The sequence below is a fragment of the Leptonotus elevatus genome, chromosome 11 (assembly GCF_054856555.1).
Source record: "Leptonotus elevatus isolate MCC_2025b chromosome 11, RoL_Lele_1.0, whole genome shotgun sequence".
Lineage (NCBI taxonomy): Eukaryota > Metazoa > Chordata > Actinopteri > Syngnathiformes > Syngnathidae > Leptonotus > Leptonotus elevatus.
Window position 1 is genome coordinate 10,426,875 of NC_141249.1, and position 72,089 is coordinate 10,498,963.

Here is a 72,089-nt window from a genome sequence, read left to right on the forward strand (position 1 = left end):
ATTCTTGTTTGGCTATGAGAGAAGGGTGGGAAAAAAAAAGGGACACTACAATCTTGATGAAAATCAAATATACAATGAATTCTCATGACGAACTATTCAGAAGAAATGTAATCGCTAGTCAATCTGGTGACTAGTGGTTGTGTTATTACTTTAGCTAATGCTATCTTTGTTGAGTTATACAGCATTAAACAAGTCAAAGCACTCACTCACCGTTATCCAACCTATTCTGCTCGGTCCGGTGTTGCGGCACTGTGATTACCCCACATTGGAAACACACCGCCAGTAACGCTCAGCTCGCGTTCGATTCGGTCTGATCACATTTCCCATGATTCTTAAACAAGGAAGCAGAAAGTAGATCTAGTTTGACAAAACAGCATACCAGTCAGCGTAGCATACCTTGCACTTCTGTGCACGGGTTGCGTGTTAGGTTGAGTTTAGGGTGAGGCTACAGATATACTTTACTATACGGGTATGCTGATCTGACAGAACACCGGTATGACGCAAACATAAATATTAAAGTACAGCGTTCCCTCGTTTTCCGCTGGGGTTAGGTTAAAAAAAAAAACCGCAATAAATGAAATCCAGGAAGTAGTTATCTTTATGTTTTACATTTATTATAAATGTTTTAAGGCTGTAAAAAAACCTTCTTTTTTTTTTTAAGGCATTTACATTTTCTCACATTCCTCTCTTGTTTAAGCATTCTCAATGTTCAAACCTTCATATATTTTATAAAATAGGTACATTACTGTAAAAAAAAAATGCATGCAAAATTGCACACAAAAATTTGCGTAACAGCGAGGGCGGGAAAAGTGAACCGAGTTATAGCGAGGGAACACTGTACAGTAAATGGGAAGGAATTTAAGTTTAATTCCTTTTTAATTGGTTTACCATATGAATTGCTATGTGATTCATACATGGCCAAATAATTGGCTAGCTGACCATACTAAAAAACCAAACAAAAGAAAAAAAACGGGATGGGACATCGTAGACAAAACAATGGGGCTGGCGAAATCCGCCATGTCCCAGCTAACCCGGGACATCTGGTCTACCTACAGTTTATGATTGGCTCCATGAGACTGACATTAACCATTCTTGGGCTCACATAATGTGAGCCAAAAAGGAACGACGGGCATGAAAATAAAGTAAAAGATTTCTCAACAATTTCACTTAACTAGCTGCAAAGGGACTCCCTACGGAGTCCTGAAGAATAAAGTGTCATTGATGATCCAGCCATTCCACACAACACAAAAAGTGACCCAAAAAATAGGTTATTTAGAAGGCCAGCAAGCCATAAAGGAAAAATTGCTACTGCCGCAACGAAAACAATCAAGATATAACCGGGAACAAACACAATTTCCTGTCATTGTCCCTTAGAAGGTCAAGTTTATAGATCATTCTAAATATTATGGGTGAAGATCCAAGATCCTGGCTGTTATTTGTCTCGGCGAGTGACAGAAATAGGTCAGCTCTGGTTTGTGACAGAAAGAAAGCAGGTTTTTATAATGAGAAACAAAGGGTCCACACTAACATACATTATTTCGTACCATCCCTATGAATAAGTGTCTCTTTTACCTATCCTCTGCACAAACATATATCACACTGTGTAGTGTGTACTGAGAGAAACACAATGGATATTTTCAGAAAGGCTGAACACAAACATACATCAAAATTTGAAATCATACTGAATGAAATACCCTGAGGCTGAAAGCTCATTCAACCAACAAACCTTATTACAGTTCATCTGTCCAGGAGGGATTAAATATTCAAGAAGAGTACGCTGCTAAGTGAAAAACACTTACGTCCATTATTTTTTTTTTACTTTACTGGGATGTCTGCATTCACTTTTATCCCCAAAACATACATATGTAAACAATGACAAAATTGGACGTGTTTTACACATAGCAACGGCAATTTGCAGCTTATATCATCCTAAAAATTAAAGATGTAGTTCATTTTAAAGAGTCAACTGGACTACACAATAGAGCTGTGCGATACTTGAGATTTTGGTATCGCCGATATCGATACCAAGTACTTTTAGGGTCATAAAATATTAGGGTATTTTAAATCATTTGTCTTTTTAAATAACTAAAAATAATAATAAATCAAATTAGACATATCGTTAAGTTCTTGAACATGCCACAAAAATATCCTCAACGGAAAAATACCAGGGCTGTTATTTAAATTTGCAATGTAATAATAATCTTCATATTCTTCACCAGCAACCAAAGTTTCTCTAGTCTAGTCACATTAGATAAACGATACTTACATGTTGTGTACACGAATACCTAGCTCAACTAGTAGTTGGAAAAGCTCAAACGAAGCATAATATGACTCATTGTCATATTATGTCATTCACTGTAAACATAATTATTTGTTACCACCAGTGATGCCCACCGCTGTCATTGGCCGGCCGGCCCGTGGTGTACTACAAAGGGATTGTGCGGGGGACCCATGAGAAACCAAAGTAAATAAATACATGTAAAATATCGATACTAGTGCTCTGGTATCGATCCAATACTGATATTCACGTTAGTATCAATTCAATCGATATTTGGTTCGATCTGCACAGCCCTACTACACAAAACCTTAAAAAGTAAAAATCCCCAAATGCATGTGTAAAATTGTTTTACGGTCCAATGAAACCAATACAATACTACTCATTAGCATGTTGGTTAGCTACATCATTCAGCTAGAACCTGTGGGACCTGTGAAACGTACTGATTTGGAATGTTTGAAATGCAGAACCTTTACTACTAGTCACCACCTCAAAGACATGATGAATATCGAGTGATGACATTTATTTGTAACTGAGAGTGAGCTCAAAAGTGGGTCAGTGTTTTTTTTGTGTGGTCATAGTTAGAAAAACATAGTTAACATTTTTTAACTCATTCACTCCCAGCCATTTTCACTGAAGCAATTCCCTTCGCTCCCGGCTGTTTTACTTGATTTTGGCAGATTTTACATGGCCCACAGAATATTGTGTTCTATTGCTATAAAAACATGGAACCTACCAAAAGAAAGATTAGAATCTCTTCTTTCATCAGGAACAAAGTACATTTGTATCTGTTTCTGTTTTGCAGCAATTAGCATTAGAATATAGCCAAGTTTAATCATTATTCACAAACTTGTTTAAAACACTGGGGAAAAGAGGTTGCTGCAACATGGCCCTGGTTGAGCTCTTATACTCTGCTGCCACCCGCTGGCCGTTTTTTTTTGTAATAACTACCATTGCTTTAAGCAACCTCTTCAGGTCAGAGTTTGCATCTAAAAAAAATATAGGTAATATTTGTCAGTAAAATACAGGCAAAACCCTAAGAGAAAAAGTACTGAACATGAGTAAAACATACAAACACATACGGTTTGAAGTGGTGTTTTTGTCTTTAGTCTATAGAGACAGTGGTGCAAGTTGGCAGGGAAAGGTCTTAGCGGTGCGTCAACCAGTAAGGGGCAGTCTGTTACAACAAATATACTGGTGTATCGTGAGCTGCGTAAGGGAAAATCTTAAATTATACTGCATTTTCAGTATCTATCATTAATCATCTGGTATGGAGCTGTTACAGTTCCCATGATAGATATAGATGGGTCCATCACACCGATAATACAAGTGAAAGACTTCTCTGTAGCCGTTGTCCCTCCACCAAGTACACAGTTGTCGGTTCCAACCACAGTCCAGGAAGTAAAACAGTTCTGGGTGCTCCATGCTGATCAGAGCGTAGAAGTCCTGGTCCCCGAGGTGGCTCTTGAACCTGTACCTTTCAGCTAGCTTGGTCACATTTCTTGGATCCAGTAGTTGGTTGTAGAGGGTGGAGGCCTTCATTGTAGCGAGGTCCAGTAAAAGCACGCCAGAGTTGACGCCGGTTAGACCGTGGGGCGGAGGGTCACCCACTCTGGTTTTAGGGTTTTCCTTGCGGTACTGAGAGAATGTGTGTCTGTGTGTAAAGAGATCAGCGAAATGTTAGTATGCTGGTAATGCAACAGTTCGGCTGTCTCTGGCTTCAATCTTTGCGTTTCCATTGACAAAAGTTGTAAAGACTACCCCGACAGAAGTCAAAGTGCAAATGGTATGGAAACCGATAACTGCACAGTAGTTTTTCATGTACCAATATAGGTAGCACAAGTCCATATCTCACTCAGAGACGCATGTCACAAGTGTTGGTATCCCATTCGTTCAAGACTGCAAAACGTTCGCCATTTTTATGCTCGCAAACAGCTTTTCTTGTCGCTATCAAATTTGGAACATTTCTTTGCCAGCGGGAAAATGTTTTGAGAGGGTCTGTCGAAGGTCTTTGCGACGTGAGGAAATACCAACACGCTACATGCGCGCACCCTCGCAAGCCTGCACTGCATGCAGGATTTAGCGTGTATTATCAGTGTTAAAAGTGTACGTTAGGGTGACCAGATTTCTATAATTAAAAAGTGGGACGCTCTATAATATACAACAAATTTTCACCAAATTTCATTGCTAGTCAATCTTCTTCAAGGGGGAGTTTTGGTGGGTGAAAGACGGTCGACATGAGCATCAATTGCTAATGCTAGATGCTATCTTGGTTCACTGCTTAACAGCACTCGTCATTATCCAACCAATTTTGCTCGGTCGCGACAACTATTGGAAGCTGGCTGTGTTGTTTACCTCGTGCCGGTCACGCATTGTAACATTGGAAATATATCGCGAGAAAACTCATCTTGCATTGTCTGATCGACATCTGGCAACCGCAGTGATATAAGACTACATTTCCCATGATTCTTAGATGCGAAGCAAAAAGTAGTTCTAGTTCTGGTCACCGCCTGCTATGTAAGTCTGTCCTGTTACAGATGAGATGCGGATGCAGATGAGAATTTGGAAGTAAATATGAAGGAATTCGACAATTTAACTCCTGTTTAATGGGTTTATCATATGAATCACTATGACAACTGTGTGATTGACGTACACATGGTAAAAGAACGGGACTTCGGGACAGTACCTGCATAATGTATGCTGCGGGATAAAACGATGAGGTTGGTGAAATTCACCAACCAGGACTGTCCTGACTAAAACTACAGTAATTTCTGGACTATAAGCTGCAACTTTTTTCACTTGCACTCGACTCGGGGCTAATACAAAGGTGCGGCTTATCCCTCAGATCACAAGGGGGCGCACTATAAAGGAAGCACAAGAGCGGCAGACAGAGCAAAACAAACCAAGTGAGCCCGAATACAGGAAAAGAAAATACCGGAAACCCGGTGCGGTAACATTAAAACACCTGCGGCTTACAGTCGGGTGCGGCTTATATGTGTAATAAACTCGAGTATTCCCCGAATTTAGCTAGCACGGTTTATAGTCGGGTGCGCCTTATCGTCCAGAAATTACTGTAGTGTATGTGGCAACATCAATAAAAAAAAAAGAAAGAGTTTACTGGCTACATTGACACAGTCGATAAAAACACAATTTTCTGATGAGCTGTTCACTATATGAATGTGTTGTGTTTGTTTGACCACATTCACAAAATTGAGCAGCATCTCTGCTCTTATCCGTATTTGGTGCACAAAATAGGAAGCTAGCAGGTCGAGGAGAATCAAAACATATCTACAAATGTTGAATATTACTTAATCTGATTTGTTAATATCTGAATTGGATGAGCATAATCTGAATAACACGCGCATTCGCTACGCTACATGAACTTTTTTTTGGGGGGGGTGGGGGGGATGCGGTTCTTTTCAGCAACTCTTTTATAAAAGCAAATACAACCCTTGTCGACGCAATGATCCTGTTAACAAACCACTCTTGCTACAAAATGAAGCATGTGAAACTGTGCCGAAGGATGAAGCCTGATGCTTGTTATCCAAGATTCGCTCAGAATGTGCGCACTATGAAATCAAGTGGGAAAAGCACTTTGTCTGAGTCATGCATTGATGCTATTAATGACCTACATCCAGCAGCTGTAGCCTGTCCACTGTGTGGGTCCCTGCAGAGTAGTCTTACGATGCGTGTACGTGCCCTGCTACACATTCACAGCAGGCCCAGTCAGTAAACAATAACAGCAATTTCTTACATCCATCCATTTGAAAACCATGTTGTAATTTATCCCTCTAAGACACATTACATGTCTTTTAAACAAATAATTGCAAATGGAATTAGTCATAGGTCTGTTAAGTTGAAAATGGAAATAATCCAATGGTTGTTCAAAACAATATTTGTTTTTGTTATGTAAGATAACAAATAGGTAAATAGTTACAATGGGGTTGGCGAACATGGTTCCGGGATGCGGCTAGTCCGCCGGGTGGGCTTGGTGAGCTAAATCTAAGCATCATCGGAAGCTGGCAACAGTGGTGGCTGTAAACATTGCTGTGTACGCAATGGGCAGAATGCAAGCCGATCTACTCTTCTGAAAGCCACAACATGTGTGAAAGCTGATCCAAGGTCAGCGAAGACGCTACTGGTGAACGAGCATGCGCTCGCCTTGGCTGCTCGCCTGGTTGGGTGGGCCCTGTTGGTGGCGTCCGAGAACCGATTTACCAATTCCAAATGATTGGTACTAGCTGCAACTTACACACAGACATTACTCAAGATGAACTGAGCGAGGAGTGCGCAAAATTAAGTCTGGGCTTGATAACGATATGAATCAATGATTATCATAATCAATGTATATGACTGATGCGTATAGTGAGAATCGATGGGGACGGGTTACGCATAAGCCATGGCTTCTACCCGTCAGCCCTTCTTTCGGATGTCAATGTTGCAAATGATATTATGTGCTCGATGTAACCTGTAATAATGTATACGAAAGGAGACAATTAATAAAACAAACAAACAAACATTTGTGTTTCAGAGTAATGCCGAAAATTTAAAATTAAAGTTTAATATTGTGCATAAATACCAAGTTGTGCATGGATCAAAATGACTTGAGGGGTAAGGGGGCATCTTACCCAGGCCGTGGTAAGAACTTAAGTCTTTTTACAAGATTTTACATTTTGTTTTATTAAAATTAAAGTTATTTTGTGTGATTTAATTACCCTCCAAATGTGTTAACTTAGGCAGACTATTTGTGTACACCCTATGTTGCTATTCAAATTATTTAAATTTGGAAAGAAAATAGATATTGTTTTCAAGGTGGGAACATTACCCTGCTCTTCTCTACTGTGGATTTTTTCTTTTTAAATTGATATTAAACCACACAACAATTTATAGCCTTTGAGTGACTGGGATAGAATGCAGCTCTGTTGGTCCACAAACAGAACAGATGATTTGATACCAAAATACTATAAAATCCGGTGAACAAGATATATATATATATATATTTTTTTTTTAATTTTTTTTTTTTTATTGATCCATAATCATCCCAGTGTTTCCCACACCATATTAATACTTGGGTGGGCCACCCAAGTAAATTGGCCACCACCCAAGAAGTTTTCAAAAAAATGTATTAAAAATATATTTTAAAAAATGTATTAAAAATATATTTAAAAAAACAACAACACAAAAACGTGTCGCGACCAGATATACCACATGCAATGTTAGTTCACCGTCACTTTGTGGATCGTGAGGCTAGAGGATATGTGGTAACAGGACAGAGACCCCATACCCCCATCCCACCCACACCCACCTGACGGTGTCCACCCACCCAAGTATTTAAAAACTGTGGGAAACATTGATCCCACCGTACTATACACAGAATCATAAAAATGTATACAGGTATATTTTTTTACATTTCATAAACGGTACCTAGATGTTGTGAAAATGCGTAATTACATAAAGTATGTAATTAAGTACCTCGTTTCCAGAAATTGTTCTGTGTAGAGACCTTCAGCAAAACTAGCTAAAAGCTAAAAGCAGCAACAATTGCTCATGCTAGCCATGACACAGCCATTGGTGAAGCCAACTTCAAAATAAAAATCTTTCCAAATGCAGTAATAGATTGACATTCATGCTTTGGTCGCTTTTATTTTGGAGTTGTTCCCGGCAGCGTGTCACAGCGTGAGCGCGACTTGACTCGTTTTTTGTTTTTTTCACTCCGGTTGTGGTGTCTTGCAAACTTTTGCCAGACGTACGAACATAATTTCTACAGAATCACAAAAAATTATGAATTCAACATAATTTCTTGCTGCATATACAAATTTAGTAATTGTGATTTAATGCAGTTTTTAAACATCCAAGTGGACAGCTAATCTAAAGTAGACAGAAAATTAGGCACTATTAGCAGTTAAACAAGCTTGCTTCACTTTTATTAGAGAATAGACGACAAGCCTTTTTGATATCCCCAAATAAATGATCAATTAATTATAAAAAAATATCAATCTCTTTAAAACTAGAGCCACATAATTACTCAAATCATTCAAATGTCCTTGGCACTCGAAAAATAAAATAAAATAGGTCAGTATAACAAAAGATGCCAGCAAATCAGGGGACCGTATAATACACGCTTTTTATGGATGATTTATTTTATTTTATTTTTTAGTATATACACGGATGCATATTATAGATTTTACAGTAAGTGTTTTGTTGAGATTTGCATTCTGTTTTCTTCCAACAAAGAGCCACTTTTTGGTTTATAGTAATCGTTTTATTTCAATCTGTCTAATTTACACAGGAAATCCTCTAGTTACGAACGCCCGGTTTACGAACATTCGCAGATGTGAACAAATGCCGTATCGCAAGTTCATATATTTGAGTGTGCGCCAGATCATACATTATGGTATCGTAGTTCCCCTTTCTGCCACAACCCCCTCGAGCAGCACTGGTGCATAAGTCTCTCTTACTGTCCCTCTTTCCCCACCTCAATCTCCATTACCGGCACGAAACCTGCTAAAATTCTTCATGCATCCAGGACAGTTACAAAAATAGGTATCATCTTGTTGGATTTTAGAACATACCAAATTCAGCTGTAAATGGATAAAGCTCCCCCTCAGCCCCCACCCTCAACACCACACACACACACACACACGCGCACACACACACGCACACACGCAGTGGCAGGATGTGATCTGAATAGCTAGAGGAAGCATTGTCCTGAATAATACTCTGTCCATTAGCACCCAATAGGGGTGCAAGCTCACTGTTCAAAACAGGAAAGTTCTCCCGAGGAGAGGATGCACACTATGGCTTGCCAGTACATACTCAATGCTCTTGTTGGCCGGATTTCAAATCCTTTTCAACCTACATTCGATTCAATGCAATTTATTAATTTATGTTCAAACTGATGACAATTTTTTTGGGGGGGGGGGGGGGCAAACATGTTCTCATTTTGAATGTGATGCCTGAAACAAGTTTCATGACATAACATTGAATGCCAGTGACCTTAGATTTGTTCATGTTTACTTCCGTACACACATAATATATACAAACCCAATTCCCAAAAAGTTGGGACACTATACAAATTGTGAATAAAAACTGAATGCAATTATGTGGAAGTGCCAAATTTATTTGGTCCAGGATAGAACATAGATGACTGGTCAAAAGTTTAAACTGAGAAAATGTATAATTTTAAGGGAAAAATATGTTAATTGTAAATTTCATGGTGCCAACAAATCACCAAAAGGTTGAGACAGGTAGCAATAAGTGGCTAAGTCAATTGCACTTAAAACAGCTGGAAGACCAGTTACCACTAATAAAGTTCATTGGCAACTTGATTGGAGTATAAAAAGAGCTTCTCGGAGTGGCAGTGTCTCTCAGAAGCGAAGATGGGTAGAGAATCACCAATTCCTCCAATGTTGCGCAGAAAGATAATGGAGAAATATCAGAAAGGTGTTTGCCAGCGAAAAATTGCAAAAAGGTTGAAGTAATCGTCATCCACAGTGCAGAACATCATCCAAAGATTCAGAGAATCTGGAACAATCTCTGCGTGTCAGGGTCAAGGCCGAAAAATCCTATTGGATGCCCATGATCTTCGGGCCCTTAAACGGCAGGAATGCTTACTGTAAGGGAAATCACAGAAAGGGCTCAGCAATACTTCCAGAAAACATTGTGGGTGAACACAATCCACCGTGCCAGCCGCCGTTGTCAGATGAAACTCGACAGTACAAAGAAGAAGCCATTTCTAAAGCAGACCAAGAAGCGCGGGCGTTTCTCTGGGCCACGGGTTATTTAAAATGGAGTGTGGCAAATTGGAAACCTGTTTTGTGGTCAGACCAATCATGATTGGAACTTTTCTAAACTTGAGAAACGTGTCTCCTCAATCACCAGACGTTTGCAGACTGTTGTAAGAAGATGAGGGGATGCCTCACAGTGGTGAAAATGGCCTTGTCACAACTTTTTGGAGATTTGTTGACACCATGGAATTTAAAATCAACATAGTTTTCCTTTAAAATTATACATTTTCTCAGTTTAATTTTGGGAGTTTTTATTCACAATTTGTACAGTGTCCCAACTTCTTTGAAATTGGGTTTGTATGTAATATTTATTCAAGTACAGTTTGAATTGACATCTGCATACACCGTATTTATTATTCATGTACAGTTGCCACATACATTGCTGTGCTCATTCTGCTCATTTTAATTGCCTGATGTAATGAATTGGTCCATAGAGATTTTGGGACTTTTATTTCTTTGATTTATTCTTGCTGATGATACTTGAACCCCAACCAACCTCAGATCTATGAGGCTTATGTGCTAACCACTCCTTCTGGGTGCAGCCTTTAATTAAGAAATGATTAATTAATCACCCACATATTTTTTGTCTACAAAGTCCTTTGTAAAGTGTGGTTATGTAATGCATTGTGTAGGACATTGCTTACGCGGGTAAAAGGCAGACAGAAGTAATATCCTCAGTGACGTTAGACCACGTACTGTTGTGGACACTTTAATTTCCTTCAGAAACTAGACTCGGTTATCAAACGAGGACCACAAAGATCCTGACCCAGTATTTGCTCTTCATGAGAGAGCTGTTTTTCGCTGTTAAATGTACGGGGTCTAGTCACAACAGGATGGCAGATGACTCAGTGTTCTCCTACGTCACCATTTATAGCTGCGACACGTCTGCACACATTTTATTGTTATCCTTTAAAAACATTGAGAACAAAGTTAAATAGTCCATTGTTTCTTTAACAACGATGATCAATACCTGGAGGAAACAACTAGGCTAAAGTGTTCCAGTAAGGAGCTACAATACTAACTTTACAACTGACCTCACTTCACATCGTCATTCCATGCTTCCCAGCAGAGATGGGAGACTTGAGTTATGTATATGACTTGGACTCCAGTTGCTGATTTTTATGAAAAAACAACAACTTTGGAAACTTTGACTTTGCATGCAATTAACTTGATGATGACCAAAAAAGTCATTTTACATTTAAAATGTTTTAATATACCGTGCATTGTGTAGCCGAGGTCTGAGGCTGCCTCATTTAGCAAATGTGATGGAGGATGCTCCAAAGAAAAATCTATTCAAGTATTTGGATTATCTTCTGGGCGAAACCGGGAAAAATAAAATAACATTCAAGGTAACTCGTCAATAAGAGACAACATTGTACAATATGTACCTTCATCTGCCAGACGTAAGTAAGCTAGTTGTGTGAACTGTGAAGCTAAGATAGCTAGGTTAGGTTGACAATTTAACTTAACAGTAGCTGATCAAATATAAATTGAACGTCATGGCAGTTGTGCATTTACGTGGAAGGACAATTAAGTGATTGGCTGCAAAGTAGGATGAAGTGATGAAAGTTGTCATTTTGGCGAATCCGCGTGCATAGACTGCAGAGGCGTGATAACGTCTTCATTCTGAAAATCAGCGGGCAGGATTTAGTCACGTGACTCGCCGGCGCCGGCCGCAAAGAAGACGGGACGGAAGTGTTTACAAGTGAGAACATGGAATAAAAAACAAAACAAAACATGGAATCGAAGTCTCGTTTTAGTGACTAATTTAATAGAAACTTAGCAAGACTTAAGTAAATTATTTGGGGTTGACAAAACCAAAATAACAACGTAACTTGTGCCGGAAAACGCTTGCCGTGAAAAGCACGTCTGCTCCACCAGGGACCATATGGAGGATTACGTGACTTTGAGCTAACACACACTGTCATTGACAAAGCAAGTAAACGTTGGTGATGCCTCACGAACGCCAGCGGATAAAAGTTGACCAAATGTTCCATATTGGCTTAATTAATATTCAGTTTTTACACGCTTTTACTCCGCATCATAGCTACATTTGCGACTACATGTATAGCGTAGTGTTGCATGGGATATCGGTACCAGTATTGTACCTTGATGTTTTAGCGTCAAATTTTCAAATTTTTAAATCAAAATCGAATTTTCTTAGTACCGGTACTTAAAAAAATAAATACGAGACAGGCCGCCAACTTTGTTTTAAAGGCAGGTACACATACACGCATGGCCGCCTGTCTACCGATATGCGGAAAACGCCTTAAGAAAGAGACGCGCCTCTTTCAGCGTGAGTGCGAGAGGGCGCAGGAAGATGGCTTCACGTACTGAAGCGCTCGCTGGACATCCACTCCTCGTTGAGAAGTATGACGCGCTAATTAAGGTTTCACGGGAGCTCGCAAGCAGAGTGGAAGCCACGTGACAGCATTGGCATTGCCTACGCATGTTTTCAATAAACACAAGAACACACGTGCGGTTTTCAATTTTAGAAACGTTTTGTAGCAAGAGCAAATGTTTTTCGCGGAGAAGCGGAAGAAAAAGCAGCAATCATTGCTGCAGTGGACTCAAGGTGCGTTCAAGAACAGGCACACAGTACACAGGTTGTGACGCATTTTTGACACTTCCCTTAAAAATAAGTGGAGCGTGAATTATTTTGTTCCCAGTTTGTAGTATTTGATTACGCAATCGACTAATTGGGAGCGTGATGAAGAAGCACACTCAAGCAACGTTACATTGAATCATTGGAGTGCCACTGTATTGCCAATATTTAAAACGGATGACATCAAATGCAGTCAAATACAGCACTTCAAGAATATGGCATGCAATGTGAAAGCACATAAAGTATAAACATAAATATATACAGTATGTACATACATTAACATGTCTACATAACCAATATTTTCAATTAATAATAAATAAAAAATAATTTGAAGTTCTTTTGTCATTTTTAATTTTGCTGCTTTTGCTGATGTCGTTTCAGTACCGTATCGAGGTATTTTATGCAGGTATAGTATCGAAGTCAAAATTTTGGTATTGTGACAACACTAGTATACCGTGTTAATTATGTGCAGGACAACTTCAGAAATTGCCTGTCAAAGGATTGTGGCTGCATTTGTTGTCATTACAATGTAGGCAGGATGCTGGCTCTCTCTTACAGTATATTTGTACCATCACCAACAAATGACCATATATCAAAAAAAATATCCCCCCCACCCTTCTGACTGCTGTAGTAAATAGTTTTTGTTGTTGTGATTTCTGTAGCATTTGACAGTGGTGCACCAGTGTTATATAAAAAGGAGTCCATTTACCGGATTTGTTATTATGGAATTGCAGAAGATGTATTAGGCAAATTAAAATATAAACAAGCGCTGATGTTCAAAAACGCTGTCTATAATAATTCTGTGACGCGAGTGCAGATTTACAAGATTTTTGTTGTTGTAGAATATCGTAAAATATTATCCTTTTTTTTTTTTAAAACATAGAGATTTTTTTTGTGTATGTGAGTGTGAATAGATTTTTGTCTGTACCACTCTATTGTGTACCCCCGCCCGATTCTCACCTGGAATCAGCAATAGCCACATCATCATACCAAAATTACTAACTACGGAAACTCTCGTAAAATATTTTCAACACGCAAACAACATAACACAGTCAGATTTTAGTACTCTGTCCAATCTGTAACTAAACTATGCGCCCAATCAATTTCATAAAAAAATTAAGCAATTGCTACATAATATGAAGTATTCATATTCTAGAAGGTGGTTAGCTGTGCGGCATGATACCTGTACACTGGCTGCATTTCCCTGACGATGCCGATTACTGCTCCTGGTGGGAAGTGGTCAAATTCCTGGAAGAGATGCTTGATGTTGGTCCTGTACTTCAGATCGATGTCAAGCTGCACAATGCGTGTCAAATCTGAAAGAAGGAAAAAATCATCACAACGTGTATGACCTTGAAGCAGCTGTGTAAACACAAGCAAATCATTCAGGAAATAAGAGCCGACATGGGGGAGTTAAAGCTGTTACATAAAACAGTCATTAAAAAATGTTTTTAAACCAATGACCCAAAAGAGGAAATGCCATGAGAATTTGCAAATAAATAAAAAGTCAGGTATAGGCAAAATAAACTCTCAAAGTGCACACTGACCAGCTTTTAGCATAAAGATGCTAAATGATGAAACTTGTTTGTGAATACAAGTGTATCCAGGATATTCAAATTTCATCTGGTCATTGTTTCAACTTCCTATGTTTTTGGAGTTGGCATGTTAATGAAATGGGAAATAATAATGGTGTCATGGTCCGACCATAATTATTGTACTGATAAAAATGACAATTAGGGCATGTTTAGATAAGTAAAATTCCATTGTCCAATTTGTGTAAAAACGACCAAAAGTATTTAAAACTGGTCTGACATTGTGCTTGTGGCATCACAGCTTACAAAAAGACAGTTTAAAATTACGTTTTTGAAATTACTTCAGAATCACCATTCTTAAATACGCGTTTGAGGTTTATATATGTCTTTTTTTGTTTCAGTTTTGGTTAAGATTGTCCTCCTCCAGATAACATCACTGTTGGATGCCCATCAAAAGCAGAGAGTTGTGATTGAAAAATCTTGCTTTGGTAGAGGAATGCCACTAAACATTTTAAAAGGTTGGAAAATGTGCTGCTATAGGATAGGCTATATAGCACAATGAAGTGCTGTCTAGGATTAAAGGTAAAAAAAATAAGAGCCTGCTTTGAGTGACCTCCGTGACAAACCAAGGAGCTGCAGACCAGATATCTTCACCGTAGCCTTGGGAATATTCAGGTCGAGGCACTGAGCTACGAAAGCACTGCAAAAATTGTACAAGCGCTAAACTTTGCAATGGTTTGTGCCAGTACAAGTACAACATAGAGTGACACTTTCCACATTAATAACAAATTACATCATTTTGTTAAATTTTTGGGCAGAGCCTGAAACGCATGATGGCATTTCCATTCATTTCAATGGTAAAAGAAGATTTGAGATGCGTTTTAATTTACAAACGTGGTCACAGAACAAGTTAAACTCGTATCTGGGATCACTTCAAAGGGGAAAATTTGTACTTTGGAGTTTAAATGTCTCTTTTGAACTTTTCTGACACCTCGAATATGGAAGGCAAAGGACTGGGGGGAAAAAAAAGGGCAAAGCATGCTACACTGCTTTTTGTGCTCTCCAAACAAGGAAGCTAGCTGCACATCACAATCCCATTGTGTACTATTTCAACAGAGAGGGACGCCGAGTTGTGATTAGCTTTGTTGGCTTGCACTAACACAACATGACTACTACGGCAAAAGTCATACGGTATGCGTCTAAAGTAAAAATGGAACAATCCACGTTTACATGGACGTGAAAATAAACACTAGTTAGCCTGGCATTCCACTTAGTTGCATCATCCGCTTGTTTTATACTCCCACTGCTGAATGTAGAATGAATGGCATTTGTTTGTTTTGTTTTTGCGTTGACTGAATATTTGTAATTAATAAGCAAACAAATACTTAAAAAAAAAAAATTGTGCTACATCTGCATTTTCTTTTGAGTCATTTTTCTGCAACTAAACAGATATCAATCATTTCCCTATGTCTCTCTGATAACGCTATAAATTGTATGTTTTGTTTGAAAGAAAAATGCAATATTTGAGACTCCTACAAAACAAAACAAAATAAAGAATAAGGACTAAAGTCTTTGTGTGAACGTTGATGTTTACTGGACGAATACTGTCATTAAAGAAGCGCATAGTGCGCTAAAGGCTCTGGTCAGAGGAGATAGCACTATGTAGCAACACCTAAATTGGCTACAAAACAAAAGGCACACTGTTATCTAAGCACACTTTTTTTTTCCAGGAAGAATGTGGGTCAATCTCATTAGGCCCTAATGCCCCCCCTTATGTGAGCACTTAAAGCCTATTTACTGAGGGTCATTGTTTTCTGTTTTAGCCAATAGCGAATAGACACAATTTTCCACAAACCCAACATCACATGCAATCATTTTCATACTTATTATATCCTAATGTAAAGTGCTTCGTTACAGTTGCAGCTGTAGTGAAAGTGCTATATAAAAAAAGCTGAGTTGAGTACTATAATTTTGATTTATGACACATCAAGGATACGTTAACAGGCCACAAATATTACCTTTACAATTATTTTTCTAATGCTATTTTTTGTCTTCATTGCATAACATTACAATATGCATTGTTTTATTCGTTTTATTCCCCTTTTTTTGTAACTGTCAACATATTAAGTTTCATGTTTGGTATTGGAATGGGTCATCTACTTAAAGCAACACTAAGGAACTTTCAGTTTATGTTGATTATGGCGGCGCCATATGAACAAAAGAGGTATTGTTATGCCTGAAGGAAGACCACATTACCCATGAGGACAAGCGCATTGCGTCGTTCAACATACGACATTCAAATTGACTGCCGTCTTTGTAACGAATGGGTAAAGGGGAAAGTGCCATATGCCATATAGCAGTCAGCAGTAGTTTTTTGTCTGGCAGTGTTCCTACCATCCTCCTCAAAGTTGCTTAGTGCCAGTAAAAATGACAAAGGTACTATTCAACTAGTTTTAAGTCGATGTTTCATCAGAAGAGTTATGAAAATATTTTATTAAGGTTGAAAAGTTCCTTAGTGATACTTTAAAGCTGCTCTATGCACTAAATAGAATTTTGAATCACTACTGCCGCGTGTGGCCGTAAAATGAAACTGCTCGCCCTCGTACGAGCACAACTTTACTATGAAGACTCAGCATTGAGCAGGGGTGGCATTTTACGGCCACACGCGGCAGTAATGATTCAAAATTCTATTTAGTACATAGAGCAGCTTTAAAGTTAATTTATTAATTACGGAGGATTTTAGAGGGCTTTAAAATGCATTAAGTATGTTTTTTTTGGTTTCTAAAATTCTACAGCCACTTCCGTTCATTGCAAAATGATCAACAACCTGCTGTTACGATAACTTAATCACGCTTTATATTTAATTACAATCATTTCTTTTACTAGCAACCTATTCGAATAAAATCGAATGATGTTGTTTTCATGAGCATCACAGTGTGACCACTAATTGAATATTGGTGGGGACGAACTCACATGACTTGCAGCACACTTGGGCCAAAGCACGTTGATTGGTCGAACACTTTTAAGAATGCTTTGTGACAAGATGTTTAAGAACAATTTTACCTGCAACGTGAGTGATGTCCATGGAAGGTTGTCCCATAAGAGCAAATTAACATAAAATGGAAAATAAAGAACGATACTGCAACAAGTCCTCGCATGCTGATATCCCCAGAGGGAATGCATGGAGAACCAAAACGGTTTCCTTGGAACCGAGTTAGGAATCGTGACTCATTTCCATTGTGTAAATTAAACTCATGAAAGCTAAAAATAGCTTTTAGACACCTCTTCACCTGATATTTTTTAGGATGTTTTTGAGCTTGATCAGTCTGTGATTTTTCTCCATTTCTGACTGAGTCACAACAATAAGGTCTCCCTGCTGAACAAACATTTTGTTCTCAACTGGAAACAAAAGTCTGACTAACGCATGATGACGTACACTGTATTTTGTCTGGCATTCAGGGCGTCATCTACAAGGGTTCAACAAAGCACTCGTCTCTGTGTGGACATCAATTTCCCTTTGAGTGTCACTTCATTCCATGTGCTTTATGTCTACTGTGACGACAAATGGCCAATACCTCATGATCAATATCTATTTTATGAGCGCTATGTGACGCATCAACTACAACTTACACAAACAGAATTGACAGATGCCAGACAGCAGTAATACATTTTACCCATATATAGCGATCCTTAGATTTCACATTTCAATGAAATGCTAATAGGCTATCCCAAATGTACACCGTTTCAAGTAAACACCTTTTTTTTTTACGACGCAAGCTATCATAACCCAACTGTCCATGAGTAGTTGAAAAAACTTCAGTTTCTGATTTGAGGAATGTGTCCAAGTAATAAAAGTGTTTTGTTTTTTTGCTTTTGAAAAAGGGTCTATGTGCTTCTTTGCATGAACATGAAGTGCAAAAACATTTTGATAAGTCAAAGGGCTATTCAGAAGATTATGTGGATGTCCTGTTTCCATCCAGTGATCCATTGACATTTATTTCCAAAAGGCACCGGTAAATCACAGCAATCAACCAACACCAACGCACGGTCGAACAACATGGGCAAAAGAACAAATCCTTCCTTCCTAAACTTCGCACTATACCGGCCTTACATGGAGGAGTGACTAGCCAACTTAAACCAACATAAAATATTAAATATAATAATAATATTCAAGACATGCATTTCATTAACAAGCCTTAACAAGTAGCATCTTGCATCTTGAATGAAAATATGACGTCTGATTTCCGCTATGTATTCTTGGTTTAAAACAATAAGAGTCAGATTAAATCAATGCAGTACACTTGCAATGATATACACAGAGGTGGCAAATCCAGGTCCAGAAAGTAAAATCCCTGCCACAGTTTGGCTTTAGCCCCTGATGCTAGCTAGCTAGCGACCTAAAAGGTAAAAGAGCACCGTGGGAGCTAGCTAGGGAGCTAGCTTCCTAAAAGGTAAACGAACACCATGGGAGCTAGCTAGCTAGCTAGCACATGGGGCTAAAGCAAAAATATACATTTCTGATGTTAATCAATATCACTGACAGTCTTTATTATAATATTTTTCTTCAAAAAGGTACATATTATGGTAGTTTTATTCAACAGCAAAACTTGCCCACAAAAGTAACATTAACAGTCCCGTTAGTAATGCAAATGTTGGCCAACAGTGGTGAGATTCAAGACCCACAAGGCCTTTCATATGGCAGAAGCTAAATTCAATCATTTGTTCCAAAAAAAATGGAATAATTCACAAGAATATAACAGGTTTATTTATTTATTTGACTAATCAGATTTCGCTCTTGCTTGCCATACAGTGAGTGTGCTGTAACAAACAACAATCAACTCACCTGTGACGCCAGGTTAAGTGCGTTCTTTACTTGGGCTTAAGTAGAACTAAGTAGACCATGTAGCACTCGGCTATTTGATTTTAAGTGTAAACAAAAACTGAGTGTTCTAAAATCCAATAATTGCCGTGGACATGAATTTTTGTTCCTCTCGTCTCCTCCTCTACATTACATGGACCCGAAGAGTTACGCTGTGTGGGCGCATGGAGCGGCATAATAAAGTTAAAACTACAAATCGATATTTTAAAGCATGAAGCTACTCTGTAAAAAAATATATACAGTAAATAAACAAATACCAATACGCTGATAAACACGTCTTTCTACTCACGTGATTGGATTGGGACATCCCTCATATTGCTGCTTACAAAAAAGCAACTTGGGTATTCCACTTACTTTTTGGCAAGATGTGGTGCATGGCTACGGACAGGTAGAAGATGACATCGCTGTAATAAGACCCGGAGCCAGCGCTGAAGTGCTTCCGCAAGGCTTCCACGAGAGGGAGCAGCCTGTATGAAAGGGCTTCCACATCGTGGAACACCACCTGTGTGGACAGTTACAGTTAGTGAAACTGGTTTCAGAGTAAAAACTACAAACAAATCTTATTTCTGCGTTTTAATGAATGCAATACCAAAACAGAAAACCAGTCAGTGTTTGGCGTCAATAACACTATTTGTTTCAAAGCTTTTAATGAAGCTTCAATTAATTTCACACTGTGCAACAACCTTATAGCAAGAAAAACAAGACGTTATAGACAGCACTGCCTACCCTGGTTAAGAGGCATGTAGACCCAAAAAAAGAAAACCGAGCATAACACTGTATGTGGAGGGGAGTGTCCTTGCTGACAAGACAACAGCAACACCACCTCCCTGCAAAAGTAGGACTTTATCTAGCCAACACTGCCCCCTAGTGCAACATTTAAGAGCAATGACTGTCATCAACTCCTAAGAGCTTGAAATAAAATCTGAAAATTGGGAGCTCACACACACGTAGGTCATGTGAAGTTTTTAAAGAAATCATCAGGATCCTGTAGCAGGGTTTTTCCTGTGTACAAAATGCAGAGGGGTCCACCTCCACCTAATTTGCCCGCCACCTTCAGCCTGGGCCACTGATGCCGCTCAACACTGCGCTCCAGCTGTGTTGATTGAGCTAGGCAGCAACACATTTTAACTGCAGTTGCAATGTTGCGCCATTATGGAGGCGCTATATCAACAGCAGTTCACCGGAAAGATCTGAAGCAACAACCAAAGAAGAAACAATTCATGCTAGGATCATTTTCAGGATGCTAAATTAATGGGTTTGGCAGAGAAATAGCTTTGGTTGAAAACTGACACACTGTAAAAAAAATAAAAAAATAAAAAATAAAAAAAACTATCATGTTATTGTAACGAGTGCATAATACATTTTCATCGTTTCGGCGATATATCGCAATTTTACCGTGCACAATTCTCGTATTGATTCAATATGCGGCCAAATCGATTTTTAAACATCAATTTTTGATCAACAAAACATCTTAGGGTTAGCTTTTAAACCAAGAGTGCCATCTAGAGAAGTAAAATATATATATATATCACAGGTGCTTCATAAAGCTTCATTTGTCTGTCTGTCTGTCTGTCTGTCAGGTTAGCTGTTTAGCTAGCTGGCCTATTTAAACCAAGAGTACCATCGGGAGGAGTCAAACAATGTCACAAGTGTTTCATGAAGCTTAATATGTCTATCACTACTGATTAGTATTTTCAACATTTTGTATAAAAAAAATTAAATCGCAATAATCGACTTATAGATTTGTATCAGGATTAATCGGTATCTAATCAAATCGTGACCTATGAATCGTGATACGGATCGAATCGTCAGGTACGAGGCAATTCACACCCCTAATTTTCACACATCAATATATTTTCAATTGTTAACGTATGTTCACATGTTCAAAGGTGAGTAACTCTTTGAGGTGGATTGTTTAAAAAAAAAGGTCAAATTTGAATATGTGAACTTGACTTAATGTGCTAAGTTCAAAAGTACAAACTGGATCTTATAGCCATATTAATGTGCTGCACATATAGTGCCTGAAAGTTACATTTTACTTAATATTATATAGCCTTTAATCGGTCAAATCAATACTTTTAATAACAAACACTCTATCATCCTACAAGTTCTGAACAAAGGCAGTAATTTGACGAAAGAACACACCGTTCAGTCTGCTATCTGCCACTAATTGCTGGTGGAATAGTCACCAGCGTGGCCAAAACTCAAATTCTTCCAACATAACAGCATAAGTTAAGTTACAATTTTAGCTTTGTTGCTTCATTTGTTTTAACATATATTGGTGTATGCAAAGAACTTAGCACATAATAGAGATTTTTGAACAAAGATTCTTATGTGAATGACCTTTTTTTTTTTTCAACAGCGCACAGATAATTTAGTTCTTCAGCATTCTATTTAACGATGTTAGTACTGTTTTTTTTTTTTTTTTTTACAGTACAAAACATTACACAAATGTTTGTACAAATGTCTGGAACAGATTGGTGTAATTTGTATTTATTTCAATGGGGAAATGAGTGATTCCAGTTATAAGTGTGGTCATGGAACAAATTTTATGTGTATGGCGCCACCGTATTTTGAACGTAATCTAACACAAGAAGCAACGAATGCAGATATTTGAATTCTTACCTCATACTTGAATTGTGCACTTGTGAGCAATTCTTGAAGCATCTTCTCTCCCACGACTTTACTGGCCGGATCAGTCACAAAATGAAGCACCAAAATCTCTCCTTCCAAGAAGTGTGCATGTTTGACCATAGACGACATGGCCACCCTAAATTTATCCTGAAGCCTGCGGCTTTTGTCCACTTTCGTGAACAGCATGAGAGCATTGTAGCGTTGGTCCAAAGTCTCGTCGCCACTCTTTCCGGATCGAAAAGCATCGCTCTCTCCCGTTTCCTTCTCCTCGGATCCGTCACGCTGGGAGAACCTGGTATCCATGGTCAGGTCTGCGTCATTTGTTTTTGTGTTGCGCCGCCTTGCCTGAGAGAGCTTGATCCACTTGGTGGTGCTGGAGAAGTCATGATTCTTGGAGCCAAAGTAGTAGAACGTCACCACAGCCAGGAGAGATGCCAGGAGCAGCAACAACTGAAGGGATCTGAACCTACTGACATTGGCCATGATTATGTATGCTAGCCTGAGGAAGCGCATGTCTGTGCACTCATGTCAGAAAAATGGAGGCAAAACTGTCACCGAGTTTGAGGGGCATTTCGATTCAGTTCCTGAAAAACAAACACGCAGTAGCACACTTTAGTTCATCACTAAAAACAAAACAAACGCAATTCAATGGAATTTACACACTGTCATGCCATTTACACGAGATGTTTCAATGTATACATATCGTTGCTTTAAAAAAAACATAAGAGTAAACTATACTTTAATCAACAGTTAGAGTTCAAACTCATATTCCAAACCTCACAAGTAATAAATAGGCCTACAGAGGACCAGCTTCACACAGGTCCCTTTCCTAGATCCTTTTACTTCTCTTACTAGATAACAGTATTGTATATCGCCATTATATACGGTATACACACATGGACAAAATTGTTGGTACCGCTCTGTTACTGAAAGAAAGAACAACTCCCAATGGTCACTGAAATCACTTTTAAACAATCAAAATGAGCCATAACTTTTACAAAGAAAACTAACTAGTGACACAGGCCTGGACAAAAATGATGGTACCTACCCATTACATAATATTTTATTGCACAACCATTTGTGGCAAATTGCAGTCACTGTACTCATATTGTCAATGAGATCTCTGCCCCTGTCAACGGGTATTTTGGCCCACTCCACATGAGCAAACTGCTCCAGTTGTCTGAGTTTGAAGGATGCTTTCTTCAGACGGCATGTTTCAGCTCCTTCGACAGGTGTTGAATGGAATTTAGATTTGGGCTCACAGAAGACCTCCAGAATAGTCCAATGCTGTTCTCTTAGCCATTTTCGAGTGTTGATGGGAAGCTGAAATTCGTGTCTTCGTTTGAATATAAAAGTGAGCAGAATTATAGATTGCAGTTATCAATAAATAGGTCTAATCGCATGCACAGCAGAGTTGGATGCTTGTTTGTACAATATTTGATGCTCTCTGCATTTTCAACTACTTGTTTTCAGAATTCACACTAAAAATATTACTATTCCGTTAAATGTAGCTAGTGTTATTATGACATCATCAACATTGAGTGACCTGTTCATAAGATGGCTCCAGTGAGCACTAGAAGTCAACCAAAACGTTTATTTATCCGGAAAATTGAACAAACAAATCAGATGGTGATCTGGCCAAAATTTAAAAGATAACGAATAACTTAACTCAAGTGTAACACGTGCAACTAGTGAGAATTGTGATGTGAATGCGCATACCTTGTTGCCACTAAAAATAAAATAAAAATCCCCCCCAAAAAACGTGTCGTCTCAAAAGGGCTGCGACATTTCAAGCAGCAGCAAGCTTCTTGTCTTCCAAGCGTCATCGTCGTCTTCTTGTTCTAAAACTTTCTTCAGGCGGTTGGCAAGCAACTTTAGGTGCATTACCGCCACCTTCTGAACTGGAGTGTGTGTCTGGATAATCCTATTTCACAACCGCCTATTTAATCCTATACGTTCCAAAATAAATATAGAAATCTAAAACTAACTGAAAGGACTTTGACTGTAGGGCGTCTCTGGTAGTTTTCAAAGCTACTTTCTGAACCTTTAGTTCATTTGGGGTACATTTATGTGTAATGGTTAGGTTGCAGAATGTAGAGGGAGCCTCTTCCTAAAATGATGCAATGCCCCCGCCTCGTGGGTGAGATCAGATTGACACGTTCAGGAACCATACATTAACTATTTTATGTGAAATTTATAATTTTTTAAATGACTAATATTACAATGTAATCATATTGTTATTTACTATTTTAAATTCAACAATATACTCGTCTATTTTGTTTAAAAAATTAACTAGCATACAAACCAGGCATATTGTTAGAGTAGTCAAGCTTTAATCACATTTTCAAATCAAAATAATCATCACAAATCAAATTACACAATCCAAATGGTAATGCGTTTCTATGACCGGAGAGCGTTCTTTCACCGAGGAAAAATAATGCTACATTTGAGGAAAGTAGGAAATCAGTAGTGATGGCAAAATGAAGCTTCATGAAGCATTTGCGATATTTTTTGACTCCTCTAGATGGTGCTCTTGGTTTAAAGATAAAGGCAAGTGCAATGGAAATGGATTACATTTGCATTGCATCTTTGAATCATGAGTGCCATCTAGAGGAGTCAAAAAATATCGCAAATGCTTTATGAAGCTTCATTTTGCCATCACTAGAAATCAGATTGATCTCACTCGGATTGTGTGAGTTCCGACCTCAAAAGCGTTCGACCGTCTCGGAGGAAGTCCCATTCGAGGAACAGGAGGAGGTCCAAGAACCCACGAAGGAGGAGGTCTCAGGTCCCACTCCCGTGACAGAAGCCGCCGCTGTAGCAACAGATCTAGGTCGGACCCACAACTGGCGATTTAGCCCTTTTAAAGAATAAGCGATTCGGAAAATGGATGGATGGTTTTTGCTTTTGTTTGTTTTTGCTGGATTTAAAAAATATATTCCATTTTCCAGACAATACATTACAACGTAAGACAAAGATAAAGACAAAACCCGAAAAAAATTATTCTCCTCTGTTACAAAGTTAAACACTTAAGGGCGAAGTATTGTAAAACCGTCAAATGGTCTGCCTGTGATTGATATCTTTCATGTTGTAAGCATCAAGGGACCAAAAAATAAGTTATTTTGCCTTAGAAGTTAGAACATTGAGGCAGACATGCTAACCACTCGCATGGCCAAAACAGTTCCATAATTTGGCATGACATTCATGGACTAGTGTACGAAATGTAATCACACAATGTCATGATGTTGACTTTTGTGCATACAGAGCCAGGAAGGCGGAAAAGTCCAATAAGAGGTCAAAGACACCACCCAACAGTGCAAGGAGATCTTGTAGTGTCAACCGGTAAGAAGTGCAATGCATCGTGGGGATTCACTGAAGTCAGTTTGATACTGTATTACACTTGCAGGACAGGAAACGTGTTGAAACTTGTTCATCATTCAAATATTGTTAGTTACTGATCTTATGATTTCTATCAGTTTTTCCAAATTGGCAGTGAAAAGGAAGTGGAGGACGACGACGAGAGGAATGGCGATTCAGACTCGCATCATCGCCCAAAGGGTTCGATGAGACGCAGAGGCCAGGCCCACGCCCCCAAAATGTCCAAAGTCAACCGAGATGATCACCATCGGGAAGACAGAAATGAGTGACAAAGATCACCATTTACAGGCTATCTTTAGTGTAGGCAACATATTACTGTATCTGTGCCTGATCAATCGAAGTACAATATGTGATATCATTTTTTAAACAAAACAGAGCAAGTGTAAAATAAAGGACTACATATGTTAAACATGACCATGGTTTTAAAAAGCCATGTACTTTTTGTCCTTGATATTGGTTTTCAATGAAATGTCAGAATGATTTGTCCTTTTTCGTCACTTCAGCTTTTACTGTCACACACCCGGTGCCATTTACATTCCTAGCCCTTTACAAGTGGACATTCAGGTGTGATGTTTTCCAAAGGAAACTAATAAAACTGGTGCGAACTGTCACCATCTAGTATGTGTGTCGCCTGTTGATTCACATTCTTCTCGAAAGAACAAACCAGAGAATTAATTGATACTCTTTCATTAAAAACACATATATATATACAAAAATAGCAACTTCCACCATGTTACAATCCAAATATATTGTTGGATCAAGTCATGTGACAACATGGGGGGGAATAGAAATAACGTGTTGAGCACAAGAGGACACATTCAAAGGAAGAAAGTGTCAGAACATGTACAGATTGTGCAGAACGGCTTTTGTTTGTGTAAAATTAAAACCAATACAAAACAATTCTTCCTTTCTTACAACAGCTACTCAATACACAATTCCAGTTTTGAAGCATATAAAGGTGACCTAAGAAACATCAAACAGACTGCATGATACCATAAAAAAAAAACTGCAGCATTTTGACTCAGAGTAAGAACATTTCAAATGCCACCTTTTAAGGTTGAGAGTTGTTGTACATTTAGGAACTGAAAGCAAAAACTTAGTAGATGATACAAGCCAAAAGATTTAGTGAATTGTATGAAAACAGATCAACAAAATCCAATATGGGTACAGGGTTTAAAAAAAGAAAAGAAAATACATTTGAAATATGAAAGTGAGTGACTACATGTCCTAAACAAAATGAAATAGGCTTCATTATGAGAATAAGCTTAAACAAAAATCCAGCATATTAAAACATATTTACTGTAGATAATCAATATCACAAATCTTTAATGTTCAATATGCGTACCGCGCATGACAAGTTCAACTTTTTCCTCTTATTTTTTTGGTCTTATTTCCAAATCTACGGAAGTGTAGACTTGCCAATGTGTAGTCAACATTTTTAAATGTCGAGTTGTTCGAACGTACTTGTAAGCTAAATGCTACATAGCATAGCATAGCATAGCATAGCATAGCATAGCATAGCATAGCATAGCATAGCATATTTTCCATAATACACATGCGGCAGTAATACCACCTGGCATTATGGGAAATTATGCTCTGTTTGTAGCAATTAGCCTACAAATACATTCAAACGTATTCTATTTAGCCTACAAGTGCGTTCATTGAACGCTGTTCAAACGTATTTCTAGTCAAAAATGCTAACTCCACATTGGCAGTTTCAAGCGTTCATGCAAATCTACTTTCTAATGTTAATGGACTTTCCTAAATACACATTGCACTCATTTGACTGGACATATTGAGCATTTTCATTGTGAATGGTATTCTTTACCATGAAACTCCCCCCGCCCCAAAACTTAAAACTCAAGTTTAAGATTAAACTTAGTTAGTTTTGACACGTTTTGTTTAAACCATACCATAATGTGAGAATTTACTACATTATTAGACTATAATTATTATTTTTAAACACCCTGTACAGTAACTTTAATTTTTAATGCGTATGAATGCTAAATGTTAAACACATAAAAAAGGGACAAATTCTTACAAAGCTAAGAGGTGTATTCATATTCACTTATGTACAACTGTACTGTACGATTGCTGCGTGTTAGCAGGTCAGAAACACACACACTTATCAGTGTTGACACACACGCTCCTTACAAACGTACACACCTGTTTCCACCAAGCAGAACGGTTTGGCTTGCATTTTCTTTGTTAAAAAAGTGACTGCCACTTTTTTGGGGGCACACCCTGCCACAGCGGTTATGGTACCTAATGGGTGGAGCTAAACGCAATGTGATTTGTTTGATTGGTTTAATAAGGACAGAAATTGTGCTTTGTTTTTACCATTGAATACAGTACAGTTGTGTAAATAGTTACATTGTGTCACACTGCAACAATGTCAAACTATCAAGCAATCTACTATCCCACTTGGTGGAAACATGGCTTACTTTTTTTTTTTTTTTTTTTTTTTCCAGCTGGCTGTGGAGACGGCCATCAGGTTGAGAGAAGGGAACATAGGTTGTCGGGGGAAGAGTTGATGTTTTTGTAGTGTAACGTTGCCTCATAAAAATCCTCCCGCACCACTAGCCCGTTGAAGGGCGGGTTAAAGGTCGGGGAAGCGGCTGGGGTCTTCTTTGTACTCGCTGGGGATAGTAAAAATGGTTTCGTCAAAGCTGTCGTAGCGAAACTCCTGAAAAGTCACGGTGGCTGTGATGGTAGGAAAGACTGGGATGTCTGCAAGAAGACAACATTTCACCAGTCTGTGCTTCAACTTTATTGAAATAATAAGCAACGAACGGTCAAGCATTTAGTTTACTGTCAAACATAAAACCGAGAGAATTACATTGTGTATTTAAAACATAGCTTATATATTGTTCATCTATCTATAGCATGCAAGGCACCACTGTACATGCACATCTAATTTGATCACATGATCTAAGACTTCTCTAGGAAATTATTATTATTATTATTATTATTATTATTACATGACCACATGTAGCTGTTATGATGGTAACAATTTGACACAAATTATTTATATTTATATCATTTGCTCAGGAGAAACAAAACACTATTAGTCTATGTCATTTGGCTATGCAAGTTTGTTTTCTTACCAAGTTTGACAGGAAAGCCAGGCGGGAGCTTCATCTGCACAAACTCCCTGAGTTTATTAAAGTGCTTAAAGGGTGCAATCACCTCCAGAACATTCAACAACCTGAAGGCGAAACAAGCACCGTGTCAGATGTCACAATCGAGCCACTCGGACGCAACACAAGTAGACTTCAACGGTCATATTTGGGTCATTGACGGATACAATTTGTCCATTCTATGAATTATCAAAAATAAATGACCAATTTGGGACTTTAAATTTGAAATACATTCAAAGACAGGAGTTTGTAGCATCCACAAACCAGTCAAGACAACATGGGAGCAGCTATCAAGTTTGTATTGTCTCAAAACCATATCAAAAAGTTACATTTATAGCAATTGCTTTTCAGTGGTTATATTTGGATATCATGTGGTATGACCTGAAAAAATAATTAATATTAATTTTATCTAACCAATATATATTGTCATTACAAATGTACTTGTGTGGCTAGCTAGCTTGCTTTGTTTAGAAGGCTATTTTTTTAGCCTCATAACTTAATGATTTACGTTGAAACTATGTGGTGCGACCAACCATCATTTAGCGCGACTAATGTAGAAAGCTTCCCATGATAGATTTTCTAATTTGTAGCTAATAATAAATAGATTCTTATCCATCAATGACCCATTTACAACATGCTCATGTTCTTCTCATCTTCTGGACTTACGAGTCGATGCCGAGGGGGAAATCTTGACTCATGGCTATGGTGGCCTTGAAGTTTTTCTTGCTCTCCTTGCAGAGCAGCTCTCTGCCAAGATGAGGAGCTCTGAGCCAAGATGCGCAACAACAAACAAGTTAGTGCAATGTCTTATGAGGTTTTGAAATGCCAATTTTGTCTCTCCCCAATTTTTTTCTGGCTGCTCGGGAAAGCATCAGGAAATTCATCTATCTATCCGTTTTTCATGCCATGTAGAGAACCTATCCCAGCTGACTGCGGTCTAGTAAGCCTTAAAGTGAAACCGAAACACCTACTTTCCATTGTCAGCAGTGATGTACTCTTCCCAGGATATGTTGCTGGCTGGAGGGGGGGTTAGAGATGGTCTCCTCACAGGCTGATGAGAGACAAATAAAAGCTAAATTCACGTTAGCTGTCAACTGCTTATCAATGTGATGTGATTTCACCTCATGTGGTATGTAAACGTTCATTTAGCGCGACATGATTTTATCTGCTTACATATATAGTTGGGTTTCTTATTAGTCTCCGCCCCATTGTTAGATAACAGTGAGGCTATTTTACATAACCCAGTGAGTTTCTCTGCCCATGACATGATCAGCTAGGCTGAGTGAAGGTCCAGAGTTACTTTCAAGAGATAGCCATAGTCCTGACATCGGACTGGAATGTCTTAAACACTATAAGGCTTATGTACCTTTGAATTAATTTGTCACTTTATGACATTTAAAAATGAAGAACATTTTTAAAAATCATTCTTTTCCATCTGATACCCATCAGCAGAAATGTACGTGCACGGCCCCAATTCCCAATTACGTACTGCTATTTTGCCAAAATCAAAAAAGGTAATAAACAGTGTTATTGTAGTTAGCAAAAACTGTCAATAATAAAAATCAAGCAAAAATGGAAAAACAAAAAAGTTTTTCCATCCATCCATTTTCTTAACCGCTTACTCCTTTTAAAAAAGTGAAACTGACTGAAACTACATCTTACGTTTGCCAGCCTGAAACTAACGATAGTTATAGCCAACATGTTGTCATTTTCATCTTTGTCGGTTAATATCGTACATGAATTTTCAGGGTTCATTTTGAATATTTTTTATTTCAGTAGTTGTGTTGATCCTTACAGAAGAAGTGAGGTCAGTCATTTGAGAATTGAAGTCAACGTTTCTTTATTATACAATAGTCACTTGTTTTTTGTTGTTGTTTTTTTTTTTTAATTGTGCACTCTACAAACACTGTATTCCATAAAACAAAAGAACACTACAACTAATAACAACTAACTAACTAGAAAAAAAAAAACTTTTAAAACAAATTAAAATTAACTCCAGTTGTCGTGGAAACAAAACTCCCTTTTGAACAGTATACTGCATGGGGTGGGGTATGCAGTCGTTTATTTTATGGATGTTTGATACCACTTTTTTTCAGACTGATACCATTATGAGTACTCAACTATTGACGAGTCACCAATACCAAGTGCTGAAACCACTGGTACATTTGATACATAACATTTCCCCCAAAAAGCAATGACAGATAACTATAAAGAAAGACTTATACAGTATACCCCAAAATAGCATTTTCTCTTAAAATTGCATGAAATCAATGGCGATTTCTTTATTGTATTGTAATTTCGACATTCCAGATTGTAAAACGTCCACACGAGGATGGACGGTACTGGTATCAGCTAGTGTTGCAAGTACCAATACCTTGAAATAAAGCCTAAAAATGCCCATCCCTAGTTTATTAACATGACACAAGAAATATGATGTTTAAATAGTCAACTATGACTCTAGAGTTTGAACCATAAATTTCCATTAATACACATGAAAAATTTCAACTTAAAAAATTCCCAGAATTTTGCAACCCTACTCTAGGCTAAATCCTTGGGGTATTTTGATAAAAGCATGTCACAGGCAAGTGATCAGACACCTGGGAACTATAAAACAAAACAAAAAATCACTACAATCTCTCTTGCTATCATCCAATAGAAGCCAAATTCCAATTTGAACAGATGGATGCTGTTAAGTTATAAGGTCCTAAGGTTGACTTTGTACGTCAGCAGGAGCAACATAAGGCTGTTTTGTTTGACACTCATGCCCTGCCTGCCCCCAGATGCTCAAAGGTCACTTGAGGGCAAGGCTGGACCGGTTGGATGAGGTCAACTGTATGTTTGCGCTAAGCTTAAATGACACACATTTTCTCTGTCGATAAACGGATCACTCTTAGTAACGAGGCTTCCGTCTATGACATGTCATGGGAAGTACACAACAATATGACTCGTATGCAAGTAAAAGCATACACTGGGAAACCGTAGTATAGCTTCTATGATGTCATAAGTTGTGTTTTTTTGCCAAGCGTCCTGATTGCTAAGCTGTGACTCACCTCAAAGTTTTGATCAATGAGATTCCCTCCTTTGCTCAGACTCTCCATTAAGGCTTTGTTCCTCAAGATGTCCTCCTCGCTCAGATGCTCCCGCCTCTTCCTGGACTCCAGCACCAGGCCGTTCACAGAGTAGAATTCGGCCAGGAAGTTTCCAACTCTCTCCTAGAGATAGAAAAATCAACTCAACTATGGAAAGGGAGCAATATTTCAGTTTTCTCCAGCAACGATGTTGACGGCTGCTACCAACCGTCTTGTCTTCTCTGAAGAGCCAGCCAGTTTGTGCTCTGGAGAAGGTGATGGACTTGGTGGAGAGCGTGGCCGAGTACACGTCGCTGCTCATCAGAATGTCCACTTCCTCCTCCGTCTCCATCTCAGACTCCTGTGGATGTCAATCAACACAAGCAAGTGGGATACTATTTCCTGTGATGAAGTTCAATATTTTAGTGGTGTGTAATATTGGTGGCGAAGCCAGGACACACTCGTGATTTTTTCTGTACAAATTTTGTTGCACATTCAAAATGAAAAAAAGTTACATTATCTTTTATTTTTTATTTTTACATTTTAAAAGTAAAGATTGTAAATCGCGGGAAAAAAAAAAAAAGTTTAATATTTGGAAATGTGTCACTGGGATGTAATGTACAACAAACACGTGAGCAGGAGCCCAGCCCATGTAATTTTAAACAAGAGGCAACATAGACAAATAACCATTCACACCTATAGACAATTTAGAATCTTCAATAAACCTAACATGCATCTTTTTGGAACGTGTACGAAAGCCAGTGTACCTGAAAAAAATGCACAAAAGTGCGGGGCAAACATGCTCGTAAAGAACTCCATAACCATTTCCTTACCGTTTCTTGAATCATATCGCCTCACATTCTAATGGGTGTAAGGTACACACACTGCCTCACAAACCTCATGGTGTATCCGCTGGTAGACTTTCTGCTCATTGTCCAGCACCACAAAGGACTCCGAAGGGATGGCGTTGCCATTGAAGATGAAACTCAGGTCACCGCGTTGACACTTCATATCAGTGAAGTCTATCAAGGTGGTGTCCAGTCTATAGACGACATGTACAGAAGCAAAACTTGTGGGAAGCTGCACATCACATCCAGATTTAAAGTGAAATCATTGTACACTGTGCAATGACTTTTATATTTCTTCTATTAAGTTGATTCACATTTGCTGACATGACTTGCCTGATGTTGAGTCCCTGTTTGTAGATCTTACATGCATCTGAGGGTAAAATTCTGGACAGCAGAGGCACTGCAACATTGGAAGATGAAAGACATTTAAAACATTTTGGAGGGGGGGATGCTTATACTGTAGTAGAAGACAAATTCAATAATGAGGTCAGTTGTCCTCTTTAACGCTTCAGTAGTAGTAAATACACCAACAATAATGCATAGCTGAAAGGTTAAATATTTAAGTCATTTGCAGTAAAAGGAATTGGAAATGGTGATTTGTTTGCTTTTGATTTTACCCCTTAAAAAAAAGATTCAGACCAGTGTGCATTCGTTTATTGTACATATATGCTGTCAAATGGAATATTCAAGCTGACATAAGCAATACTGAAAAAATATTTCCTCTCCTCTAACCATGTGTTTTATTATGTTGACACATGTCTTGTGGGCTGCATTGCTTGTTGTTTTGGTGCTATAATGTATATTTTTGTGCTGTAATACTAGTAAAGCAGGAGAGAAAAAAATAATTCCCAGCACAACTGTGATGCAAGTGAATTTGACTCACCCCAACTTTGGAAGTCCCAGTGAAGCTCCAGGTAAAAGTCTCCAAGCTGCAAAAGAACATTTGAGGGTTAAACTAGATGAGTTGAAAAAGGTGAAATGTATTATTATTTGAAATTAGAATAATAAAGCAGAATAACGGGCAGTACATTTGACATAAACCTTCTACTTGGGATACCGCATAGTACTAACTGCCCTACATGTGGCATGGTCTTCAAAATAGACTTTTCCTGAACACAGCGAGCCTTAACTGGTTCACGGGATACTGACGAGGAATGATGCTCAATCGTGGGATTGTTCGCTCTTTATCATCACCACCATGGGTTTAGTTGAAGCATCATTCACCAGAATCCAACGTTGGCAACGAGGAAATTCAAGGGTGAGTCCATGCCTCAGTTAAGTACATGGGATCGAGGTCTCATATTTGGCCATCTGCGCCATGTCCCTCTAGGGGGGTGCACTATTACACATCTGACCTGGAAACTGAAATCACCGGATAATTACGCTTGTCATCTTGCCTCCATAACATCATGCTATGAAGCTACAAGTGTAATGATGCATGATGCAAAGGGTTTGGCCTGCATGCATACTGCCTGATTCAAAATTGATGCTAACAATAATCACTGACATATACTTTTGTTGTCAACTGCTCCATGTCATATTAAGTTTATAAAGGAGAGGACGACAACAAGTGAGGAAAGTAACAAAGTGTCAAAGGAAATACATACCTCTTTCAGTGCATTTAACAACTTTGGCCTCTTGTCCTCCACACTCTCCCTGGACTGTTGCTTCAGTTTCCTCAACAGCGCCGTTACTGAACAACACACGGAAAACAAGACAAAATTATATATATATAAAAGTCACAATACCGTATACAAACTCACAATTTTGTGTAATGAAAAAAACTCACATCAGGGAAAAAAAAGCACAATATTGTACTTTTGTACATAATAACAGCAGTGACAAAGAAATAGGCTTGACCAGTCATTTTGTTGTCGTGTGCTCCTATTGGCTCAGTGGCGTGAACTCCGTGAAGTATCATGACATATGTAGATGAATGACTTACATTCACTTAAAATACTTAATAATACAGCACTGTCTTGCTAATACACACACACATTGTGAATCACGTCCATTTGTGGAGGAACTCAAATATGTTACGTTTCCTTCATCTGACGAATAGGATAGGTCTTAAATGTAAGTGGCCAAAACATGCTTAAATAAAACTGAACTGCACTAATAAACTAACCACCAGAGGGCGCTGGAACTACACAAATGGAAAGCAATCTGGCCTTTTCTTTAAATATCATAACATGACAATGGCGATATTGTGGCAATTTAATATCGCAATATTGCCACTATCATTACATCCCAATTACAAACCGTCATCCATCCATCCATTATCTGAACCGCTTATGCAAAGCAACATGGCTCCAAAATTCTGGAGCCACAAACTGTAAAAATATATATATATATTTGTGGGTTGAGAAAAATCATACTCAACAGAGTCAACACATTACATTTATATCCAATTTGGGCTGAATAACAAATGCCAAAGAATTTACACAAAGACGTTGACCCTGTTGCTGTACATCCCACCAGGCAACACAAAGTGAGTGCAGCCGTCAGCTTGAGCAAGCTGGCAAGTAAAACGCACACACATATAAAGCAACAGGATGGTGCCTTTATGACCCGCATGCCTAATGAGTGTGGACAAGCCCAGTTGGGGCTCCTCCTGATCGTCTCACTACCACTCAGTGGGACAAGGTCAGAGGAATCTGTTCACGGACTGGACAACCCAGTCCCAGCCGCCGCATACCACCGGAGAACTAGTCCGCAGACTGCCACAACATAAAACCAAACTCACTCTCTTGACACCAATTCACTGTTATACTGATTAGGACACTTTCCTGGAAGTAATTAGGAGATCATTCAACTGCACCGGCTAATGAAAATGGAGTTTAGATCACTCTGGGTAGACTGTCCATCACTACTTAAGTCCTCGTTGGCACTAATCCCAGAACCTGAGAACAGTCAATATTGACACAGGTATCATGTGAACTCACTCAACTGGGAGTTTGGATGCAACCAAACATGCCAGACAAAACTGAATGTTTCAAATATTAAAACAGTCCATCAGCCAACATTAACCTACAGTTTGAGCTACAGAATAGCTTTTCTGTAAATTTAGGATGTCTCCTCTGAAAAAACTGCAGTTCAGCAGCCAGCCTGAGGCCAAATTAATCAACTACCACAACTAATTAGTGTCTGTCACCTATGAGCATAAGCATCTCAACAACATGTCTGAGTCTGCCTTAAAGAGCCCAAGTTGACAGCAGAGCAGTGCGGCGAGAAAGCTACTCAGGGCTCAAACTGACAAACCTCTGAAACTAAAACCTATGACATTTATTTACGGGACGATTCTTTCCTTTATTTCAGTAGGCATCCAAACAAGATTGCTGAAAATGTAGGTCACAAACATTGGTGAAAAATAACTTCAGACAATAAGAGCTTTCATAAAATGTCTTATGCTAATAATAGCTTCAGATTACAGTTTGAATGCCGCCTGCTATTAGCAGTTCTGTGTAATGTGGTGTTTGCAAAGGGCGACAAGCCCAGACAAACATTTTTATTCCTGTACGTACGTTCCTGCTTGCCACAGACTTCATTTCTACAGAGGGAAAAGTCATTTTTCCTAAAGTACCTTTTTTATGTCATGGTGGCAGAAATGTCAAAATTCCAGTTTCTCAAACATTCGGTAAAACCCGTTTAAAACCCAAACATTGCCAATATTTGTTTATTTAAATTGCTACAATTACAACAGGTGTAGCTAATTTTTGTAAATAATGTAAATTTTCTACTAACAGACACTATTCAAGAACTTGACTGAGTGGCGGGTGGGGGTTAGAGGTTGGGATTAACCAGCCAGGTTAGGAGGTGAGGAGAGAGAAAAACAACCCACAAATTTCTTTTCATCCACAAACCAAAAGAGGGCCTTGAGGAATTGTCATGCTCAAAACAGGCTGGGCGGCGTCTTGGCCTCATTGGCAGGCAGCAGCAAAATGTGTAGGAGAATTTTGGGGGATTTGCATCTGTTGCTCTTAACTGTTTTCACTGCGCAAAACTCAATTTGAGTGTGAACAACTTTTAATAAAATATCGTCATCTGGCGGCACAGTGTCACACAGTCTGATACTTACTCATCTGTCTGTCTCCGTAACTAATAGCCTCTGCAAGGGGGCTCCATCCCTGAGCATTCTTCACCTTCACTGGTGCATTGTGGGCCAGCAACAGGTGGGCACATTCTGGAGGAGGAAAGGAATCAGTACGTCAATACGCAGTCCTCCTTACCGACATACTTTCTCCCTTTGTCGAGATTCATCACTTAAACATACTTTCTTGAGATCAGTTCCTATCCTATTAAGACAATGCTTTGGTGCCATGTTGTGGCATTGTAGGCCATTTTAGAAAGAGCACAAAAATCGTGAATACCGAATGCGAGTTTTTCCTTCCAACAAGATTATACAATGATAGGAAAGGATAGGTTATGTAAAAAAACAACATATAAATAAGCGGGGTACTGTTGTATCTCTTTCAAAGTACCTGATTTAATTGTTTTTATTTTAGATTATTACATTTTATAGTTATTTATAGTATTTTTATGTGACTTTTGCTCTGGGGAAATGAGTTGTCACACATGTGTTCTGATAATTAAAAAAAAAAGGCCTAAAAATGTTGTTCTAGATTTTTTATTTCACTCTTCCTGTTATGAATGCAATTTATTTTCTATTCTATCAACATAGAACAGAAAGTAGAGAACATCACAAAGGACTGACATCCATGGATGACAATGTGTCCTATAACTGAACACCAGGGTTATTATAGTTTTGGAATTTTTCATTTTAGTTAGTTTTTATTTCGTTTTGAGTTTTGTTTTTTAAATTTAGTTAGTTTTAATTAGTTTTCAGGGTGGTTTAGTTTGTATCAGTTTTACTTATTTCATAAATGCTTAGTTTTGGTTTAGTTTTAGTTTGTTTCAGTATTAGTTTGTTTTTTAAAAGTGTGTATTACTTGTGCGCAATATTTAAAAAACACCATGTTGATGACGTCACTTGTGTGACACACTTTCAAATGTCCTTATTTCGCTTAATATAAAAATAAATCATCCCCAAAGGCTCATACATTAAATTGATTATTATAGACTAAAATGAAGGACATTTTTGCTATAATTATAGTTAGTTTTGTAAACATAAAATGCAGTTTTAGTTAGTTTTTGTTTTTATTTTATTTCGTTAACGAAATTGTTTTTTGAACTTAAGTTTTGAGTTTTTTAGTTAGTTTTAGTTAACTAAAATAACCTTGCTGAACACACATGGGGATAAGACAACGCAAAGAGCAAACACATTACAAATACAAACACAAACAAATAAAACTCATATTTAGGCTTAGGAGTAAAACCAGATTTATAACCCTCTGCTCTGTGAGCAGCCAGTAAAAAAAAATAAAAAATAACAACACCCGCCCAAATATCAGGCTCAGCTGGCAGTTTTGTCGTGATGACGTCACTTATTAAAAGACTGGCAGCGTCGAGACAGCTCATTGGCGGAACACTAAGCAACAAAGTGCAGTCATCTGCTAAACGCATAATAGAGTGTTCATTTGATGAGGCAGAACTCGCTGGATCTTAAAAGCTCTTCCACCACCTTTTTAAATGAGCACTAAGGCAGATACATTAAGGCAGAAAAAGTACAGCGACTCAATACAAGCGGTTGCACTTAAAGTGTTTCTACATCAGCATTAGTACAACTACTATTACAAGCCACTGTCCAAAACCAAATTTGTCAATCCCAAACGATGACACCTTTAAAAACATGGTACCACAAATGACAAGTACCACAGCTATCTATGTTTTATAGATGAGTAAAAAGGTCGGGCGTTCATGCATTCTTTATGACGGAGAGGGATACATTTTAAATCTCCTTGTATTGAAATACACATATATACACATATAATATAATACAATACTGTTTAACACAAAACCAGTCAAATGAATACAATAAATGCACCAGTCTTCTAAATCACTGTAGATTTGGAATCCTTGTTAAATTCCCTTTCTAACCATAATCGGCTGTTTTGTGAAGATTGTTCCAGTATTTCCTGAGATATAAGTGTTCAAAGGAAGGCGGCCATGTTCCTTCTTGACGGAAATGTCAATTCGGTGGTCCGTAGCTCCTAAACCCTGCTCCAATTGACCAAAAATTTGAGCTGTAGTTTGTTGTGCCATCACTACCAACAAGCACACCAAGTTTCATTCAAATAAAAATCTGCTTGGTTAAACCCAATAGAAGATTTGGCATAGAATTACCCAATTATCTCATTAGCGCCCTCATATAACTACTGAAAATACTTACAACGTGATCATTCTCCTGTAAATCTACCCTAAATCTAATTTGAGATACAGCTCCAGGCTCCATGAGTCTTACTCCGCCCATCGATCCATAAGGGTGGTCTCCAGTTAATGGAATTAGGAAGCACTGCAGCGTTTCCAGAAGATCAGACTGCAGCTGCCATGAGGTTTTTATATCAGAAGTAAAACATCAAACATCTGTGCCCCAAGCTGTGGTAAACATCTGTATTTCAGATCAGGGATGAAGCAAGCATCTGATAGCAGAAAACACACGTGCACTCTGACGTAAGCCTCAGATTACCTGAAGCTTTTCGTCTACATATGCTAGCCAATGATTGTGTAACGACAACATTTAGACGACACGTTACGTAATCCCTGAGAGCCATTTCTCGTTGCCCTAAACAGCAGAACAGCTAGTTTTTATTGACACAGCAATGACAAGCAGAATTTACTTGGAATTCGTATTAACTAATATATGTGGGTCAGCAAATGCAGAACAGCGTTTCAGAATCATACTTTGCTTATAATTTAATAATGCGGCGGAAATCGCCCCACCCTAATTTGGTGTAATTATGCTGCTGGTATAACATCAGCAGACCACGTTTGTATTCAGTTTGCTATGCTGGTACTAATTGTAAACAAAGCGTGAAAGCATTCTAACTAAAAATGCCCATCATGATTTTCCAGGAGCCAAGGCCACAGATGTATTACAAGCTCCGTCCGTTTGTTGCAAAGAAACGCTTAGAAATTAAATTAGCGACATCATGACTGCGGGGTTTGTTGTAGTTTAGCCATCAGCAAAATAGTGATCTCACATACATGATTTTCTGCAGGCTCAACAACACCTTAGCAGTTTTCTGAACTTGATTAGAAAAATATCATATATAATAAAAGTCACATGCTGCATGCCAAGAAGGCACAATTTCTCAAATTTGATCCAAATTGAGCATTTTATAAAATCACATTTGACCCATCAATTTGTTTACAGTATATATGAAGAGCTGTGCATATGTAGTATTCAACCTTGGATTTTTTTTTTTTAAGGTGAAGTCAACCCATTTTTTTTTTTTTACAATAATATGTTCTATGCAGCCCCACTAGTCTAAATATGGTATTCTGGTTAATACTGCGTTAGTGGAATATGAGTTAAGCAGCAAAATCCAGCCGTTTTTATCCATTTCAGGGGGCAACCATTTTGCCACTTGCTGTCGACTGAAGATGACATCAATACATACATGGTTTACATGGAGACATATATTCCGATTAGAATGAATCCAAACGGCCAAACAGAATAAAAATGCTCCATATAATCACCTCAATCGGAATGAAAAGGCTCTGTCTTGACGTAAATGCGTCTTGGCGTCATTGTTTCCACCCACTAAAATGGCAGCGTCTCCCCAGAGCTTGTCTGCGAGGGGAGAGCTTGTTTTTAAGTACTTGAAACTTGTTTTTATCAAGATGTTACTTCAATAAAAGTGTTAACACTATCACAACTACTGCGCTAAATGACGAACTCCATCTTAATAAATCACATGATCGATGTCCGTGCGTCCCGCGGCTGCCACGGGGCTGATCTGATTAAATGGGGGAGCATATAAACAGCAGATCGGAATGGATCACGCCACATGTAAACAGGTGACCAGAGATCTTCATTCGAAATGATTTCAATCACAATGACTAAAAAGTCTCCATGTAAACCCGACGAATGTTCCTCATGTCTCAGGTAACAACCAATCACAGCGCAGCTTCAGAAAGCAGATGAGCTGTGATTGGTCGCCGCCTGAGACCTGAGCAACATTGATGTCATCTTCAGTCGACAGCAAGTGGCAAAATGGCCGCCCCTGAAATGGATAAAAAAACGGCTGGATTTTTCTGCATAACTCATATTCCACAAATGTAATATTAATCAGAATGTCATGTTAAACTAGTGAGGCAACATATAACATTATTGTCAAGAAATGTTTAAGGTTGACTTCCACGTTAAACTTCTTTTAGGTACTAAGATCATAGATGATAATAATTTCAAAGGGGACACGCTTAAATCTTTGTGGACGTCTGAACTCACTGAGTGCTCTTGTTCATTCATTTTTAATGTACCTGTACATCCCAGGGGTTTTGAGTGGGGTAGTTAATAAAGGCACACAGAGGCCTGCACAGGCAAACAAAGTCTCGCCATCACCAACAGGGCAGCCACACCCCGGCGATTACTGTATGATGCCATGCTGTAGCCCTCCATCTGTCTAATCTGAGCATCTCTGGAGGACATGGCAGCAGCTCAAGGCAAGAGACTGACAACCTCATTAGCACAATCAATTCCACAGTGGCTAATCCCACTCTGCTGTTTGAATTCTGTTCAGGACGTGGTGGAAAAGTGGAATCAATGGCGAGCTGTGCTCCAGTGGAAGAACACATTTGAAGGCCAGCACGTGTAACCATGCTTGATTTGTTCCCTGCTGTAAAAAATCAAATAAATAAAAATGGAGGATACATTTTTCAACAGTGCGTTCCATGGCCTACTTGCACAATCAGATGGGCAGTGAATTAATATTTTAGACTCTGGCTTTCAGTCCAACTCCAGCAAGTCAACTGAAGACGAAAATCATTTCAATCGTTTCATCATGCTTGATAGATCATAACAGATTAATTGTGAACATCAAACTACATTTTATTCTGGGGAAGAGGGTGCGACATAAATGTAAATATATAATATATAAATATTCACAGTATTGTTACATGGATGAACATCTGACAAAGCAGCCAGAATACTTGGCATGAATATAAACGTAACCAACTCACCTTTGTTTCCCATCATGACAGCCAGATGCAATGGTGTGTTTCCTGGAGAAGGCAGAAGACAAATGTATTATATTTAGTAAAAACAGACTATGACAATGTCAAGTTACTTCACCGGAGTAGAAAAATCATGCGTTGCCCATTCCAATACTTAGTAGAAGCACAGCTGTGAAAGCACTGCACAGTCAGTGCATTTAACAAAAAGGAAACGGATTGTTAAGTGAGATTAGTAACTCAACACTGAAGCGCAAAGGGTTCATCCTAGAAATGCATTCTTGGAAAATAAGCATTGGCGCATCCCTAGAGGGAAAACCAAGCAGCACTCTCAGAGCTTTTCTTTTAGGATTAGCAGGCAAACACATTCCAGAGCAAGTAGGTTCTCTTTTGCAGAAAGCCTTCCCAGTGAGGGCGACAACACAAGCGGAACACGTCCAACCAATACGATGACAAAAGTCCAAAAGGGCTTTAGGCAAACAGGTGAACAGTACACAGATGTCACGACAGGCACTTTAAGTGTTAAGATATTAGACAAATATTTCTGGAAACAACTATTAATCATTCATTTCACAAAAAGGGGTAGCGCTAGGCCTCCTATAGTGAGGAATTGTATCAATCAATTCATCAAACTGTATTTATAAAGCACCTTTCATACAATACAATGCAACTCAATGTGCTAAACAATCAAGTTGTATGCTTGTGGAGAGAGGAGCTTAAAACAGTCAACAATGAATTGTCACACCCACGTTACGGTGGAATTTTATGAATGGAATGGGAACAAAACACTGTACATTGTGTCAGCAGCCATCTTGATAATAATTCGATGAAATGGCCGGCGCGTCACTGCTACTTTTTCCCCAAATAAAAGCAACAACAACAGACACCACTTTAAAATCCTGCCATTTGTGCTATTTATTCACATATACATGTCAAGTACTTTCAGCATTATGTTTCATGCTTCACCCATCAATCTATTATCTAAAACCACTAGAACAAATACACATAGGATAGAGGTCAGATACCTTTTTTATTTATTGGGAGCTACTTGAGTACCAATTGGTGTGAAGGGCTACCAGTTTAACACACACTTCTGAAATAACAAATGTGCTCAAATTACTTTTATTAATAGTATGTTATTTAAAAAAAAAAATTTAGGATCACTTCAACAACTTTCCTAGAAAATCACAATGTCCCCATCACCGGTGAGCTCTTTTTAAACAGGCCCACAGGTGACTCATGTGGTCTTGCCTTCAATTAAACTCATTTTAATTGTGTTATTTAGTTATATTGTGAGGGAGTTTGCCTCACAAATTATCTTGTCGTTCATCCCAAAGGTGTTAGTTGGAAAGTTCTTCATACCAATTTCTTGGGGCATAGTCTTGCAGCGACACAAAAGGGCCTTCCCCAAATAATTCTCACAAAGCTGGAAGCATACAATTATCCAAAATGTCTTGGTATGCCAAAGAATACAGATTCACAGGGAATTAACAGGGAAAGTCCAACCCTGAATCATACAATGTGAATTCATCATCTACCTCAAGTAATAGTGATTGCACCAAGAATGAGAGAGATGAGTAAATGTAAAGGCCCTGTGTAATGTGATGGGCGCATTAGGTTTCGGGACGACTGCAGTGGAATCTGATCCGAAGACTCTTGACTCACACGGACGCTTGACAATTGAAAAAGAAAGTTGGAGCTCCAAGCAAACAGATGTACACACGTCTGACCCCAGCTTGTGCTGTAGTCTGAGCTGTGATGAGGACAGGCCGCATTCCAGTACAGACAAGAGCAACAAGGGTGTGTTTGGTCGGAAATCCTGTTTTTATCCGAGCAGACTTTGCCAAATGAGTGCTGTCATGTGGAACTTCCACAACTCTGCAAGGCCATCACAAACTGGACACCAATCATAGGCCTAATGAGATTTGCATTTTACTGAAAGGCGTTTCTAATACAGTACAGTCAGTGTATTTCCATTTTGCGGGTCATTAAAAACAATTCCATCCATCTATTTCCTGTACCACTTGTCCTCATTCTTAGGTTGAATTTATATTTTCTTCCCAAGAATATATATTATATTTTTATGAACTGTATGACCATTCAGGGGTTTAAATTTAGACGTGACACTGTATTTCTACGTTCATCCACTCTTTCTTTTTTTTATTTTTTATTATGATTGTTTTCATTCGAGTTTCAGGTGAGGTGGAGCATATCCCAGGTGATTTTGCTTGACAGGCGGGTTACAGTACATCCACGACTGGTCGCAACATAATTGCAGGGCACATATACTATAGACAAACAACCATTGAAACTCACATTCACAACGATGGACAATTTGGAGTCTTTAATTAAACTAACCTCAATGTTTTTGAAATGTGGGCCCTTAAGTACAACCAGGAAATCCATGCAAGCATATACTGTGTGTAATATGTTTGGTTTTTTTTCTTCTTCATTTGTTAAGTCGATTAGGTGTTTTGGGTTTAATGGTTGTTGTGGAATCACATTATATCAGAAAGCAAGCAAGCAAAGTACTTTTGCTGGTGTTAAGCCTACCTATAAAAAGAAAGAACTACCAAACAACTAAGTTGTTATTGTTGTTTTTTAACCTCATGTTGTCCATGCTTAGTAACATAGTGACTTTTACTAATACCACATTTGTGAATTATGTTTTTTCTTATGTATTAATGAATTACATTGTGTTCTATTGTAAACAATTGTAATTGCCCAAGTTGAAAGCTTGCCTCGACTTGAACAGTTGAACACGATGTGTTTTTGGGACGTTCCCCTCACGTTGGTTTTGCCACACAGCTCTACTCACCATGGTTGTCCTTCTGAGATATGTTTTGAGTCCGTATAAGCGATGAAAGGCGTCGCACATCTCCTTTGAACACACATTCGTGGACCGGAAAGTCTTGTCCACTTCGGATAATGGGGTTTTTGTTGTCGTCGTCAACGACATCGGTAGAAGACAGCGTGTTGTTGGCGTTGACGTGCTGGTTCTGTTTCTGCAGTTGCTGCTGCGTGGACGCCGACTTGACCAACTTGTGGTTGCTGAAGATTCGACTCGCCCTGCTCTTGTTGTTTGACTTGGAGGCGGTGAACGTCCCGGTGGCTGCCTCTTCATCGGGTTCCAGCAAGTCATCGTCCTGACTCGTATGTCTGTGATCCTTCCGAAGGGATCGGATCTTCTCTCCCGTCATTTTTTTTTTTTTTTAAAGAGCTGACGTGAAGGGAGCAGAGGGTGACGAGGACCCTCCCGACCAACTGATGCGATTCACCAGCTGGAAGTCTTCAGGCAACCAATGTGAAGTAAAGAACATGAATGTCGCTTTAAAAGGGGGTCTTCGCTACAAGAACAAAACGCCACAACCCTCTTTGTAGTAGTTTGTGTGTAAAACAAAAACAAAACTAAACTAAACAAACAAACAAACAAAAGCTCGTTATCCTCCCATCGCTACTGTCAGCATAACACGGTTACTTCGTTTGGTGTCTTCCGCCTCAAGTTATCGCGAGAGTTTACAGCAAAGGTTACGGTGATAGGCGAAGAAAACAAAATAGCAAACTTTTTCATTTTTAAAATAAAATACATGATTTGAACAAATAATAAATACTTACAAATATGTTTTATTTCTAAATGTATGAATTAATTCAACACAATGCCAGCAAAAATTCTAAATTATTGTTGTTTATCCTTTTTTTTCTTCTTTTTTTTTTTTTTACAATTAATGGGTTCAACGTATTGGCAATAAAGTTTGTGTAGAAAAGGATTACTTATAAATAATGATTGATTGCATTGATTGCATTGGGAACGTCACTGGAGCACATGAAATAAATAAACACATCTGTGTAATCTGTAATGCTAGTCTGACGAGATGTTTGAATTCCATAATGAAAAACAAATGTTTAATCACACTAATAACAAAATAAATATTTACAAGTGAGATACAATGGGAAATTAGTAAATTCATTGAGTCACAGTTCCACTTGGTCAAACATGAGAAACACTTCCTCCCCCTACGGCACACCGATGGAAGCGCAGCCACATTTTACATCTAGTCACTAGTCGAAAGTGCATTCAACATTCAGTGCGTCTAATATAGCTTCTTGCTTTATGGTAATTTAAATTGTATTTATTTATTTATTTATTTACTTTAAATGAGTTTATTGCAGTCATTTAAAATCTGTGTCCTTATTGTATTTCCCCCCAAAGAAATATAAATGCATTTCATACTGATATATCAGGTTGCCTGCGCATAATTATTAACTTAAAAAAAGATAGAAAAATATTATTTGAAAAGAAAGAAAGGAACAACGAAACATTACATCAGCACTGAGCTCTCCCTAGACGCCCCCCTGCTCGTCCGCCAATCGACGCTGCGCATTCCATGATGCCGGATGCTGATTGGCTGAAAGCGACTAGGCGAACCCGCTTACATAAAAAGTCTTCCTCCTCTATTTCCGCCACGATTGCGCTGTCATTTCCAGTTCAAGTGTTTATGGTCGCGACAGGTGCATTGCACAGCTATGGAGAACCACATTCAGCGCGACCGGAACGACTTGTTTGCCGGTTTCGGCACGGCCTTCAAGTCGTTCGCCACAGATGCCATCCACGTCGGCCAGGAGCCGGAGCAGTGGACCTCGAGGGCCGTAGTGCCGCCGATATCGCTGTCAACCACGTTCAAACAGAGCGAACCAGGAAAGCACTTTGTAAGTACAGCCATGCCTATACTCTCTCAGTTACTTCAAGTATGGTTCTAATACGGTAATCCTTTTTTAGTAATCAGGCAAGCGTGGGTTTTGAGGCGTCCCATTTCACGTCTACGACAATACAATGATTCTGTTTAATATAAAACAATATATCATATTTAAGACAGTTATTATGAACGTGTCGTGCTGCTATTTGTCATGCTTTAATGCTTACTGTAAATATGAGCCAAAAATATATATTCTTTATTCTTTCTTTCAAGTGAAGATGGGCACCACAGAAAACTGTCCAATGTGTCCATTATTCTCTTTGATGAGGCGATGAAAAATACAGCACTATACACACATAAACACCCAAAACTTCCAAGTTCCAAATCCTCAAATCCACTTATATGGGCATACTAACCTTTGACATTGTTTTGTCGATTCTGGTATGCTTGACCCCACAAGCGTGCCCCTGTTTTACATGGGGCACACATCCTATAGACATAGTCAGAATGCCTATGGGATGAAGGCTGAAGTCTGTGGACTGTTGAGTGTATTTGTTTGAAATAATACATTAACTAAACTTGTTTATCTGCTTTGCTTCTTCACACATGGTGCTGTTCACAGGGATGTTGACATGTTGCTTCCAGGCAGTCCAAGTTCCTTTTTAGCAAATAGTAACTCTTATGACGCAAATGCACATTTGTAATATGTACAGGGGCTCTTCAGTTTATGATAACCCCAATTTCCACGGATTGGGAACACACTGTAGTCCAGTGGTTTTCAAACTGCTTTCTGCAGAACCTTCAGGTGTCCTTAAAAACAAACATAATGAATTAATAAAAAAAATTCATCCCTACCTTAGTTTGGGCCAGTTAAAAGCTATCACATTAATCGGAGGTACCTGCATGCACACATTTTTAGCTAGTGCTGATATATACATATTTAATTTAAATACATTTAGTAAAGTTCCCTTCTATTAAAAGATCACGAGGTACAAATGGTGGTAGTTATTAGTTAGGCTTATGGGGGGGGGGGGGGGGTTGTTAGAAAACTTTGAAATGCTGCAGTCTATCACTAACCTATGATAACGCTCTAGTACAGTCATAATTAGTCAATATTAGTTTGAAAAACACTTCAAGGCTATACATATAAAATTAAAATAAAACGATATGTTTGGCAGTTATTGAGCCTTCATGAGTGATATGTGTTTGGACCATTGTCGTTGATTTTTTACTTGTATGGTTAGAACTGTTTTTGTTTTTTTGTTTTTTAAGCAGCGTTGCACAACATTCTTTGTAATCATTACATCTGGATAGAAGCAACAAAAAAGGATTGCATAATACAGTTACTTATTGGAAAAATGTAATTGTCTCTCGCTCTCACGCTTCAACACGTTGAGATGTTTTTGTCCCATAAAGAATGTTGTGTCTGTTTTTGATTTAGCACAGGGTTGCATCTTTGTCTCTCCAAGGCAAATCATCCACCACTGAAAGAGAAAAATGCATTGCAAGTTTGCAATAATCTTTTGGTAAACTAATGCAGAAAGTAATTTGGTTTCTCTGGTGTTAAAGTGAAAGTGAAGGAATGCCTTGCTCTGAGGCAAGTAGTTCAACTGTATGCTTCTTTTTTTAAATGTTTTTTGTAATGCATGGTCATTTTTTATTCAGGGCTATGAATATAGCCGCAGTGGAAACCCGACAAGAAACTGTCTTGAGAGTGCCGTGGCAGCATTGGATGGGGCAAAGCACTGTAAGTGGGACAATGTAGATAGAGCTGATATTTGAACCTTAAACCTCAGAACTGTAATGTAGAGTGCTAAACACTAGGGCACTATGCTGCTCTAGTCAGAAGCCATTTCTAATTAATAACAGAAACTTTGAGTTTGGAGTTCAATTTCTGTTCTAGGTTATAATTGTCATATTCCGTCTCTTCACAGTCAACCAAAGCAAAATGTTATGTAAAGTCAGTAAATTTGAAAAAAGAAAAAAACATTATATTCTGATTTAAAAAATATTTAACTAAATCGCTGCCATTGACGGCTATAGACGTCAAAAATTCATTTTAACTATTTCTATTTAACATTTTTTTTCTTCACATTTGTTTTAACAAGAGTATGAAAACCTGGGAAAATGTTTTATTGTACATTTAGAACAGATGTAAAATTTGTGATTAATCGTGAGTTAACTAGTGAAGTCATGCGATTAATTACGATTACAAATTTTAATCGCCTGATGCCCTAATTTACGAAAACATTTTCAATAATCTTTTTTTTTTTTAAAGAAAAGATTATTTAAAAAAAAAATCGTAAATCAACTTCATTAGGTAACTCACAATTAATCCCAATTTTTTATATCTGTTCTAATACAATAAAACAAATTCTAGGTTTTCAAACTCTTGTTAATAAAAGTGGGAAAAATGTTTTATTAATAAAAATTGTTCAAATGAATTTTTCATCTCTATAGCAGTGAATGAGTTAATTTGAGATCAATTAATAAATGCGTTAAAAATAATACAGTGATTTTAAAGGACCAGTTGTAGGAAAACTAGCTAAATTAATACACTTGATGTAATGTGTGATGCTGGTTCAAAGTCAGTGTTTTTGTCTGGTTTCCAGAAAGTCTTGTTAAACTGTAAAATATACAGCATTTTAGACTTGTTTCACATTATTTTTGCTATTTTTTTATAAAAATTTTCCTGCAGGCCTTGCCGTTGCTTCAGGGCTTGCTGCCACGGTGACCATCACTCACATGCTGAAGGCGGGAGATGGAATCATCTGCATGGATGATGTTTATGGAGGTGAGTACTCACTCAATACACACTTTTGAGAGTTCATTTTGTGAGGTGGTGACATTTGACACACTTTGAATTTACAAGGTACAAACCGCTACTTCCAGAGAGTGGCTGCTGAATTTGGGCTGGAGATCACTTTAGTCGATTGTACCAAACCAGAACGACTCAAGGCGGCTCTGAAGCCCAACACTAAAGTAAGTGCTGAATACTGACCTAGCAAGTTTCAGATGATGTTTACCCAACTATTTAATCGGCCGCTTTTCTTTCTCTTCTATTGTTTTTTGTAATAAATGACACTTTTTTTTGCACCATTACGTAATCACAGCAGCACATTTCTGTGTTGAACTTGTCATGTGCTTGTTGCTGCTTGTGTAGATGGTTTGGATCGAGACACCAACCAACCCAACTATGAAAGTTGTCGACATTCGGGTTTGTTCAGACTTGGTGCACAATCACAACAAAGACATTGTGGTCGTGGTAGACAACACCTTCATGTCTGCTTACTTTCAGGTGTGACGATGAGACGATTCAGTTCATGTTTTCAAGTCAGAGTGCAAAGAAGCTGAATAGATGTATTCACATTTACTTTGTGTCGTCTTTTAGCGCCCTCTGGCTTTAGGAGCAGATGTTTGCATGTACTCAGCCACCAAATATATGAACGGTAAGTAAGGTTGATCTACTTTCCATTTTACTTAGAACCCCCCCTCCCCTCAAATTCCATTATATACAGAACGTGCTATTTGGAAAGCAATGACCAGTGTGAAGATTTGACGCAACCCGGATGAAAGTGTTGGCGTTTTATGTATCGTGAGCATCCAATGAAAAGCTTGTATCGCCAAATGATGGTTGTAATAGAAATTTACCAGAAAAGCCTGTTCAGCTTCAGATAATCCTGTCTGTGGCATGGTGAAGCAGCATGAGGCTCATTATCCAAGGTCATTTTGAACCCAATGTTCTAAGTAAACTGTATACAATTTGTGATCACGAGGCGACTCCATGTTTAGTATAAGTTGTTCAGCAGCTGTCGTACAAGTCAGGAGGCTTTAGTCCATATATATATATATTTGCTGACTCGCTTAGGTGTCCTTTGGGTTGATCCACATCCTGTCTTTTAAAATTTTATTTCAATAATCGGCAGGTCACAGTGACGTGATTATGGGCCTGATATCTGTCAAGCGAGAGGATCTGTATGACCGACTGAAGTTTCTACAGAATGGTGAGAACACGTTGCCGCACTTGGGGCCGATTCTGCTAAAAATAATCTCCACACCAGCGAAAATCAGAAATAGCTATTGAATTGTGGTTCAATAGAACTATTTTATTCATGAAACAGGCCTGGAAAAAGAATTGAAAATAATTTGACCAACCAATGTTCTGCTGCTAATTGGCGTCACAGGTGTTTTCAGGAGATTAGAAGGAAAATTGTAGACAAGCTTGTTAAAGGTAAATGTAACTTGATGTTCTTATGAATACAGTTGCACAGGACTGCAGCCAACCTCCATAGATGTGACTTCAGGAGGAAAATTGATGGCAAATTGAAGAGACTATACAAATCGTACCAAAAGACAAACAACATCAAGGTTAACTCCAAGGTCAAGCTATATCAGTGTCAGAATGCACCATCCATCATCATCTGAGCCAAAGTGGACTTGGGAGACGACCAAGAAGGACATCGCTGTTGAAAATAAATCAGAAAAAAATAAAAGCGAGACTAGAATTTTCCAAACTACAAATTGACAGTCCAAAAAGCTGAGAGAATAGACAGAAAATACAAAACTGTAACATTTTTGCAAGGCACATCAGCTCCACATTCACAGATGCAGAGCATAACATTGGACTGTCCTGAAGTGGAGCTGAAAGTTGCCGTCTGGAGAAAGCATCCTTCAAAACTGCTGTTACATGAGTTGTTGTTGTTGTTGTTGTTTTTTTAATCTGTTGGACAATAATTCTAAATCTGATTGGTTAATTTTCCTGGTGTTATTTATTATTAGTTTTGTCACATTTAAGTTATTACACTGGATTTTGGGTCCAACAATTTTACTATTTAGAAGTTTACAATTATGAAGAACCGAGCAAACATCAACTTAGTAAAACGTTTGTGAACAGCTTTTGAAACGTTGTCCTGTTGTCCTCAACAAAAGTCAAGGTCCAAAAGTGATAAAATCTAAATCTGTTAGTCATTCACATTCTAGTGGTTAGAATGTGGCTGTGTAGTGAGAAGACAACAGGAAACATCTGTCAGGCATCTTAACACAAAAACATGTCACTTTGAATAAATGTTGCTTTCTGTAAACTGGTTTCTCCTCATGCTTGTCTTTTCATTTCAGCTCTAGGGGGCGTGCCGTCCCCTTTTGACTGCTACCTGGTCAACCGTGGACTGAAGACGTTGCATCTGCGCATGGAGTGCCACTTTAAGAACGGCATGGCCGCAGCCAAGTTTCTAGAGGCAGATTCTAGAGTGGAGCGTGTCATCTTCCCAGGTCGAGTGCAGGCAGCCAAATCTGTACAGTACATGACGACGTAAGGGGCGGCTATGTCTCCATTGGTCGTCCTGTGACCGAGAGGTTGCACGTTTGAATCCTGGCACCAACTGTAATCGCCACTAAACATATTTTCATCAACACACAGCACCACTTCCACTATGCTCATAATGTAAAATACTTATGCAATGTGCCTTTGCATTTATGAAACTCATTCAAGTAACTTTTTAACATTAATTTAATATGGACAAGAAATTCATACTTTAACCTTCCCTGTCTTCACTTTGACTCAAGCAGGTGTTAAATTGCATGTGGAATTGAAGAAGCTTAGTAAAGTAATTTAACTGAGACCTCTTTAATAGCTTCAGATGTAAAGATCATCTTATAGCTAATTGAAGTGCACCCATGTAAGTAATAACACCGCTGTCTACTTTACTGACTTGTCCTCCCTCTGATGTCACAGGTCTGCCCTCACACCCGCAGTATGAAGTAGTAAAAAGACAATGCACAGGGTGTCCTGGAATGATCACCTTCTACATTAAAGGGAAACTCCAACATGCTAACGCCTTCCTCAAGAGTCTCAAAGTAATTGGAAGCAACATTTTATTTGATGACCTATTCAAAACTGTCAACTATTTTTACACACATAGGATGAGCTTTATATTATGTTGTATATTGATTTGTCATTTTTATTTAGGGTCTTTAAAATTGGGATCAGTGTTGCTGCATTTCACAATGTGTGATGTCACCGATTGTGTTCTCTTTTTTTTTTTAAATATTCAGCTGTTTGCAGTCGCTGAGAGTCTTGGTGGTTATGAAAGCTTAGCAGAACATCCGTAAGTATTATTATGTATTATTTATTATTGGTTATTATATGTTCAAAGCTCAGCTCGCCCCCCCCCCCCCCCCTGTGTGGCATTTGCATGTTCTTCCTGTGCTTATGTGGGTTTTGTCTTAATACTCGGGCTTCCTCCCACATTCCATAAACATGCTTTGTAGGAAGAGTGTAAATTATACATGAATGAGAATGTAAGTGTAAATGGTTGTTTGTTTATATGTTCCGTACACTTAATTGGCGATTAGTGCAAGGTGTAAACCCGCCTCTCACCCCTCAAGTGAACAAGCGCTGTCAAAAAATGGATGGATAGGGAAACGGCAGAACTGTAATAGCAGGCAAAGCGCCACAAGAGGGAGGCAGAGATCAGCCAAATTTAGTTTTAGGTTGCTGACAGATGTGTAGACCATGTTTTTTTTATTCATTGTTTGAATTTTAATCATCTACCTAAATTTAAGTGATCCTAATTGTCATTGCTTATTTCACAGCAAGATTCCCGGCATGTAAGAAAGATAATAAAAGGTAACAAATTGCATAAACAGGGTAAAAACCTATTCATTTTTGTTATTGTTCCTCTCTTTACCTCCAGTTTTATTTCTAGTAATTCTCAAGTAATTTGATTGTAATTTACCAAAAATGTGTTTATTAATCCTGAATAGTGTTTGACCTTTTTAGAAAGTGGCTTGAACCTTGGGGTTGTAAGGTGTGCCCGTTGTGTTCCCCGCGCACACACGACATTTGTTGCAGCAAGTGACTCACACCAAACTGTCACCATCTTATTCCAACGCAGGGCAATTATGACTCATGCGTCGGTGCCCGAGAAGGAAAGGAACATATTGGGCATTAGTGACACTTTGATCCGGCTCTCTGTGGGACTGGAGGACGAGGCGGACATCATTGAAGATCTGGATCAAGCACTTGCTGCTGCTGCTGCTATTGTAAGTTTCAAAAGGGCAACAACGGAGAGCTGCTTACTAGTGATGGCAAAATGAAGCTTCATGAAGCATTTGCGATATTTTTTGACTCCTCTAGATGGTGCTCTTGGTTTAAAGATAAAGGCAAGTGCAATGAAAATGGATTACATTTGCATTGCATCTTTGAATCATGAGTGCCATCTAGAGGAGTCAAAAAATATCGCAAATGCTTCATGAAGCTTCATTTTGCCATCACTACTGCTTACCATTTCATAAAAGCCCAATCTTTAGATTCGTATGTAAAACCGAAATGTGGAAAAGGTATTTAATCATTATGAATAATGAACCCATCTGATTTCTGCCCACCAATTTGTTAATTGTTTTCAGGCTGTTTTTTATAAGGGTATAAAATACTTTGCCCTCATAAAGGTTCACATTGGGAGTAAGTTGTGAATTTAATCAATGTAGTGTGCAATCACAGCACTAAAGATCAACAGAATTGCACAGTAGTATGCACTATATGTAAGAGATAAGGCTATTTATACACATTTAACCGATCTGGTAATGATTAAAACAGTGTAAATGGATCCTTGTATTTTTATTTAAGCTTGTAACTAACTTAAAACTGAGTCAGTTTGCACTTTTGAATACAAAAAAAGTCAAAAGTTTGATTAAAAACAGCACTTCAAAAGTGACGATTCGGCACAAAGCTCGACTGTGGAAATAACGTCTGCTTTAGAATTTAGCATTTATTCACTTGACCTACTCAATTGGTCAACACGTTTGTCAAAATAAAGGCTAGAGGAGAAACTTTATTGTGTTACTTTGTTGGATGATGTGGTCTAGCCGTGCAGCCGTTTACTGCCACATGACCATCCATCAGGAACAAGATGTCTTTTTGTGCACACAAGTCTTTAATTTTTCATTTTCTGGGGATCCTTTTTCAGTGTGTACTCAGAAAAGCCTTCAGAAAACACTTTCTGCCTTTTTGTATTCACACAATCCATTTGCAGATTCTGTATTTTAGCTTTAGCGTTGTATTTATTTATTTTTTTTGCTGCAGAAAGACATCAAAGTCTTTGCAAGGCCAGCAGATGGCTCCTCCACAAGCGTCTTCCCAGAATCCTCTTCTCAGGTTCTGTGATCACTTTGATTTTCTCCCATTAACGCTGTGCAGTGATGTGCACCATTGCTTTTTGCATCACATCTCTCCCCTTGTTTAGAATTACAGTGGACCCTCAAAAGTTCAACACAATCTGTTTCGGGACACTGGTCGCCTTCCCATAGGAAACAATGTGGATAAAAATAATCTGTCACCATCATTAACTCATTCACTGCCATTGACGGCTATAAACGTCAAAGTTCCTTTTAACGATTTCTATTAGTTGAACATTTTTTCCCACTTTTGTTAACAAGAGTATGAAAACCTAGATTTTTTTTTTATTGTTCATTTAAAACAGATATAAAATATGTGATAAACTATTTTACTGCCAAAAACGTTAAATAACGTTTAGTAAAAACCTATGGAGTGGCGCCAAAGACGTTAAAAGACGTTCACTATGTTTTTTTTTTTGTTTTTTTTTTAAATGGGTGGAGGAAAGCCTTGGCCAGCTGTGCTGAAAGTATCAAGCAGATCTAGTTAGTATAATGACTAGTTTTGGCCCCTAGATGGCAGCGATGACTCTCTTTGGACAAGATTCGGTGGGCGTCAGTAGAAGACGTGAGGCGCAGCTAGAGTGTTGAGGGGACAATGGCTGATGAAGCAACAATGGCGACCGGTTGCAAGCAGCTCACGCTTGAGCATTTTTTTCAAAGACGAAAATCATCGACCAATGCTAAACAGCACATTGATGACGACAATGATGATGATGGTGACTCCGAGCTTGACGCCGAAGTTGGAAGCGTTGACGCAGCGGCTATGACCACGTCATAAAGCCTCACCGGCTAGCGATGCTAACGGCGGAAAACGCGGAGCACAACCGAGCACACAGGCGGACGTTCAATCGGACGATGAAGAGTACCCCGAGTCCAATGCATATTCATCGGAGGAGCGGGTACAGTCTGATCACGGAGAAGACACTGGTTCTGGACTACGATGCCACCATGAATGGACTGGATAAGATGGATCAGAACATCTACCACCCGGTATAGGAACTGAAGGACATGAGGAAGCCAGACGTAACACCACCATAACGTAACCGTAGCATGATCCTGAGAGTAGACTTGATGGCAACACACACTGCAGTATATACTTGCTATTCCCCGGAAAAAACGGCCGGCAAGAACGTGCACGCGAAGGGGCAATCGCAGTGAAACTAATCTGTTGTGCAAATCCTGTTGCGTCTCCTTACACAAAAAGAAAAACTGTAGTTGAAACATCCACATAATTGTAAATAGTACCACAGTTGCACACATTTGTAAATAGTTTGCCAAATTGTTGTGTCAAATTGTTACACTGTTGAATGTAAATAAACTTATTTTGCTATCAAAAAACACTTTTTCATTGTTGGTGGTAGTGTTCCAACTTCAGCGTCAAGCCCGGAGTCACCATCATCATCATCGTCGTCATCAATGTGCTGTTTAGCATTGGTCGATGCTTTTCGTCTTTGAAAAAAATGCTCAAGCGTGAGCTGCTTGCAACCGGTCGCCATTGTTGCTTCATCAGCCATTGTCCCCTCAACACTCTAGCTCCGCCTCACGTCTTCTACTGAAGTCATGACATTAATTACGATTGAACATTTTAATCGCCTGACGCCCCTAATTCTTAATCTCCTTTTTCTTTTTTTCATTCACTGCCGTTGACGGCTATTAAAGTAAAACATATTTTTTAATTATTTCTATTAGTTTAATATTTTTTCCTACTTTTGATTACAAGAGTATAAAAACCTAGATTTTAATTGTAATTAATCGCATGACTTCAATAGTTAACTCATGATTAATAAAAAAAAATATATCTGTTCTAAATGTACAATATTTTTTTATAGGTTTTCTTACTCTTGTTAATAAAAGTGGGACAAAAAATTAAACTTAGAGAAATTGTTTAAATGAATTTATTTTACGTCTATAGCCGTCAATGGCAGTGAATGAGTTAAAAGGCGGACAAACCAGAGTCCGGCTTAGAGTTGTGCAAGATGCAGGACATCTCGCTGAAAAGTAGGACTGTCCGCCCAAATCCGGACTTCTGGCCACCCTAGACACAGGGAACGTTAACTATATATGAAACACTGCAACATTATTCGGTTTTTGGCTTTGGCTAGCATGACAGAATTTTGGGCACATATACTTCTTGCTAGTTATAAACCCCACAATACTTTGTGTTGCAACATGCAGTAGCTATCCCGAATAACACAAAATACATAACACTGGGAATTTAAATAATGACACTAGACTGTTATGTAAATTGTGGCATCATGGGAAAATGCACTTTTCAAGTTGTAGACATAGCTAGCTAACTAGCTAGCTATGTCTACAATTGCGCTGGATAGCCACAAATGGTTCATCAACGTTCTTATATCGTGTGTGTGAGGGCCGAACTATCTTTAGACATACGCTATATAAAACAAATCTCAGTAATCATTTGAAAGGGTTTTTAAGTAGAAAGACATTTTGCACTTCACTCATCTCATTTATTATTCTTAATTGTTACACAACTGAAAAATCAAGCTAACTACTGTTTTCAGTCACATTTAAACCAATAATCTTCAAACCCGTATAATGTATTGCTGTCCATCTTTTGGAACCCCAAGCTTTAAAGCTAAAATGAAATGGTAAGCTAAACACATTTGTAACTCGATCGTGGCCTCACACGTTTTGCTAACAGCTCACATGATTCCATGAAAAACTTTCAATTTGGTTTGACCTTTGTGATCTTCCAATTTTGAGGTTCCACTGCACTCTAAATAACCATCTCCAAGCCAAACCATCCTTATAGAAAGAATTTGTCTTCATAAATTGCGCAACTTCTTGGATGTCATTTGACGCTTTAAAGTCGATTTGAGCACATTTAAACACCGTTAATTGTCCTTCAGTGTGCTGATTTTGGCTCTTTTATCACCATTTCCCACTCGCTGCCACCCTGCCAGGAAGTAAAGTACATTTCCGAAAATTGCCCTGCTGACGTTGTCATGCGGCAGATTTCTATGTCATAATACTCCTGCTCTCATCGACACTCGAATAGTATCTGCAGAGTCCTCCCTAGCCCATTTGTAGCAAAATGGGAATTGGATTGGCACCTGTGATGAGCGAGGCGATAAATTTAATCAGACGGCGGCTCTGATTGAAGAAGTCGAGCATCCTCGTTTTACTTTGCAGTCTCAAACTTGGCTGTTGGTTTATGACTTGGAGCTCCTGATTTGGGGCGGGCGCCATACATAATATAACTGTGAGCGGCTGTCACTGTGGTGGGCCGGCTGTTAATCTGCATTTGACTCGCAAAACACCCGCCATCACTCATCAAGCAATAAGCGGAAAGAAACAATATCCCAGATCATACTCATTTTGTGTGTGGAAAACACTTCATCTTATTACCAGCATCTTATTAAAATGTCTGCCTGTTGCTTTGTGGATGTGTATTACTAATGAGTGTTGACTTCAATCCGTCTTTGTTGTCTTTTTTTTTTTTTTAACAGAATCCGCAGAAGAATTAAAGTGTCTGCGGGGCTTGTTCTTCGAGATGAAAGGGCTTAAATGAAGGTAACTGTTGCATCCCAACATGCAGTTGGCTCAGTTAAGTGCATAAACAGTAAATGGCACTTAATGTTCTTAAAAAAGATATAAATAAAACACTTTGTGATTTCTTTTTGATTTTGATTCCACTTTTACTGGAACAAATGCAACCTTATTTATCAGAGTTGACTTGGTTTTTGTGTACGTTTTGAAATGCTTCAAATGAGCTAAATAATAAAAGAAAGGATGCCATCATGATTGACGAGTGTGTTGAACACAATATTCTGTCTAGCGCTTCTACAGATGTTTAGATTACATTTCATTACATGCATTTTCCTACTCCACTCTGAATGTATCACTATCCGCGCTCGTGCTAAAGTTCCATCTCCGGTAGCACAAATCTCCGTCTTTCCTGTCAATCACCTGATTACAAAATCTTTCTTTTTTTACAAAACAACTTCCTGTATATTAATTTTGAAACGTGTGCAAGAATGACGATGATGTTCTACATTTGACTTGATTTGTCATGAATGTTAACTGGGATTTTCTGCCATATAATAAAAGATTTGCGTGTTGCATCAATAACGTTATCTTATTTTACAAACTCCCATATATATTTTTTAAATAATTAATCAATACAATAAAAAAACTTAAGTAAATCTGTTGTTGTTTTGGTCTCCTGCTGCTCAATGCACAACCGCAGTCAATGAGGCTGGGCATTTTCAGAAGCTAAATTATCAATGCTAAGGACTTAAACAGACTTTACACTATATTAGCATTATCTCTGCACACAGACACGACAACACAGTTTGTGTCCTGGCTTGTCCTCCACTATATAATTACCTACTGAAGTGACAGAGTGATCTGCTGCCAAGGCAACAACTGGTATTTGCACTATGAGAAGCCACTGTACCATCCACATGATGATAAAGCTGTTATTTCAATGCACAGTTTCATAATTGCTTTAAATTCATATTTTGACCAAGTGCTGTCCGAAAACTTAATTTCCTCTATCAGGAGTCTTAAGTTAACCTCTTACCCTTAAAACACATCATTCCCAGTAAGAGTCATTGAAGAGACATAAAAATCGATTTAAATCAGTTTTCCAAGAGTTTTCTCAGTGTACTCTCGCTTCATCCCACTTTACAAATTGTATTTTTTTTGCCACTGCTAGTTCAGGATGTATTTTTTTATGTTTTGGGGTGATCTCTGTGTGCCACTATAATATATCCGCCTCTCCACTGAGCAGCAGCTGAATCCCAACTCAATATTCTGAACCACAACAAGAACAATCTGTAGTAAACTGACCACACTTAAGAACCATTAATGTGATGTTTTGGCAAACCGGACCTTGACACTAAGCAGCAAGTGAATGAGACCATTTTTGTTTCTGAAACTGAATGATCTCGATCTCCAGAAATTCCGTCACTATTCTAGCTGTAAATGTATGTCTTTGCATAGCTAGAAAAGTTTAATCCACCCTCTTTTTTTTATAAAAATAATGTTGTGGTCATGCTAAAAATTATTTTTCGTAAATGCCGCAGGCCACCACAAATGTATGGTGGGCCCTAAATGGCCCCTGGGCCATAGTTTGGACACCACTGTTAGATTGTGATACATAGGTATTGTCATTCTTGGAGTTTGTGCTTCGTGTTGTGGCCATGTGGGATTTTTGTGTGTGTGTGTGTGTTTGTTTAAAAATGTGTGATTCACCGCATGCATTATCGCCGATTTAAAACAGTTAAATGTGGAGCCAAAGTCTTGACTATAAACAAGCGGTGGTGGTTGTGAGCGCCAGCTGTGAACAAAGCAGCTTCATGTGCTCTCCCGTCACACGTAAAGTCAAGGCTGACATTCGTATCATCCACTCTGATTGGGATGGAAGATTTGCGGAGCGTTGGAGACCAACTTGTTCATTGGCTGCTCTGTTCAGGGAGGGTGCAAAGTGCCGGCATTCTTGATCATTGTGTTATTTTTGAGTGAAGCGCGTCACGGGTTCCACAGCAACTGCTGTGAACGTCTACTGGTTGTCTTGGTGAATGTGATACGTGGCTGGTACTATTTGTCTTCAGGAGACAAATCCAGAAGCAACAGTATGATGTGTATGCACTGTGGATTTTATTATCCATGTAAAATTACAGCAAGTACACAAAGCGTTCATAAAAGGCCGCTTTGTCGTTGTTTTGCATGCCCGTCTGCATTCAAGGCTACTTAAGACTTATATTGCCAGATAACAGCATGTCATCATTTCAGTGCAGGCCTATTTGCTTAAACTGACACAAACATCCAATCATGAACAAGATAACAATACATTGTCCCCAATGTCCATGTCTCATGAAACACTCCTACAATATGATTGCTGCAATATTTAAAACAACTAAACAACATTCTGCTTTAAAAACAAATGCACAAGTTGCAGATTCAAGTCACATAATGAACAAAATTGAGGATTTGACTGATTTCTCCTCAGAATGCACTTTGTGGGAACATACCTATTTGGATGTCAGACCAGGCTAACTCTAATGCTCTTGGCAAGTATAGATGTAGCAAGAACAGTAATTACAGACGTGAAAGCTTTCCAACACGAGTCTCTCTGTTTCCTAGAAAAGAAAAAAGAACATAATTAACCCTGTATTGAGTGTGAATAACATCAATTTTCCTGCTTTCCCCCAAGAACAACAGTGGTTCGGGTTGCTGAGGCCATTGAGTTAAATAAACACTAGCCTGGCTGGAACATCATGGCCACCAGCAAAAGCCAGTGAGATCCATTAAAAGATATGCATGATATCAAATTGTATGAAACTGCATTTACGAATATTACAATGCTCAGTTAGATTTTTCTTTTACCTGCGAAGAGTACATTTATAGACGTTAGGGCTTAACAGCGGGCTGTCCATAGCGAAAAGGAGACGAAAAATCCATCAGAGCTATTGCACAAACATTGGCCATAGCCAATAAAATGTGGAATGTAATTTCGTTTTTTGGAGGGAAATTTCATTTGGAATGCCCTGAAGAATAAATAAATCAGTGGTGTTTCAAGCAACAGATGATGAACGACTATCTCGAGGAAAACAACAGCAGTTGATGACAGAGACATGAGACCTGTTACAAAAATACATAAAATTAAAATAAAAACTCAGGAAATCCTCCCAAAATGCATTACGGACACCTTTTGTGGAAGTCATATCGTGTCTTATGCTTGCGGTGCTTCTACTGGGACAGGCTCATTAATTATCGATCAACAACATGAAGGCCGCGCAGCAAGACAATAACACAAAATAAACTGCCAAATCAGCAGAGGAGTTCGTCACGGACAATACATGGAAGACAGCCCATGTCAAGTAAGAATCATACGAAATGTCATTGTATTAGCCTATTATTGCTAGTGATGGCAAAATGAAGCTTCATGAAGCATTTGCGATATTTTTTGACTCCTCTAGATGGCACTCATGATTCAAAGATGCAATGCAAATGTAATCCATTTTCATTGCACTTGCCTTTATCTTTAAACCAAGAGCACCATCTAGAGGAGTCAAAAAATATCGCAAATGCTTCATGAAGCTTCATTTTGCCATCACTACCTATTGCTGTGCAAGTTGAGCCTTTCTAGTTGCGAGTTTCCGATGTTACAATGTGGGACCGGCGCGATGTTAACGACACAGCCAGATTTCAGTAGCTGCTATGACCAAGCACAATTTTTTAGATAACGGTGAGTGCATTGTTTGTTTACAGCTGTTGAACTGTCAACCAATGTAGCATTTAGCATTAGCCGAAATAATAGCACAACAAAGCAAGACACGCTGAGCTACATGATTTAACCCTATAACAGCAAACGTATCATTAACTACAAGACATTTTGAGCCCTCTATTTCATGAGTATAATATTTTTTTGTCCACTAAAACCTTGACATGAATGATCTGAAACTGCACTGCACGGATAATCCATTAGAGGGCAGTCATCACCCAGGCTGATGGAGAAAAAAAAATGCTGTTTCCAGTTACTATAGTGGAGTTCTCAAATCCCGATAATGCATGATAGCAGTTATACTATGCTTATTAATAGTGGGAAATGTTCTTTCTGATTTTTGGAAATACTAATATGTTTGATATGTCTGTTTATTATAATTTTTTCGACAGTTATATATGTACGAATTTAAAGCACTGTGACCGGATGTATCAAATATGACACAGATCAAAAGTCATACGAGGAAGTTGATTTTCCAAATTTCTTTGTTTGTTTGTTCAAAAGGACCAATAAATACTCTATTTACAAATAATCTGTATTGTTCAGGCTGTATAGATACAGTAATAATAATAATAATAAATACAGTATATGATACAATTGGAAAAAAACTATATAACATAAAATGCTGACAAAGATAAGGTGTCTCATAACCTGGTGTGCCTAAAATAAGTTAATAAAATGTGACTATCATAGCACAAATCACAAAAAAAGGAAACTTAAGTCATGGCAATAATTTTGACTTTTTTGTACTCCCAACATGCTTATGTGGAGAATTAGATTGTTAAAATATTTCAAAAGTGTTGTTGTCTGGCCTTCCTTGATGCAAAATGGTCCTTGATGTCCTTGGGTGATGTCTGTCTTATGATGCTGAGGCCAATTAAACATTCTTGGCACATGGTTGACCTCAAGTGGGTGCGTATTAACTTGAGCCTTGTAAAGGAATATTTTTTTACAGAGGGCAACTCCATAAGGGGATGCAAATTCCTCTTACAAATGCCAGTAATTGACATTATACATTATACAATAGTATTTTTTTGCGGTTTGGGGTGTGTTGCCTCCCGAGAAATGCACATACCAAAAACCGCCACTGATTACAAAAAATTTGCCCCCCAATTAATGTTTTTTCTTTGTTAACAGTCAGCATTATAACAAGAAAAAACAATAATAAAAACATGTAATTTATTTGTTCACAACCTCAATACAAGTGCACTGCTTCAACACACACTTATCAAGTGACGGTCAATACACGTCCATGTTTGGTTTAAGATGAGGTTCAAATCTGTGGAGTGGCACAGCATGACAACCTTCCAACTGCAAACAAGCATTGGGAGTGAGCCAAGCATAAAATTGCATCTTGTTTCTCAGTATTATAACCATGTTTTTTTTGTTTTTTGTTTTTTTTTAAGTCATCAATACACCACATGCTCACACTGCCTTCCGGAAACAAAATTGAGTAAGAGGTCGGTGTCAGATTAGAGAAGAAAATTAAGTGACTTCTGCATGAGGTGGTATTAACATGGAGGAGAGGGATGCTTGAGCAAGTTGAGCTGGAGGGGACGTTTCCCAGCTCCTAACCCCGTGGGGGTGAGCTGCTGCTGCATCAATTATTCACACACTGAGCTGGCGACTTCTCTCCATTTGTCAAAATCAGTTTTCATATATTTGCCTAAACTTGCCATGTTTGCCATCAGAGGACCTTCTTTAAATGACAAAACACCCCATCATAATCATTCATTTTCCTCCTGTGGCCACGTCCAGGGAGGTTGGCTGCATTCATGTGGATCTTCAATTTCTGAAAATGTGCAACTGCAGTCGCAGGTACATCAAGCTGCTTGGAAATGGTCTTCTATAGCAAATTTTGGAGTTGCATGCACACTGATGTGTCCTCTGATGATTTTATTTAAAATGTTTGTGTTAAGACACTAATTTCAACCGTTGCTGAAACAAGAACGCTTTTGGAATTTGATAAGAAACGTGGTGTAACGTAGCATTCAGCCTTAGCTTTAGCAGCCTGAAAGAGGACACAGCAATACAATACTCACTGAAACAGAAACAGATTTCTGCAGTCGTAAATTTGGATTTGTTTTTCAAGAGGGTGTAGCTGCATCAAAGCTTTGTTATGAATATCATACTTTCTCAGAAGCTTCACCAATTTCAGCGTACTCCGAGGCAATCTTTCCAAACAAAGAAATCAAATGCAACCAACGAGAAGTGCAGCATAAATTTGGGATTGGGATCAAAACCTTCTTAGCGCATAAAAATGGATTATTTGTGAATGCTTTGGTCCCTTGTATGGTAAGCGTTAAACCGTAACTTAAGCACAACCTATACAGTTAATAAAGATTGCATAATGATGACAAAATCTTCTGTCGTAATTAACGCTTTTGAAATTGTTCGGCAAATATCTGCACTGGTGAGCCAACGGTGTCACAATCTGCCATAATTGATTATGTAAATTCGGGCCTGACAAGGTGGTGATTTGCAACTTAATTAAATCACTTACCAAGTGATATATTACAACTAAATTCTCTTGTTTGTTTTGATCCGTGGCCTATTAGTATTTAGTAAGACAACAGCGCCGACTGACAAATGTCATAATACTGCTATTAGCATGACCATTAGCGTGAGAAACGCTTGCCGCTGCGCATTCTGAGCGTTAACCTGTTGCCCCCACCCTGAATGCACAAAGCGCTTTTCCTTGCATGAGCATGACGATGTCGAAGATCCGCTTTACGAAGATGGAAGTCACACTCCATTACTGCTGAATTTGCATTCCTGACACCGGCCGACGACACCGATTCACTAAAGCTGTTCGTAAGAGCGCTGCATATTCTGCTGGACAGAGCAGTCACGGAAATTTTGATCCAATGTGTTCGTCAATACTCAGCGTAAAATTGCAATGAATGACCTGTTTTTGCTTTCTCTCAAGCCTCATACTTTATTTTTCAAGGTACACAAAGTCAAATGGTGCTGTAAAAACCAATCAATTTCATCACTCAGCAGCCACAGTGTACAAGTCCATCCGGATTGACTAATTGGATGCTGTGTTCATTTCAAGCTTCATGGTTAGCCCAACTGATATGTTATTATAAGACAAGACCCAATACATTGGCAGTAATGGCATTAAAATGGAACCCAGTAGAGCACTGACCTCCAACAAATCCTCTGGAATATGGATTCAGTACCAAAACTTTCAACCGTTTGTGCTCGGCTCATAACCAAGATACAAACAAAATCTCATCCAGATTGCATTCCTAATGTTCTGAAGTATGCTGGACACAAATAAACGACTTCAGTGGTCTGTAATATTGATGGACCAGCCGTAGCAATCCTTTCTTAGTAGTAGTAGTAAATTCATTGGTTTGACTTCTTTAATTTAGTGTTTTGCCTGTTTTTGCCCTTCTAAGCCATTTTTCCCACAGAAAAAAATATATGTGAAAACGTTTTTTGTTTTTTTTTACTTTCATAGTGTAAAGATAGCACTTAGGCTTCATCTTTATGACAAATAATGATGGCAGAAAGTAAAAGGGAGATTCTCAACTGTAATATAATTTATATTTATTCGTTACGTATATTCTTCTCAACGCGGCTCTTTAGGCCAGTCTTTCTAAATATAAGGCCAGAACGAGTGATGGAAAAATGAAGCTTCCTGAAGCATTTGCGATATTTTTTGACTCCTCTAGATGGCACTCATGATTCAAAGATGCAATGCAAATGTATTCCATTTTCATTGCACTTGCCTTTATCTTTAAACCAAGAGCACCATCTAGAGGAGTCAAAAAATATCGCAAATGCTTCATGAAGCTTCATTTTGCCATCACTAGCCAGAACCACTGCCGTACCATAGACAAAGGTCTCCAATGCAAATCAATTTGCTGTTAATTTCTAATCAAATACATGCAAAAATAACAAGTGGGTGGCTTGGCTCTGTGTTACCTTCCGATAACTATAGCCTACTACGTAATTCATTATACAAAATATTAGCCACTTGTTTGGTGGAAATTGTTACATTAATTTCTGGTATATTTTCTATTATCATTCATGATAATGACGCCCAAGTATGGATTAGCAAACCACTGCATTGAAGCGTTTCACAAAATGTTGACTCAACAAATATCTGAAACACTGAAAAAGCATTCAGCCATTATAAGTCATTCAAATGATTTCACTGTAATGGTATTTTAAAATGCACATGACACGACTGTATTGAAAAACTGCATTTTGCCATTATTAATTAAAATGATTTTGTCACTCGAGCTCCTTTATTAAAAATCAGTATTCAGGTCTCTCAAAAACTTGTTACAGGCTCATGCTGAACATTTGATATTCATAAACAAAATCTCAGGAAGAATGGTGAACTCGTGGACTGCACGTCTCCCTCACAGTTCTGTAATTTGGAGTTTGAATTTCACTCGCTTGTGTGAATTTTCAGTCGGCACACCATGTTCCTCCTACATTCCAAAAGACTCCAAATTGCCCAGAAGTGAATGTGAGCATAAATAGTTTGTTTGCCTATATGTAGCCTGAGATTGTCTGGCCCCAACTGGGATCGGCTCCAACTCACCCGTGACCCAAATGAGAACAATTGGGATGTAAGACGGATGGACTGAAACCAAAACATGACCATGCATCATTGTGAAGGAAATAATCAGCTGTGCACGAACAAGCGGCTGCAGAAGGTTTGTATTTGGCCCCAAGTCAAAACAATTGATTCTGAAAATGAAGGACTACAATATTTGTCTTCATGGAGCCAATTTTCGTCCCCGAAGAAGCCCAGCGGCCCTCGATGGCATTGGCCTTACACACATGCACAGCACTGTGCCGAAATGGACCAGTAATAACGTTTCCCTTATATAAACGGGAGTGCAGCAGCCCACGCTGCTGCTCGGATAACGTTTGATGTGCACTGAATAAGAACCCACCAAAGGCAACCCTCTAACCATTTGGCAGGGAGGTGATTATTCTGAAGATCCTCTTATAGAAATGCACATGCAGTCAGATTCAGGCTAAGAACATCCCAAGTCAGAAAATCCAAGCATCCCTTTAAGTAGTGATGGCAAAATGAAGCTTCATGAAGCACTTGTAATATTTTTTGACTCCTCTAGATGCCACTCTTGGTTGAAAGATGCAGTGGAAATGTAATCAATTTCCTTTGCACTAGCCTTTATATTTAAATCAAGAGCACCATCTAGGGGAGTCAAAAAATATTACAAGTGCTTCATGAAGCTTCATTTTGCCATCACTACCTTTAAGGGAATTCCTTGGCGTGCACATTTACATTCAACAGCTCGTCATTGGTTTATGTTCTCATTACGGAATTATTTAACACATACCACATTGTAATTAGAAAATTTGGAAAGCATCATTTGGGTTTAATGTCTATTCCTAATCTATTACATTTTATACACATTTAAAACAAAATGAAGCATATTAGTGTATTTTTTTTAAGATATCGTTTTTGTTTTGTTTATAAGGTGGAGGACAAAAAAATAAATCTCAGTAAAATAATACACAAAGAAAATAAAGGGATAAAAAGATTAAAAGAAGAAAAGAAGCATACAATGTGTTGGAAAAACATTTTTTTATTTATAAAAGATATTTAGTGTAATTTTAAAATATGTACTGCTGTAATGTACACATAAAGAAAAATGTATGCATTTAAAACAGCTTAATGAAAAGGCCACCATTAAAACGTATTGAGAGAAAAAACAAATATACAAAATGCAAAGTTTTTTTTTTAGATACACTGATAGCATATAGATGTACTGTTTACAGTATTATATATAATTTCAAATATATTAAATCGTTGTCTTTTTCCCTTTTTTTTAAATTCATTTTTTTACATTTTTGGGCAGTCTGCATTCAGTTTCATCACAAAAACATACAAATGTAAAAAAAAATAAAAAAATTAAATGGACATAAGTGCTTTTCACATGAAATACAAATAAATACAGTACAAATACAAGTAAAAAAAACCAGCATAACAAAATTGTAATTTGCAATATTTATTATAATTTACCCCAACCCCTTCCTTTTGTATTTCTTATATATATAAACTGTTCATGTTTCTTGGACGTGACGTGATTGGGCAAATAACCCTCTGAAGAATCAATACAACATTTTGAATGTGAATCAGTAAAAAAATATATTTTTTAAGTTGAAGCTACAACTGAGCTCATTACGCAAATATTACAGTACATTGATATTGTATGTTTAATGTTACAAGATTCCTGACCAATCAATTGAACTGTCGGTCACATAAAATAGCCCCAAATCAGCATTGATTTTCTGATGTTATCACTACAAAGGTAAATTAAACACTCTCCATCTGTTTATGCACACTTATGACTTTAATGCAATAGACGGGAATAATCCTGTGGAGCAAATAGAGTGCGTGTTTTCCCCTTGCCCCTCCTTGGCTTACTGTAAATTGTAACCATCTGCTGTCAGGTTCGGGGACATTGATATTGGTGGCTTTGTGAACTCGACTGTGCAGCCAGCGGTTAAATATTCAAGTTTCTGCTCAGAGCTAATTTGTTTAAACAGAAGCATGAGCTCCTATACGGTGCAGCGAGTCCATCTGTCCAGCAGGCAGGTAACGTCTGGGAAAGAGCGCTAATCACCACAATATTCGCACCGCTTACAGTCACCATCGATTACGATCCTTCAAGGCTTGACTGCTAATGTGCAGTTAGTGCTCGCTAAACATACGAGCAAACAATATACATCATAGTTCATTTAAACACCAAAGTAGACAACGACAATACAGATCAAAAGTATTTGGCCAGTGACTTCTGTGTTTTAGGATTTTACTTTTAAACACACAACAATAAATTGGAAATTGATTGACTTCCACATTTTATTTGATTTAAGACTTGTATAGAAATCTTTGGTAGGCAAAGAGTGCTCTGCTTATACAATAATAAGTTAATATATTTCAAAGAAAAAAATAATTATTATTTTTTTTAAACCTGCTCGTGTGTAAAACTGCACTTTGAATGTGTGTACATTTGCCAACAGCATATGTACATGAAATTCATAGGCATACACCATAATCCATATATCCTCATACTCACATATACAATTTTCATTACACTCATACTAATACATCGAAACAAAATTACAAAATATCTGCAATTTTACCAGCTCATGTCTGATTTAAGTAATTTTCTTGAACTTTGCTTTTAAAAATGTTTTTAAAACTCAACAAGTGACTCACATCTTTTCAGGTAGTTCCAAAATTATTCCTTAAATTAACACCTCTTACAGAATCCCACCTTTGCTTAATATTTGTCCTTGTTTTGATTTTTGTTGTAGACGCTTGTAGGGAGATGACGGGCAAATAAACACTAAAAACAAAAATGAGAAGAGCAAACAAACAGAGTAACAATATAATACTTGGGCCTACTTCCTCTCTGGAGACACTATTTCGTTAATAAGCAAAAGACTCAGAATTTACCCTTGTGGAACACCATTAGTAACAGGTAAAAGGGTCCACGAGCTGTTCCCTTCATTTCCTCTTGACCTTTCATCTGACCAAAAAATGGGATTCCAGAATTGCACATTTTCATAGATATAACTGAAGCAAAAGATGATATCGATTATTTTATTTTGCACATTAATCGACAAAGATCATATCATATGATTTTGGTAGAATGTGTAATACAGAGAGAAATTAAAATGAAAATACATAATTTTCTACACTGAATATTAGGTTTTCTGCATTTTTTTTTATTTTTTTATTTTTTTAGGAGTTAATCCATCCACCCCCCTTTTTTATTTTTTTTTAAATAGCCCTTATCCTCATTAGGTTTGCAAGTGAGCTGGAAGCTACCTCGCCTGAGCGAGAGGTGAGGTCACCAGTAAATCACAGGGTTTAATATAAATGTTTTCATAAATGAAAAGAAATAAAGCTTTCTGCAGACAATTGCATTTGATTGAAAATATCAGTATCTCCGCTTATATTCAGTCCTACAACAATCTTGAGACGGCACAATCACAAAGCAAGCCATTTGAGAGGATCCAATCCATAGAAGCCGGAAATCTAATCATGCATGACTTTTTCCCATTCTGACTCAAAAGGCATGAGCAAACTCAAGCAATTAGCGTCCATTTGTTGTAGTATTGGCTCATTGGAATTCAGTTCAGTCCCAGGTCAGGAGCATGAGACCTCCTATTCAGCCACTGTAAGCTAAATAGAGACGCTAATGCCAGGAAGTAGAAGACCTATGGCTATGTAATGAGGCAGGGAAAAAAACATTGGATTTTTGTGGTAGAGTCAGCGGAAGAAGATGAAGCCTCTCTTTTTGTCAACAACAGCAAAAATACAACCAAAATAAATGCAGTGTATAAGGTGTAATTATACACTTGATTATTTATTCATTCCTTCCTTTAAATACAGTACTTGCATGCGCTTGGTATTGATTTTGTGGCAAACTGAGAGGTGATGAGATTGCTGCAGCAGTGGTTTGCTAATGGCGGAAGCCATTGGCCGGCTCGTGTCTTTGCGTAATTAGTTTATGATTTACAGAATCCTGTGACTCAAAAACGCCTTTTAATGGAAAACCCGGTGCTCCGATCAGCACCGTGGTCAACTTTTGATGTGCCAGAGCAGTTTTATTGCAACTTGAGTGCATAGTTCTGGTCCCGGGCCTTTATTGATTTATTGCGGTCACTTCTCCATTAAATCCCGATTTGAAAAACCGCCACGTGCCTCGCTTGTTCTTTGGCAGGCTGCATTGTGTTTTAGCATCTTCAAGGTCATTACGAACATCGTCAAGGCAAACAGTTTTGCTATGGAGGGCTCAAGTCCAACCATGTGCAAACATTGTCCATTAACGCCACAATTAGGAAGGTGAGGAATGACAACAATGATGCTGATTTTAAAAACGTAAGGCACGCTCATCTTGTATCCCGCGCTCAGTTCAAAATAAAGAATCCTTGTGCGCAAACAATGATGCATTTAGAGTGCTGCTGCGGGGAAAAAAACATGCTGAATTACTGGAACCTGTTTTCCATAGAAACGGCAGCTCAGCAAGATTAGCCAAAGTGACGGGTCACCAGGGTCTGAAGCTGAACAGGGGTCTGACTGATTGTGGTCCATGACTCTTTGCTCTGCACAGCCATTAGACAGCAACTTGTCAATCGGGTCCCTCCTTTATTTTGATTCCCAGAGAAAGGTTGGGATCTATAAGCGCATACAAGGTTGTAAACGTCTTTGATGAGTTTATTGAGCCATTTGTTCGGAGTGATCAAAACATTTCCGTGACTGAGTGTGAGATGCAGACGTTTGACATTTGTTTGGCTCATTTAGATCAAATCTCTTTGAAATTCATGAGCATCGGGGGAAAAAAAAGGATGAGTCACACCTCAATACTGACCTTTAGACATTTTCTTATTGTTTATGTAAAGTTGCTATTCTTCATCCTATGGCAGACCAAACTCAGGAGCGGTGTATGTACCTTTTTTTGTGAAAATGTATTTATTTATTTGTCAATTAGTGGAGCCCAGAGTTGAAAGCAAACATGGTATTTATTTATTTATTTATTTATTTGTCATTTAGTGGAGCCCAGAGTTGAAAGCAAACACGGTGAAGCAGCATTTAGCAGTTGTGCTGCACACAAATGCAATAAGCTGCCAAGAGAAATGAAGTCAGCCCCAAGTATGAATGCATTTAAATCCAGACTGACATCTGTTAGAGATTTTTGTTTTTAACTTAAAAAAAACTTTTTTTTGCACTATATTCTTTTAGTAATTCAATGAGCTTTCTTTTATTTCTGTACTTTGTCTTCAAATGTCATTTTTAAATGCTTTCAAATGTACTCACATATAAACTGATTAACTTTGTGTGTGTGTGTGTGTGTGTGTAGTTTTTTCATTAGTGCTAGAGGTTATACAGACTTGTTGACTTCACTAATCCACGTTTAGTCGCCATTCACATATTTTTGGCTTGACGAGGCGGCAGAGCCAGATGAATGAGTTGAATTCAATCAGTCTGTCTCCTTAATTGATTAAAATGATCTTCTCTCTTTCTGAATACGCAGCTTTGGTTAGTGAAGGAGAACCATTAAACGGGAAGGAAAAAGTCAGACTGGATATAAAAAAAAAAATATCAACCCTGTGAAAGTGTAAAGAGTGCGTGAAATTATTCCAGCACACATAAAGATGTCCGTGATTATGTAGACACGGCAAAATCCAACCATGCAGAACCTGCTGTTTCCCCATTTGGCCAAGTTGTGCAAACTCTTCTAAAGTGTATGTTCTGTGTAAATTTGGTGCACGAGAGGTCCGTTGTCGGTTAATATATAGATGATTGCAGCTCCTGTGATTCAGACATCAATAGAAAAAGACACCTGTTACATTTCTTGCTAATATGTATTTGCTAGTGATGGCAAAATGAAGCTTCATGAAGCATTTGCGATATTTTTTGACTCCTCTAGATGGTGCTCTTGGTTTAAAGATAAAGGCAAGTGCAATGAAAATGGATTACATTTGCATTGCATCTTTGAATCCTGAGTGCCATCTAGAGGAGTCAAAAAATATCGCAAATGCTTCATGAAGCTTCATTTTGCCATCATATATTTGCTTATATGTATTTTTCTCTTTATTTGAGAGGGGGCAGACAGAGAGAAGAGAGGAAACAAAAAGCTATGACAAAAGACGATAATTATAATAACATCTGCTGGTAGTCCTTCGTTTTCGAAGTAACAGTAACAACACATGCCAATAACCAGAGATGAATCAGTAATCA

The 72,089-nt window shown here is 38.3% G+C and overlaps 3 protein-coding genes across 6 annotated transcripts; 1 reads left to right on the plus strand and 2 right to left on the minus strand.

Moving 5' to 3' along the window:
• Window positions 1–1,472: 1,472 nt before the first annotated feature.
• Window positions 1,473–23,550, minus strand: xxylt1 (xyloside xylosyltransferase 1). Of its 3 annotated transcripts, none has more exons than XM_086090273.1 (6): window positions 23,432–23,538; window positions 22,761–23,035; window positions 21,704–22,296; window positions 19,433–19,580; window positions 13,851–13,983; window positions 1,473–3,929 (listed from the first exon to the last, which is right to left on the minus strand). In XM_086090273.1, the coding sequence occupies exons 3-6, from the start codon at window positions 22,223–22,225 to the stop codon at window positions 3,533–3,535; spliced, it is 1,200 nt and encodes a 399-aa protein (XP_085946399.1). In that variant the 5' UTR covers window positions 22,226–22,296; window positions 22,761–23,035; window positions 23,432–23,538; the 3' UTR covers window positions 1,473–3,532. The 3 variants fall into 3 exon arrangements, with proteins under 3 accessions (XP_085946399.1, XP_085946398.1, XP_085946397.1); XM_086090272.1 differs by having other exon boundaries at window positions 22,761–23,048; XM_086090271.1 differs by lacking the exon at window positions 22,761–23,035 and having other exon boundaries at window positions 23,432–23,550.
• Window positions 23,551–25,367: 1,817 nt separating this feature from the next.
• LOC147165774 (ankyrin repeat domain-containing protein 13C-like) lies at window positions 25,368–44,709 on the minus strand. The gene is made up of 13 exons (XM_086089589.1): window positions 44,037–44,709; window positions 41,228–41,269; window positions 36,225–36,329; window positions 33,754–33,839; window positions 33,030–33,075; window positions 32,480–32,546; window positions 32,196–32,340; window positions 31,528–31,659; window positions 31,281–31,442; window positions 29,202–29,281; window positions 28,897–28,995; window positions 28,198–28,298; window positions 25,368–27,820 (listed from the first exon to the last, which is right to left on the minus strand). The coding sequence occupies exons 1-13, from the start codon at window positions 44,416–44,418 to the stop codon at window positions 27,690–27,692; spliced, it is 1,578 nt and encodes a 525-aa protein (XP_085945715.1). The 5' UTR covers window positions 44,419–44,709; the 3' UTR covers window positions 25,368–27,689.
• A 947-nt stretch (window positions 44,710–45,656) lies between these two features.
• Window positions 45,657–57,846, plus strand: cth (cystathionase (cystathionine gamma-lyase)). 2 transcript variants are annotated; one of them, XM_086089520.1, is made up of 13 exons: window positions 45,693–45,925; window positions 47,578–47,659; window positions 48,611–48,706; window positions 48,785–48,894; window positions 49,076–49,210; window positions 49,304–49,361; window positions 49,839–49,916; window positions 51,028–51,180; window positions 51,644–51,765; window positions 51,964–52,016; window positions 52,806–52,953; window positions 53,993–54,064; window positions 57,558–57,846. In XM_086089520.1, exons 1-13 carry the CDS (start codon window positions 45,743–45,745, stop codon window positions 57,573–57,575), a joined length of 1,308 nt encoding a protein of 435 aa, XP_085945646.1. In that variant the 5' UTR covers window positions 45,693–45,742; the 3' UTR covers window positions 57,576–57,846. The 2 variants fall into 2 exon arrangements, with proteins under 2 accessions (XP_085945647.1, XP_085945646.1); XM_086089521.1 differs by lacking the exon at window positions 53,993–54,064 and having other exon boundaries at window positions 45,657–45,925.
• The last annotated feature ends 14,243 nt before the right edge of the window (window positions 57,847–72,089 follow it).

Bases quoted from the DNA above. Each gene is read 5' to 3' on its own strand.
- xxylt1 (XM_086090271.1), bottom strand. From the start codon at position 22,225: ATGCGCTTCCTCAGGCTAGCATACATAATCATGGCCAATGTCAGTAGG. The intron at 13,984-19,432 runs GTAAGTGGAATA...TCCTTCTTTCAG, and splicing joins GCACCACATCTTGCCAAAAA to ATTTGACACGCATTGTGCAG. The intron at 3,930-13,850 runs GTATCATGCCGC...CTTTACACACAG, and splicing joins GAAATGCAGCCAGTGTACAG to ACACACATTCTCTCAGTACC.
- LOC147165774 (XM_086089589.1), bottom strand. From the start codon at position 44,418: ATGACGGGAGAGAAGATCCGATCCCTTCGGAAGGATCACAGACATACG. The intron at 31,443-31,527 runs GTTGGTAGCAGC...TTCTATCTCTAG, and splicing joins TCTTCAGAGAAGACAAGACG to GAGAGAGTTGGAAACTTCCT. The intron at 28,996-29,201 runs GTAGGTGTTTCG...ATCTTGGCTCAG, and splicing joins ATCACTGCTGACAATGGAAA to AGCTCCTCATCTTGGCAGAG.
- cth (XM_086089520.1), top strand. From the start codon at position 45,743: ATGGAGAACCACATTCAGCGCGACCGGAACGACTTGTTTGCCGGTTTC. The intron at 49,211-49,303 runs GTGTGACGATGA...GTCGTCTTTTAG, and splicing joins TCATGTCTGCTTACTTTCAG to CGCCCTCTGGCTTTAGGAGC. The intron at 49,917-51,027 runs GTGAGAACACGT...TTTTCATTTCAG, and splicing joins ACTGAAGTTTCTACAGAATG to CTCTAGGGGGCGTGCCGTCC.